The sequence below is a fragment of the Solanum lycopersicum genome, chromosome 4, assembly GCF_036512215.1.
Source record: "Solanum lycopersicum chromosome 4, SLM_r2.1".
NCBI lineage: Eukaryota > Viridiplantae > Streptophyta > Magnoliopsida > Solanales > Solanaceae > Solanum > Solanum lycopersicum.
Window position 1 is genome coordinate 38,577,568 of NC_090803.1, and position 72,089 is coordinate 38,649,656.

General features: G+C 36.2%; 1 protein-coding gene and 1 long non-coding RNA gene across 2 annotated transcripts; both read left to right on the forward strand.

Moving 5' to 3' along the window:
- Positions 1–27,105: 27,105 nt before the first annotated feature.
- On the forward strand, positions 27,106–32,160 carry LOC101262807 (protein MODIFIED TRANSPORT TO THE VACUOLE 1). The gene is made up of 5 exons (XM_004237508.5): positions 27,106–27,554; positions 27,639–28,316; positions 28,481–28,636; positions 29,531–30,496; positions 31,727–32,160. The coding sequence occupies exons 1-5, from the start codon at positions 27,348–27,350 to the stop codon at positions 31,766–31,768; spliced, it is 2,049 nt and encodes a 682-aa protein (XP_004237556.2). The 5' UTR covers positions 27,106–27,347; the 3' UTR covers positions 31,769–32,160.
- Positions 32,161–32,519: 359 nt separating this feature from the next.
- Positions 32,520–47,193, forward strand: LOC112941273 (uncharacterized). The gene is made up of 6 exons (XR_003246360.2): positions 32,520–32,594; positions 43,569–43,647; positions 44,838–44,897; positions 45,745–46,271; positions 46,362–46,633; positions 46,730–47,193. It is a non-coding gene; the product is annotated as an uncharacterized lncRNA (long non-coding RNA).
- Positions 47,194–72,089: the final 24,896 nt, after the last annotated feature.

Consider the following 72,089-nt stretch of genomic DNA (forward strand, 5'->3'; position numbering starts at 1 on the left):
GGCATTGTGGTTATCCACATATGGAAACCCTCTTTATGCCTATTGATGCATTGTAGTTATCCATCTCGTGGAAATTATGGTGGACCTACCTTCTCACATTGAGAAGGTACACCCCTCAACTTCAAGTTCACTCAGTCCTAAGCTAAGTTCCCTTTATGAAAATCCATTACTAACATTACTTTATAAAAGTAGGCTTTAGGAGATTGACTCCCCATGTGCTTAGTTCATAGGTCATAGATAAGAGAGTCCTTTCATCGACCTATATCATGTGAGAAAATCTTTTACATGGACATAGCACATTCAAGTACCATCTAGTTTAGGATACTCTTCTAACACCTTTCAAGAGTCCCTCTATAGACTAGATCATCATACATGCATAATTGACATATTTCATAAGGGTGTGTGTATACATATATGTGAGCAAACCTTCCGCACAAACACCTTTAGACCACACATGTTCATACTTCATTTCATTCATGCATAAGTGTATAGGTGTAACTATATGAGCAAGCCTTTCATATAAAAACATGTAGACACTATGCATATTCATACATCATCATATCATTCACATAACAGCATAGCATATAAGACATATTTATAACATGCGCATACATTTATATTCATTTACATAAATCACAAATCTAGCAACTATCCTATCAAGGCACACATGTAAAATGCATAGATAAGGTCCCATACCCTTGTCCATACTAAAACACCTATCAAGTCATCCTAGTTAATGGATACATAACATACTTCATGGGCATATAATTTACATGCATAGTAGTAAACATTAGTGCATATGAGAATACTCTTTCTTTAGACACCGTGAACCTATACTACTTGTTAGCACGAATGAGGTGTAAGTGCGTGTACAAACTACATGATCGCATATTGGCGATCAACAACATATTGAGGCAGCCACACTCTTATGACCATAAATCACTTCCATGCATAGACCACACATCACAATTTAGCATCGGAGACAAGATAACTTCAATTTACATCAAAGACTCCTAACGTTAGCTAATCACACATTCATAGAGGGGTACATAGGTAAGGTTAATTTCCCAATATCACATCATCAAAGTCAGCACCTATACCTAACCCTAACATAGTCATTCCCATGCTTATAACATTAGCAACACAACCTAGATCACAGACTAGAATAGAAACTACGCGTAAGTTTCACATAGGGTGGTCATTATAACCACACATTCATTTAACGTCAATTTTCCTTCAAGGAAATGATAAATAAACACATATATAGATTGCCAAGAAGTAAACACCACCACCATAAGTGGACCATACCATTCAATGATATACAAGGCCAATTATACTAGTAATCCTATAGAAAAGTAGAGGAATAGAGCAATATTACCCAATCTCCCTTGGTTTGATCATCAATGATCAACACTCATAATTAACCAATAACACCAATACCGGGCAGTATCTAAAGATCTAATAACATAAACGAAACCATGCTTCAACTACCCTAGAACTAAGACAACATTATGTACATTGCATTATCAATCTATAGAGGATAGGTGAACATAGGTCAATCTTCAAACCTTGATCCAAATGGATCAATTTCTCATAATTCACCATCACATAACATCATCATCAGTAGGTAAGTACAATAATCTTACAGGAAATCATAACTCAATCATCATAGAATCAAGGCCATATCATGTACACTACTTCATCAAACTATAGAAAATATAGGAGTATCGGTAAACCTTACCAAACTTCCAAGCCTTGATCATCATTGATCACTCGTCAATAACTCACCATCAATTTGTATACAAAACAGTAGAAACAACTAAATTAACATAATAAAATCTCAATGTAATTAACACATAATAATGATCACAATGCCCATTACATAGGCTAATTTGAGAATTGGAAGGAACATGGGTTTATCATTAAATTGGATTGAAATTCACATTAGATTCAGTATATTGACATAAATTCATCATAAGCAAGCTTTTGAAAACATTTTGAGAAAGAACCCATGGCTAGATTCGAAGATGGGTGGTTGGATAATGAACTTTCATTGAAAACATTGGAAGGAACTCCTTAGAAGAAAGGTTTAATAAGATAAAGGATTACCATACCTCATTGTATAAAATAACCACCAAAACTTGGTGAACTATAACCATGGTTGTTATTGAGCTTCATCTCCAATGCAGGTTTCTAGAGAGGTTTCTTTTAGAGACTGAAGTCTAATTTTGAAATATGAATTGGGTTTGGGTTTTTGATCTTTTTATATAACATAGTATACCCAAAAGTATCTAAATTAACCGCCTAGGTTTGTTTTAAGACGTGGGATTAATTTCCCATTAACCCCTTAATGAAACTATGTGCCTAGCAATTGGAATGCATGTTGTATCGACAGAGCAACCTACGCCCCATAGGCCCATTGACGGGCCATTCTGCTGGTTGTCGTTTGGGTCTGAGGCTTGGCATTGGTTTTTTTTTCTCCTAGGATAAGTATGGAAGGACTCCCACCCATCGACGGGATATCACCACACCTACTGGCCGTCGTTTCCTAGGCGTAGGTACACACTACTAAGGCAGTGTGTAGGAACCTTTTAGTCCTCCTTGAGGGCCTTTCGCAGGTCCCTTGGGTAGTCGTACCCAGATATTTCTAACTTAAATACGCACATTAACATGTCAAGGACCTTCCATACCATTTTGAGCATGAAACAACTCTCACAGCACATCAACACATGTTAAATATGTCCAAGGGCTAACATTTAAATGTCATCGATTGTTCTTGGACGTTTAACTTTCCAAATGACTTCAAACCATGCATGAATATTATAAAACACTTATTTGACATATTTTAATCATTTTTAGACACACGTAAGTTTGTAGACACCTTAAATCATTTTGGAGGTCTTACAATGGGGGTGTCTTCCATTGAAAAGACAGAGTTGGCTGCCTATCAATTGAAAGATGTTGCCAAAATTTTGAAAAATACACTACAATATTTTAGGTCTACGCCAACACTAAATCTGGACAGTGCTAAAAAAGTGTTGCCTATAATACTTTTGAGAACGCTTTTAAAGTGTAGCCAAAGATTTTTGACTTTTTGCTACAGTAATATTAGCAACACTTCTAAATTGTACTCTTTATTGGGATAACCTACACATTATAAGTGTTTTTATAGTTGGCAACAACTATTTAAATAAATGACCATAGTTTTTAAGTGTGTTATTTTTTTAATTGTAAATCTAACACATTAAAAATGTGGCCTTAGTGTGTTCACCAAAAAATTATATTCCCTCCAACATTTTAACAGTAAAATTTGATCTCCATCCCATTTTTATTTAGCCAAAAACATAAAAAATTAAAGAAATATTAAAAATTATTAAACATTAAAGAAATAAAAAAGGCAACATTTTACTAAAACTTCAGTTGAAGCTTCCATTTTCAGCTGAAGAACACCATTTGAAAGAACTAAAGAAGAGGATTGGAGAACGGAAGAAATTGATTTTTACTATGATTTTTGTCACATTTTTGTCAAACTTCAGTTGAAGAACACCATTTCAGCTTAAAAATCAAAGAGCACTGCGATTTCTCTGATGATGAACTGAAGAAGACGATTTTCCTCTAGAGGTTCATTAATCAAGATTAGAGAGCTCAAGAAGAAGATTTCTTCAAAAGTTCGTGGGTAAACTAATGTTCCATCAAATTTTCTTTTGAAAATTTAAAGAAAATACTTCACAGATCAACTTGCCTCATGTCTTAAAGCTTTAGGGTTGTTAGAATAGAGTTTATAAGGTAAGAGACTTTATCTACAAAAGTCTAAATTATAGCTTTAAGATTTTGATATTCTTGTGCGTCACTCAAAAATTTAAGTTAGAGTTTTTATGTTCTTGTGTTGTTGATACAAATTTTGTTAATTTTGGGAGTTTAGTTTGTAGTTGTATTACGTATAAATGGGCAGATTATTTTTCACAGACTAATTTTTCTCTTGAATGTTGAATGTAGAAATTGAAGCTAAATCGCCTTTATCTAAAGAACTGAGTTGTACCTAAGTTGTCTTTGTTCGAAGAACAAAAGTATTGAAGCTGGAAATACCTACAATATTTTCTCCCTAATATAGATTTCGTCAAGTGTAAGTAGCTACTCTACTGGAATTTCAAAAGGTTTTGATGTCTGTTTTAATACTACTATTTTTTAAGTCTTCCTAAGTGTATAGTTGAGCTCGCCTTAAGATTGGTTTGTTACTTTGTTAACCACATTGATTTTTTCTTGTAGCTATTTGCTGGTAAAATTTTTCTTCTTTCGACTACATGTCTTGAAGTGTCTAGAATTAATTTTTTTCTCTTGTGCATTTTCAAGTATACATCAGAAACTTTAGTTCAATATAGCTTAGTTGTTTTGGGATCACCTAGTAGTATGAATTTGCTAAACTTGCTTTCTAGTTTGAGTAGCACTATATAGAAAATGAATCATATGCCTTAGATATATGAGATATAGGATATATTTTTCAAGTCTAGAAGGGGTGCAGTAACTTTTGAGAGCGTTTTGCAAGAGTTGGACATTACAGTTATGAAAAATAGAAAATTTCTTCCTATAAAGGGATCTATTAGCACAATAATAGTAATATACTTTAACTTTTGTTAACGTACATAACTTCTTGTTTTTTACAATAACAAGTAATTGTGTATGACAGGTTTGATTGGTGACCTCAAAAATACATTTTATTACCTTCTACAACTAGTAAAACTAAAGTTATCGTGTAACATTCTTTGATTGTTAATGTAAATATAACTTAATCCTTATTAAAGCAATTGTTTCTATGTCTTTAATTGTTTTATTTATTTTTCTACTTTCAACTTGAGGATTCTGATTTCTTTCTTTTTTGCTAACTGTTACTAGCAATAATAAAATAGAAGTAGAAGAATAGTTTCTATACTATGAACAACCTGTTGAGTTTTGGATATTGTTGAAAGTGAGGCTTTCTTCATCTAAGTTTTAGAAGAATTAGAAGAAGTCTGCAAACAAAATGGACAGAAAGTTTTGTATGATGCTAAAGTATGTCCTATTTGATAAGCTTGTTGTTTTCAGAGAATGAACACTTGGAGAACTAAGGTTCAGAGGACGGGAGTTGGAGCAGCTAGGGGTAATCAAAATCCACCGCAGGCTTCAGTTAAAGGAGTGGCCATCCCAGTTGACCCAGTTGGTTTTATTGATGCTGAGGTGAGGGCATCTCTAGACCAGATGGCACAGGCCATCACGATGCAAGCTCAGGCTATAACTGCCCAAGTCAACCGGTAGAATGTTTAGTGGGAAAACCCACCGGTTCGCAGCATGGCTGACAGACTGCGAGATTTCACGAGGATGAATCCTCCTATATTCATAAGGGCTAAGACATCAGAGGATTCTCAAGAGTTTGTACATGAGGTGCAAAACATCCTGGTGGGTATGGGGGCCACTGATATTGAGAAGGCTGAGTTGGCTTCCTACCATCTCAAGGATGTTGCACAGACTTGGTGCAAAATGTGGCAAGATAGTCGTGTCTTAGGTGGAGTGCCAGTCACATGAGAGCTGTTCATGACAACATTTCTGGAAAGATTCTTTCCTAGAGAGATGAAGGAGGCCAAGGTTGAGGAGTTCATCAACCTTAAACAAGGCTATGTGTCGGTCAAGGTGTATTCCCAGAAGTTTGTTAAGCTATCAAGGTACGCTACTTCCCTTTATATTTAATAGCAAGAATGAGGAGAGTACTTAGCTTTGTGTAAATTATCCAGGTATGCTACTTCCCTGGTTTCAAACAGTAAGGATAAGATGAGCACGTTCCTCACGAGAATTAATGGATACCTGGAGGAGGAGTGTCGGTCTGCGATGCTTCATGATAATATGGACCTTTCAAGGTTAATGGTGAATGTCCAGCAGGTTGAGGACAACCGCAAGTATTCGTGATGTTAGAAGTCCTAGGCCTCAAGATCAGGCAAGTCCCAGCCATCGAGGCCACAAAAACAATTTTGGCGTCAGTGAGCAGCCCAGGTTCAAGATGGGGCAACAGAGTTCTGGGAATTCTAACACTCAGAGGAGTACAACACCTAGAGGAGGCAGGCCATAACCCAAGAGGGGCAATGGAGGTGAGATGCAACGTCCTAAGAAGAACTGTGCTAAGTGTGGCCGATCTCACAGTGGAGAGTGCAGACAGGGCACTAATGTCTGCTTCGGTTGTTGTAAGAGTGGACACATGGTTAGTGATTGTCCAATGAACAGAGGTCAAGTTGGAGGTAATGCGCAGCCTAGGCCTAACCCACAGAGTGCAGCAACAGCCAAGCCTCCCAAGAGGAACAAATTTTATGCTCTAAAGGGCAGGGAGGAGCAGGAGAAGTCTATTGATGTGGTTACAGGTATGCTGCAAGTATTCTCAACTTCTGTTTATGCTCTACTTGATCTAGGGTCTACGTTTTCCTTTGTGACTCCTGTGCTTTCTCTTACTTTTGGAACACTACCTGAAGATCTTCATGATCCTATAGTGGTTAGTACGCCTTTAGGAGAAAGTGTAAAAACTAATAGAGTATAGAAGAATTGCCCAATAATTATATCTGGTAGGACTATGTGTGCGGACTTGGTTGAACTACCCATGCATGATTTTGATGTTATTCTTGGCATGGACTGCCTTCACAGTTGTTATGCTTACTTGGACTGTCATAGTAGAGTGGTGAGAATTCGCTTCCCTAATGAAGAAGAGTTATTCATGGAGGGGTACAATTTGAGTCGTCCTAATCCCTAGATTTCAAATCTTAAGGCCAATAAAGTGATGTCCAAGGGGTTACTATGTCATCTTGTTAGTGTTAACGATTTATATCATGACATTCCTTCCATCCCCTTCGAGTGATTGACTTTGGTATCAATTTAGAACCCGATACTAAACCAATCTCAATTCCTTCTTATAGAATGGCTCCAGCAAAACTCAAAGAGTTGAAGCTGCAGTTAAAAGATCTCACTGATAATGGTTTCATTGAGCCGAGCATATCCCCGTGGGGCGCTCTAATGTTGTTTGTAAAGATGAAAGGTGGGACCCTTAGAATGTGTATCGATTATCGGCAGCTCAACAAAGTCACTATAAAGAATAAGCATCCACTTCCCAAAATAGATGATTGTTTTGATCAGCTTTAAGGGTCTAGTTTCTTCTCTAAGATTGATCTTCGTTCAGGGTATCATCAGCTTAGGGTTAGGGATGGAGATGTCCCAAAGACAGTGTTTCGTACCCGTTATGGTCATTATGAGTTCTTGGTTATGTCATTTGGTCTCACAAATGCACCTGTTGTATATATGGATCTCATGAACAGAGTTTTCCATGAATACCTTGACTTTTTTGTCATAGTATTCATTGATGACATTTTCATCTACTCTAAGACCAAATAATAGAATGAACATCATTTAAGACTAACCTTGCAGGTACTTAGACAGCATCAGTTGTATGCCAAATTTAGCAAGTGTGAATTCTGGCTGATATTAGTGACCTTCCTGGGTCATGTTGTGTTCGATCAGGGTGTACAGGTGGACCCCGGAAAGATTGAGGTTGTTAAGAACTGTCCAAAGCCTCTAACTCCCACTGATATCTGTAGCTTTCTAGGACCGGCTGGTTACTACCGTAGGTTTGTGGAGGGTTTTCTTCCATTGCTGCACCACTGACAGCTTTGACGAAGAAGAAAGCCAAGTTTGAATGGACGGAGACTTGTGATAAGAGTTTCCAGGAGCTCAAGGACAGACTCACTTCAGCCCCGGTGCTTACTCTGCCTAAGTGTGGTGAGAATTAAACTGTCTATTGTGATTCATCTACGGTTGGTTTGGGTTATGTTCTTATGCAGGCTGGTAAGGTTGTAGCCTGTGCTTCCAAACAGCTCAAGATTCATGAGAAGAATTATCCCACTCATGATCTAGAGTTGGCAGCTATGGTGTTTGCATTGAAGCTGTGGAGGCATTATCTGTATGGAGTGCATGTGGATTCACAGATCATAAGAGTCTCAAGTACTTATTCACATAGAGGAAGTTCAATCTACGTTGGCGGAGATGGTTGGAGCTATTTAAGGAATATCACATGAATGTGCACTACCATCCAGGTAAGGCTAATGTTGTGATTGATGCTTTGAGCATGATGATCATGGGAAGTACAGCCCATATTGAAGAAGAGAATAAGGAGTTGGCAAAAGAGGTACATAGATTGGCCAGACTGGGTGTGCAATTGGTTGACTCTACTAGTGGGAGTGTTTCAGTTCAGTCAAGAAGGGTCAGCATCTTGATCATGTGTTGATGGAGCTGAAGGACTTGGTGTTGTTAAAAATGAATGAGTCTTTCGCTTTTGGATTTGATGGCATACTTAGATACTAGGATAGGCTGTGTGTACCAGATGTGGATGATTTACGGACCAGGATTGTGGCAGAAGACCATGGTTCCACACATTCCATACATCCAGGTTCCACCAAAATGTATCATGATCTTAAGCATATCTATTGGTGGGATGGAATGAAGAAGGACATTGCAGAAAATATGTGTCTAAGTGTCCTAATTATCAGCAAGTTAAGGAAGAGCATCTTAAGCCTGGTAGTCTGACTCAGATTATTGAGTTTCCAACTTGGAAGTGGGAGGACATGAATATGGACTTTGTGGTTGGTATTCCGAGGACTAGAAGGCAGCATGACTCCATATGGGTTATGATGGACAGATTGACTAAGTCTGCTCACTTTATCATTATGAAGTCTACCTATAGTGCCGAGGATTATGCGAGACTTTATATTGATGAGATTGTGAGGTGGCATGATATTCCTTTGTCTATTATTTCAGATAGAGGAGCTCAGTTTACTTCACATTTCTGTAGATCTTTCAAGAAAAGCTTTGGCACGCAGGTGAAGCTTAGTACTGTCTTTTATCCTCACACTGATGGGCAGGAAGAGCGCACCATTTAAACATTGGAGGACATGTTAAGAGCATGTATGATTAAATTCAGAGGTATTTGGGATGACCATCTATCTTTGATAGAGTTCTTGTATAATAATAGCTATCACTCCAGCATTGGGATGGCACCGTTTGAGGCACTGTATGGTAGGAGGTGTAGATCTCCATTTGGGTGGTTCGATGTTGGAGAGTCATATATTTTGGGTCCAGGATGATTCATGAGGCCTTAGAGAAGGTTAGAGTTATAAGGTACATGTTGACTAATGCTAACAGCCGATAGAAGTAATATGCAGACAACAGAAAGCGACCCTTAGAATTTATTGTCAGTGACCAAGTTTACTTGAATATATCGCCTATGAAAGGGGTGATGAGATTTGGTTGAAAAGGGAAGCTGAGTCTGAGGTATGTAGGGTCATATGAGATCCTACAGCGTGTGGGTGAGGTGTGCTATCAGTTAGCATTGCCTGCGGAGCTAGCTTCTGTTCATTCAGTCTTTCATGTCTCTATGTTGAAGAAGTGCCTAGGTGATCCAGCATCAATCCTACCTTTTTAAGGTTTGGGGGTTGGTGAAGACTTGTCTTATGAGGAGGTACCTGTTGAGATATTAGATAAACAAGTCAAGCGGCTCAGGAACAAGGAGATTGCCATAGTGAAGGTATTGTGGAGAAATCATCTTGTTGAGGGTGTTACGTGGGAGGTTGAGGCCGACATGAGATCCCGCTGTTGTCATCTTTTCAGCTCTAAAGGTTAGACATCCTACTCTTAAGCTTGTGTTTCCTTATCTCTTCGTATTTTGTTGTTATTGGTTGATTGTGTATAGCGATTATGTTGTGATCTAATTGGCATTACGATGTGTAGTGGTAGTGTCATTCGGGGACAAATGTTTCTAAGGGGGGGATAATGTACCAACCTAAAATTGAATAGATAAATACTTAAGGTGATTTAATTATTATTTAAAAATCTGAAATTTTAAGGGCATAATGGTCCTTTCACGTATTAATTAAAATAAATCACATTTTGTATTAGTTTAATTAAATCATATTTTTAAAAAGTCTTGAATTTAGTCTCCTAATCCTAATAACTCTCTCCCTCACGTTTCTCAACTCTCTTCCACGTCTCTGAACTCTCATGCTCTCATGCTCTGACTAACAAGAAAGCTCAAGAACAGTGTAAGAAAATGTCAATGCAAAGGGAGGTTGTTCGTCGAGTGGTGTGTACGTTGAGGAGAATTGGGCGTGGTTTTGAGTAGTTTTTGCGTAGCAGCTTTACACTTGAACAAAAGCTATGGGTTTCTCTCCTATAATTCTTTCTCCAAGAGTATTTTCCTTCGATCGATTATCAAGGTCTTGAAAACTAAGGTTGTTCCCCTTTGTATGTCATTGTCCTTAGCTCCCAAACGAATTCGTAGGATGGGTATGTGTTCTGCTATATTTAGGCATGAATGATGTATTTATATTACTTGTGAAAATGTTTATGTGAGGGAAATTATGAAAACATTATTCAATGTGTGATCAGAAAGTTGGTGTGTGTATGTGCACGTGGGCAGTAGCTTTTACCACTGTTTTGGTGTTGTATAAATCATGTATTTCTTGTGGATTTTATGTGTGAAATGTGTGTACAATATGATGTTCATTACCATGAAATATAGTGGATTGAAATAATCATCTTTTAGCCAACTAAACTTATGAACAGTATGACCAAAAATGAGTTGAATAATGACAAGAATTTTCCAGATTTGGGTACTCTATAATAAGGTTGAAATCTAGGTTTTAAAAAGGAAAATTAAATAAGTGAGGTCAATGGGAATTGAAGCCAAGACCTCACATGTTGAGATGGCTGAAAAATGAAGAAAAAAAATGGAACTAAGGGGAATCGAACCCCTTCGTTACTGATTTCACCTAAAAAAGGAATGGGACTAAGGGGAATCGAGCCTTTTTAGTTACTTATTCCGCCTCAAGGAAAAAAAATGGGACTTGGGGGAATCGAACTCGCGATCTGTGGGGAGAAGGAGGAGAAAATTTATTAAGAAAATAAACGGGAGGCGTGGGATTCAAACCCACGACCTCTAGGTACGCGCGAAAGAAAAGAAAAATAAGGAAAAAGAAAATGCGGGGCATGGGAATTGATCCCACGACCTCAAGGTTGAAGGAAGGAGCAAAAATTATTAATTAGGAAATGAAGTGAGGCTATGGGGGTTTGATCCCACAAACTCACTTCCACTCGCCCCGTTTAAATAAAATAAAGATAGAGAGGTTGTGGGGGTTCGAACCCACCACCTCACAGCCTCTACAATAAAATTAAAAGAAAAATCAAAGAGGTTGTGGGGGTTCGAACCCACAACCCTTCGACTAAATTAAGAGTTAAATTAAGTAGAAAATCTATCCTTTAATGTTAATGTCGAGATTTTATTTAGAGTTCTAATATTATGAATATTAGAAATAAAATCAATAAAAAATATAATTGATATCCAAGTGATTCAAGATTTGGGTTCCCTTGCCAAAACCTCCGTATTGATACATAAGTCATACATGAGTAAAATATCCAAGAGTCATGACATCTATATAGGTCAAAAATCAAGATCTTGGCATATATACAAGATACATAAGTCTTTTACTACATAATCTTAGGAAAGTAAGAATCACTTAACGAACTATGAATGAAGCCCCATGGCTTGTATGTATAGACACATAAGTCTAACATACGTTCAAAAGTAGGTGAACCTAAGATGTACGTAATGAAATGATGAACCCTGGTAGGGTTAAGTATGAGTGTAAGATACACTAAATGTCCAAGTTCATTGGCATATGATGAGATGAACTATGAAATGATGAAATGAACATTCACGTAATAGGAGGTGAGTAACTATGAAAAGCAAAGGTGCTAATAATTAAGAATGTGGTGACAACATGATATGACAATAATGTATATGATGAGAGCAATCTCAAATGAGCCTAAGTAAATTTTACCAACACATACTCACAAATGAGAGTGTAAGATAATGAAGAGACCACTCTCTATGAACACTCTAATGAAAGTATTGAGTTTAACACACTTAATACTAATGATGAGATTAGAAATCATCTAATGATATATGTTGTCCTCGTACTGGAAGTCAGGTTCCATGACGTATGAGTTGAATGTAATGGAAATTTATACTGAGCACTGATAGGCTAGCTATGAGAGGTGATGCCTTCTTTTAGGAAGGGTGAAGGTTCACGTAACTTTCATGAGACTGTCCGGCTTTCCGGGTATGGTTCTCCATACATCTCCTAGTCTTTGAACTTATACTGGCAATATAGGGATCTGGCGGGGTTGAATTCTCATATACACTAGCATGTTATTGAGTCACTTATGCTAGTGATTCCACCTCTTTTCGGTGTGGGGGAGACACTAGATTTCATTATGCTCACATGATCTATGTCGGTTAAAGTTAAAGTCCCAATGATTGAATGAGTCCAGCCTCAAATGAAGCATATAAAGAAATGAATGATACCTAATGTGTTAGGATAAGATAATCAAGAGGTGAGCTAGACTCATGTAATGACATTAGGTTATTCCTAATTATTGCACAGCAAACCCGATGAAAGTCTTAAACTACATCCTAGATATAGCTGTTGTTCACACTGGCCTATGAATGAAATGAAATAAAGTATGTATGGATTAATGAAGCGGACTCTGTGTTTGCTAATGAAGACTCCCTAGTTCAGGTCCCATGTGTTGAGCCCTCATTTTGGAAAGTCTTAATGTCAAGTCAATTATTCCAAGGTTTCATGGCATATGAATGAATGATATGAAAGAATTTATGTGTCATATGTTATGTGTTATGATATGTGCTATATGAAGATGTTATGTGGTGTATGCAATACGATATTTATAATTATACATGTTACTCTCATGGCATGACCTTCCTAAGTCAATTTGGAAAGTTCACTAACTTTCCTAATCTCAATTTGGCAAGTCTACTGACTTGACTTCCAAAAATCATGTCATTAGGAAAGAGCTATTCTTTCTCATGCATGTCCTTGTTGTATGCTTGCATATACCCATAGTTAGTAAAAGTGTGTACTAACCCAATACATCTATACTATTTTGAGTGCACGCACAGGTGAGCGATAGAATACAGGTTCATTGTTGCAGTTATCCGGACATCAGCATTCATCCGGAGTTTGGTAGGTCCTCATGCTTTCGAGGATGCTATTGTTTTACATTCTAGCGTAGTTTTAGAGTTGAGCTAGTAGAGCATGTTCCACTAGCGTTTCTTTCCTGTTTTGGTCCAGACTTTGTATTGGTGCTATTTTGGCAATTATACAATTAATACTTAATGAATTATTCTTTCAATTGCTTATCTCTTTAATGTTAAATGATTGATGATGAACGATTATGAAATATTAAGAATATTTAGCAAGTATGTTAAAGATCTAGAAGTTTCAAATTTTCCGCTAAAATTAAACTAGGTGAGGTATCATAATTCATGAACAATTCATATATAAGGAAGTAGCTAAAAGGAACATAACATAAATGAAATAATAATTCCATCATCATAGGATCAAGATCGCATTATGCACACTACATAATCAAATCTATAGAAAGTAGAGAAATATAGATCAAACTTACTAAACCTTGATCCTCATTGATCAATTAACCACAATTCATCAATAATTCACGTAGAAGATAGTAACTATAATAAATTTATCATAATCGAATTACACTATAATCAATTTAACATTAAGATCACAATAACCACAATATAGGATAAATTGAGAAATTGGGAAGATCATGGGTTTATCATGAAATTGGATTGAAAATCACATTAGAATTACTATGTAATAAAGTCCACCATAAGTATGTTTTTGAAATCAAATTTGAGAAAGAACTCATGGCTATATTGAAAGATGTAGAGTTTTGATCATGAATTCTCTTTGAAAACCTTTCAAGGAACTCTCTAGATGAATGAATATCTAAAGATGAAGGATCACCAAACCTAATTAAAAGAAAATTCCACGAAATATTGATGAAGAAACCATCACAATCCATCAACCAAGCCGTTCTTGAGCTTCATCTCCAATGGAGGTTTCTAGAGAGGTTTTGTTTTGAGAGAGAAGATAAAATTTGAGGAATGAGATCTAATTAGGGTTAAAGGCTTATATAATAACATAAAATACATAAATACACTTAAAAAACCGTCAATACTAATATAGGAACGTGGGGTGAATTTTCCATTCACCCCTTAGCATGGCAATGTGTATGCACCAGAATTGGCACCATCAACAGCCATGGACGATGGGGTGTCGACAAAGTGACGGCTCGTCTAGTTGCTCCGTCGATGGTGACTGAGGCTGCATTGCGGGAGTTTAAGCTCACACGTCTAAATTTTGAGCTACGCCCCCCCCCCCCTCTTCCCCCTCCCTACCCCCCATCGACGGGACATCGTCTCATGCATGGGGCATCGATCCTTTGCTCGTCGGTAGTGTCTAGGCAGCCTTTAGGTCCTTCTCAAAGACCCCTTTCGTTGTTCTTGGGGAGTGGTGCCCCGACGTTTCAAACGTAAATATTATCATATACAAGTTAAGGACCTTACATATCAATTTGAGCATCAAACAACTTGTAAAACATGTCAAGGAACACTAGAACACACTAGCATGTCTCAAGGCTAACTTTCAAACTTCATCAAACACTCTTAGATGTTTGACCTCAAAATCACTTCAAATCAAGTAGGCATCTTGTAAAACAATTAATTCACATAATTAACATGTTTAGCTAGCATCTGGACGTCAAAGTCTTTCTTTGTCGTTTTGGCTCTAACCTTTTCTAAATGAGTTTATTACATTAATATAGGTATGGAAACATCATTTTAACTATTATTCAATAGGCTAAGCACTAGTCTAAGTCATGGAACTTCTGGAGTGTTAAATTATCCCCCCCTGAAACATTCGTCCCCAAATGACACTAAAATCTTTTGAAGGGTAAGGATAGACTCAATACTAGCAGCTCAACCAACAACAACATAAAATCATAATGAGTCACAGCTCATAGAAGTAATTCACAACACCTTTCAACACATACCACAACATTACACATAGTACTCAATTCATGATGCACAAACCTATAAGAGCTAAACATTTCATAACACGTAGTGAGGAATTTCCCTCTCAACATTATCATGAGCTCAAATACATCAAGGAGTTACCATGCTATAAATTCTTCTCAAGATAACAATAAAATAGCAAAATCTCAAGAAGACACATGCATACATATTTCATATAAGTGCAAGAAGAGAGTATAAAGGCATTTTCCTGAAACTCAAATTGGCACAACTTTTACCAAAACATTCACCTATTTAGAGAACAAGTAAATTTCATATTCATTCATTATTTGCCTTATTAAGAGGAATTTCTAACCTCAAGGAGTAAAAAGATGAGGGAAGTGGGACTTCATGTCGGCTTAGGCCTCCCATGTTGCACCTTTAACAAGATGGTTCCTCCATAGAACTTTTATGAAGGCAAACTCTTTTTTCCTCAATATCTTTATTTTGCGATCTAGGATCGCAACCAGAACATCTTCATATGAGAGGTTCTTTCTACCCCTAAACCTTCAATAGGAAAAATAGACACCAGGTCGCCTATGCATTTCTTGAGCATAGAAATATGAAACAACGGATTAACCGAAGCTAGTTCACTAGGTAGTTTCAGCTCATAGACAACTTTTCCAACCCGTTGTAATACCTCATAATGACCAACATATCGGGGACTTGACTTCCCTTCTTACCAAATCTCATCACCCCTTTCATAAGTGAAATCTTCAAATAGATATGATCACCTATTCCAAACTCAAGATCTGTTCTTCTATTATCAGCATAAGACATTTGCTGGATATAGGTTGTCTTCAATCTATCTCTTATTAATCGAACTTTCCCGATAGCCTCATAGATAATCTCGGGACCAAGGAGTGAAAACTTACCAACCTCATACCATCCAACCGGAAACCTACATCTTCTACCATGAAGAACTTCAAAAGGTTCTATGGAGATGCTCAAAAGATAACTATTGGTGTAGGAGAGCTCAATCAATGGTAGGTCATCCTTACTTCCTTTGAAATTAATAACACAGGCTCTTAACATATCTTCAAGGGTATGAATGATACGTTTCACTTGCCCAACCGTTTGAGGATGAAAAGTGGTGCTAAGTTTAACTTGAGTACCTAACTCTTTTGAAAAGCTTTCCAAAAATGCGAAGTGAATTCTGCACCTCTATCCGAAATGATGGATAAAGGAATTTCATGAAGACTCACAATCTCATTAATTTAGATTCTTGTATAATATTAGGCAATATAAGTAGACTTTACAGGAATAAAGTGGGCAAATTTGGTCAACCTATCCATAAAATTACCCATATGGAATCATTTTTCCTACGGGTTCAAGGAAACCCAACAACAAAGTCCATATTGATGGCCTCCAACTTCCAAGTAGGAACATCCATGATTGTGGTTAAACCACCCGGTTTAGAGGGCTTTAACTTGTTAGCAGTTTGGACACTTAGCAACAAACTCTGCTATGTCCTGTTTTAAATCATCCCACCTATAGACCTCTCTAAGGTCATGATACATTTTGGTGGAAACCGGATATATAGAATAACGAGAAACATGGGCTTCTTCTAGAATTGGATTTCTCAAATCCTCAATATCAGATACACATAATCTCCCTTGGTACATAAGAACCAAATCCCCCTGGGAGAATGACTCATTGAGCTTACCAAGTACCAATTCCTTGACTCATTGACCTTACCAAGTACCGATTCCTTCAACTCCATCAATAATGGATCAAAATGCTGCTTAGATTTCACCTCCACCACTAATGATGAGTCGGAGTTATGATGGACCATGAAACCACCATCTGGAGAATCTTCTAACCGCACACCTAATCAAGCCAACCTATGAGCATCTTTCACAAGTTCTTTCTTCTCTTCTTCCACATGAGACACACTACCAATAGTCGTACGAATCAAAGCATCCGCAACCACATTGGCTGCTGGTAAAGGACACTCATGTTGTATTCCTTCAATAATTCTAACCATCTTCTCTGTCGGAGATTTAACTCCTTTTGTGTAAACACATATTGGAGACTTTTATGGTTAGAAAACACATCAACATGCACACCATACAAGTAATATCTCCATTTTTTTGGCAAAAACTACAACAGCTAACTCAAGATCATGAGTTAGATAATTCTTCTCTTGAATTTGAGTTGCCTAGAAGCATAAGTAATCATCTTTCCATGTTGCATGAGGACACATCCCAAGCCCACTCAGGAAGTATCACAATACACTAAAAAATCCTTCATTACCCTCCATTAAGGTCAACACTGCAGCGGAGGAAATCTTATCTTTCAACTCTTGAAAACCTTTCTCACAAGCTTGCAACCACTCAAACTTCACCTTCTTTTGGGTCAAAGCTGTCAAATGAGAAGAAATCAACAAAAATCCATCAACAAACCTTCTATAGTACCCGGCTAGACCCAAGAAACTTCTTATGCTGGTGGGAGTCAAAGGTCTAGGCCAATTTCTGACCGCATCCATCTTCTTTGGATCAACCTCTACACCCTCACCAGAGCTCAACCAAAATTCACACTTAATAAATTTGGCATAAAGTTGGTGTTCCTTAAGGACTTGCAAGACCAAAATTCACACTTACAAAATTGGCATAAAGTGATTCTCATGCTTATTTTCATTCTTGAAGTATATCAAAATATCATCAATGAACACAATCACAAATGAGTTGAGGTAATCTCGGAAAATCTATTCATTAGGTGTATAAACGCCGCCGAGGCATTTGTTAGCCCAAAAGACATAAATAGAAATTCATAGTGACCATATCTAGTTCAGAAATCTATTTTGGAAACATCTTCATTTTCACCCTAAGTTAGTGATATCCCGACCTTAAGTCAATCTTGGAAAAGTAGCTCGCACCTTGGAGTTTATCAAAGAGATCATCAATCCGAGAGAGAGGATACTAGTTCTTTATGGTGATCGTATTGAGTTGGCGATAATCAATGACATTTTAAGGGACCCATCCTTCTTTTTTAGAAACAAGGTAGGAGCACCCCATGGAGAAACACTAGGGTGAATAAAACCCTTGTCTAGTAAATCTTTGAGTTGGAGCTTCAATTCATTCAATTCAGCCGAAGCCATCCTATATGGAGGAATTGAGATGGGGTTCGTATCCGATAACAAATCAATGTCAAAGTCAATTTTCCCATTCGGGAGGAATCCCTGGAAGGTCATTAGGAAAAATCTATGGATATTCGATTAATACGGGGACCGACTCAATAGAAGGAGTTTCACATTCCAGGTCCTAACCCTCACAACATGGTACAAACAGCCTTTGGCTATCATCCGACAACCCATCAAGAAATGATTTGACCCCTTGGCATAGAATTTCCCCCCTTCCACTCAACCCTTCCACTCAAGAATGGGTTCATTTGGAAATTGGAACTTCACTACCCTTTGTTCTACAATCTATTAAAGCAAAACATGCATGAAGCCAATCCATACCCAAGATGATATCAAAGTCAAACATGTCAAATTCTACAAAATCAACAAGAGTGACTTTATTGGGTAGCATTACAGGTCATTTCCTCTAGACTCTTTTTGCAACCACAAAGTCACCCATTGGGGTACAAATCAAAAAGGGTTCAATCAAAACATCGAGAAGAACATCAAACTTCCTAGCTACCAAAAGGTGTAACAAAAGAAAGGGTAGCACTGGGATCAATCAAAGCATACACATTAATAGAGAAGACTTGTAACATAACCATCACAACATCAAAAGAGTTCTCTTGTTCACACTTAACCTTGAGTGCATAAAAATGGTTCATTTTTGGAGCTACTGAGATGGCCATTCCCCTTACCTTGGCTTCTCACATTAGGATAGTCTTTCACTATATGACCACTTTTGCCTCAACCATAGCAACTAGTAGACCCAATAAGGCATTCACCCACATGTTTCTTACCACACTTACCATAAGTTGGTCTTTCTCTTGGTGGATCAACATTTCTCCCCTTTTGAGGTTTAGGATTATAACCTTTATCATTGTGATTCTGGGAGAAATTTGAAGGGACTTGGTTTGAGAACCTCTTCTTAAACTTAGCCTTATCTTGAACGTCAAGCCTACTCTTAGAAGAACTACTTTCAAAAGACCTTGCCTTCCTAGATTCTCTATTCCTCTTCCTTAGACGACTCTCCTTTACCTGTTGTGCATGAACCATAAATCTAGAAAGATCCATATTGTCATGAAGCATGGTTGCACGACATTCTTCTTCAAGCTCTTCAGACATGCCCGTTACATAGCGCTCATTTCATTCCTAGCATTAAAAACAAAAGAAGAAGCATATTTGGACAACTTAATGAATTTTATGGAGTATAACTTAACACTCATACCTCCTTGACAAAGGTTAATGAACTCCTGCACCTTAGCTTCCCTTAGCTCCCCTGGAAAGAATCTATCAAGAAAGGCCTTTTTGAAGATCTCCCAAGTCACGGGACCACCTTCTAAATCCCTACTATCCTTCCACTGATTGTACCATGTCTGAGCCATGTCCTTGAGTTGATAGGCAGCAAGCTCAGCCTTTTAAGTAGTACTTACCGCCATAGGAAACAAGATATTATAGACCTCATAAAGGGCATCTTGGGGGTCTTCATACACTTTTGATCCAAAGACCACGGGAGGATTCATCCTCGTAAAATCTCTCAAACGGCTAGCTATAGTACTAGCGTGTTGGTTCTCTTGAGGTACTTCTCTATTACCTTGTGTCTTAATAGCTTGAACTTGAGTGGTGATGGCTTGGACCAATTGGAACAGGGATGCCCTCACCTCACCATCCGTCATGGATGGAGGATCGATCGGAACTTGATCATTCACAACAGCTTGCACTTGAGGAGGGACTTGATTGCCTTGGGGAGTTGCTCCGCATTCGCAATCTATTCTCCTACTCTTCTTGCCATTGTTCTTCTTATATTCATCGCCTATAACCACAAGAATGGGATTATATGCTAAAAGACACAGAATTTTAAGACTCTAGAGGCACGACATAGGATTACCAAGAAAATAGAACTTCCCTAGTCATCAGATAGCCTCTCATCCATAATTGTGGCGCGCTTCACAACTATGAACAAGACATTATATAACGTTGTTTAGTGAGACATTGAACCTAATGATATTCAACCTCATGCTATGAAACTAAGTTTGTCACATTCATAGAGTACACCACAGATGTGACCAGCGACATCGTCCTCTCAGACGACTCAGACAATTCGTTAGCATTCGTCATAACATGTCATTAGTTAAAATTGTGGAAAAATTTAAAGCTTTTGTATACTATGTATAGCTTAATTACACTTTATACTTAAAAATCACGAAAACATACATAGTGATAGTCTAAAAGTTGTCTCACATAAGAACCATCTAAAGAGTGTTAATCTGGACTTAGCAAAAAAAAAATACGCCATATAAGCCTTAATACAAAAGAATCCAAAGAACATAAAATGAAATCAAGTGTATTCTTAAAAACTACTAAAGTCTTCATAGACTAGAATAACGAAAAGATAGAATCCCCGAACATGAGGGCTTACTAACCCTTGGAAAAAGAGTTCCAACGTTCTTCAATCGACCTTTTTAATCTTCAATGATCGGACCCTACATTTGTAGTAATATAAAGTAAGGGTTAGTATGCCACATGTGCTTAGTATGGATATATGCACATAAACATTTAAGGACAAGCATGAAAAAGGAACATTTCATAGAAAACATGTTAAGTCATTTGAAAACCTTTAGTGCACATACAATAGAGCATATACAAGATAAGGATCACAATCAACATAAAGCATGACCATAATCAAAGACATAATATCATAAAGTTATATTAACATTTCATGTTCAATAGTGCAAATCAACTTAAAAGGCAAAACACTTACGAATGATCTCATCACAAGCCTACAAGTGCAATGATCATGTGAAGCTCTATAACCCCACATAACCAAGTAAACAAGATAGGTGAACATAAGTAAGCTTTGCTTTATACGAATTGTAACGTAAATAGTCCTCACCTTATAAGCAGTATAGACCAATATTATGTTTATCAACATAACCAACATAATATAAGAGTAACATTATGTATCATAAGCATTATACCTTCCATGTCATCATATCACATAAAGACAATATCCTAGGACTTCCGTTAGAGTCAACTTGTGCAATGTCTAGGTAGAGTCTCATACCCCTATCTATACTAAGTAGACTCCTCAAGTCACCCTAATAAATGTCCATTTTATTATCTTTAATTTTACTTGATGGAAAAATTGCCTTTACCGACATTAGACCATGTGAGCTAAACATGGAATTCGGTGTCATGAAACTCCACATGAAAGAAAGTGGTCTACCGGCCAAAGTAGAACCAACCATGACATAACTTTCTAGGTGGATCCACTAACTAGTATCCTATGGTGGAAACATAGTTCAAGAACTATAAGATATATAAGAGACCCATAGTTCCACATTACATGGAAAACTCTATCTCATGAGAGTCATTATGAACCTACCTTCCAATAGGGAAGGGACACCTCTATCTAGTTCACTCGGTGCTAAGTTATAATCCCTTTTTGAATAACCTTTAAATAATCAATTATACATAATTCTTATCATAAGTCATAGGATATTAACTCCTTGTATAAACATGATCATAAACTCTTTTGTTTTGATGAGAATTTGCTTTCATGACAACCTTTCATTTGTAAAATTAACATATCATAATTATCTTGTGTAGATTAACATAGCATTATCATCTTGTGTGACGCATACAAGAGAACATCATAAACTTGCATTATCATATGCTTATCATGATCACACAGTTAACATATTCATACCCCAATATATGTACAACAATATCATACATACTTCAATAGCATTGTAAATTCATTTATAGGCTAACATATGCATCATAGAGTAATCACGACTTTAGAAGACTTACATCTTGCTTACAAGAACCTTTATCAAGAACTTATGTTCAATATACAATAATCAACCAACAATATAGTGAAATACTCAATAACATTATCAATACCAACTCTTAAAGTCATAAACAAGACCAATTCGTATTAAAGGATAAGGGAGATGGTCATTAAGGAGTTCATTCAAACCATAGTTCTAAACATTTACATGTTATCAAGAACTAAATATAACCCAATAAAAATCATATTTAGAGAAGAAACATGCTTCACACGAAAATAAAACATTAACATCCCATTTCCCAACAATACATACTTAATCGACCATAGAAAAATTGTTATACTTCATCAAAAATCATAAATCGAGAGTTAGGAACAACCCCATTTTGAAGAGTAAAAGCCCTAGGAGTTGAATTCTTGAAAACCATTTTTGAAAGGATCTCTTCAGAAAAGGAATCCCAAGAGTGAAAAACGCATACCTTATTGACGAATATTCCATGAAAATTGAATGAAAACCTGGAAGTCTTCGTCTTCTTCCTTAACCTTTTCTTGTTCTTCAATAGAGTTTGAAAAAGAGAGCGTTCTTGAGAGATATGGGAGAAATTCTTTTGATCTAATTTGAAGTGTTAAAAGTGAACTAAACCTGAGTTAAGATCAATACATAGTATTCCCATAAGATACCTTAAAGACCCTTCACTTAAATGGGTTTATTTGTGAAGTCAAATTACCAAAAGTACTACTTAAATGAATCTGGAAAGTGGTTGCGCGTCGTAGGGCCAATTCCCATTCTTTTTCTGAATTTTTGGGTTGAGACAGTGAGCCTCGTGACAGCTTCGCATCGCGCTTCCTCCCAATTCTTGAGGCAGTGAACCTCGTGTGTGTTGCGGGTTGCGCAGCAGCCCCTTGGTTCTTGACTCTCGTAGGCTGCTTTGGCAGCCTGCTTGCCCATGTTTGGGTCCTCCCCAAGGACCCTTCCATAGGGTGCCATTACCAGAAGTTTGGAACTTTTGTACTACATATTATTTGTTTGAAGTATTTTTACAAGTTTTGGACTTCATTTGACACTTCGAAACCTTTAACAAACAAAGGGACGTCAACTAGTTCAAATTAGCTAGTTTCCAGAAGTAAAGGTCTTCTTTATCATTTTGGCTCTAACCTTTTATAAATGAGTTTATTAAATAAATATAGGTCTGGAAACATCATTTTCACTATTATTCAATAGGATAAGATCTAGTCTAAGTCATGGAACTTCCAGAATGTTGCAGGTTCATTTTAAAAATTGAAAATCACATTAAAAACAGTAGCTAATAAACAATTAATCATAAACATGCTTTTGAAATCAATTTGAGAAAGAACTCATGGCTAGATTTAAAGATATGGAGTTTTGATCATGAATTCTCTTTGAAACCCTTTCAAGGAACTCTCTAGATGAAGAATCACCAAACCTCATTAGATGATAAGTCCACGAAATATTGATGAATAAACCATCACAATCCATCAACGAAGCCGTTCTTGAGCTTCATCTTCAATGGAGGTTTCTAGAGAGATTTTGTTTTGAGAGGGAAGATAAAATTTGAAGAATGAGATATAATTAGCGTCAAAGGCTTACCTACTAACTTAAAATACCTAAATACACTTAAACAAATTGTACATACTAATTTAGGAATGTGGGGTGAATTTCCCATTCACACATTAGCATGGCAGCGTGAATGCAGCAAAATTGCAGGCAGCATCGATGGCCATTGACGACAGCGCATCGATGGAGTGATGTCTCATCCTGTTACTCCATCTATGGTGATTGAGATTGAACTTTGGGGGATTAATCTCACAGAGCTAAGTTTTGAGCTAGTACCCCCATCGATGGGGCATCCATCATTGGCTCCTCGATTGACACTACCAAGGTAGTGTCCAGGCAGCCTTTGGGTCCTCCTCAAGGACCCTTTGGTGGTCCTTGGGGAGTCGTTCCTTGATGTTTCGAATGTAAATACGATCATATACAAGTTAAGGACCTTTAATATCAATTTGATCATCAAAAAACTTGTAAAACATGTCAAGGTACACTAGAATACACTAACACATCTCAAGGCTAACTTTTGAACTTCATCGAACGTTCTTGGATGTTTGACCTCCAAATCACTTCAAATAAAGTATGCATACTTTAAAGCACTTAATTAACATATTTTAAACCTTTTTAGACACATGTGAGGCTCTAAACACCTTAGTTCAATTTGAGAGACCTTACACCGTGTGTTTAACTCCTACACCGAAAAGAGAGGGTTAACACTTGTCTAAGGTGTAACCTTTCGTACATAGTTATCTTGGTGGATCCATTAAGCTAGAGTCCTATGTGGCACATAGTTAAGGGTAAAGGAGATTTTTACAAAAAATCCTAACTTGCTATATATGGGGGTTTCCATCTCATAAGACAACACATATCTTAGGGAGTCCGGACTTACTAAACGCGAGGAAACCCATGTGGGGAGCCGGACTTACTAAACATATGACCCCCATCTCATTTATGTTCCCTTTCGGTGCTAAGCATCTATTCCCTTTAGTAATCATCTTTAGTCATCTCATGATTTTACATTAGCCATTACTAGACCCTCATGTAAACATCTCATAATAATAACTCATAGGTGATCATAAGTGAGAACAACTCTTTCACTTTAGAAACACTAGATAATGAGTAAACCTTTCACTTTAACAATTCATTTTAATCATGAGAACTACCTTTCGATCATATAACCATCATACCATAACATACATTCATACTTCATAGCTAATTCAAGTGTATAGGGTTAAGGATGAGGGGAACATGTAATCAACACCACAACAACACATTAGATACAACATCATTACTATCTAAGTGATTCATCATTCATAATTGAGTTCAAGAAAAACCAACATCCGTACCTTCTTGCCCTTCATGGGACTTCACACTTCAATTATCTAAGAATGCATAACCAATACATAGAACAAGGTAATTTATGAAGCAATAACATAACAAACATCAATATATACAATTGACATATTCATCATCTTCAACAATTCACCATATCAATTCAAGGTTTTTATGAAATTGGGGGAAAACATGGTCCAACGAAATCTCAAGTGAATAACAAAATTAACCATCATTATATACTTAAACAACATTAGATTATCATAATTCATCGAAATTGATTCATAATTATGTTTTTCAAGAAGACCCATGTGTAGAATAAAACCTTAGATCAGGGAAAGTTTTAAAACATCTTTGAAGGGACCTCTTGGGGAAAGAAATCCCAAGAATGAAAGAAACCATAACTTAATCAAGACTTTAGCACAAATTTAAGTTGAAAACTTGGGGAATTAGCCTTCTTCTTCAAGCTTCCATGCTCTTCAATGCAGGTTGAGTAGAGAGATATTTAGAGAGAAGTGAGAGTACTTTGGATTTCAATTTGGGGATTTGATTTTTGTGGGTAAAAGTGATGTATAATTGGCTTAAAATTAATATATTCCCCTCCCTAAAATATCCAAAAGACCCCTCACGTAAATAGAACTATTTGTGAAGTCAAACTCGACTTTAAAATAATGCGACTAAATTTGGGACATGGTTGCGCATCGGAGGCACTTCCAAATCTAGTTTCTGGAATTTAATTTGCGGCAGAGAGGTTTTTGACAAGCCCATGTCGCAAGGTAACCTTTTTTCCTTTTTAGTGATGGGCGCTCGACGCGGAAGCTCCTCCAAAAAGAGGTTGTTTGCTCACTGCCTTGGTAGCATCCTTACCAATACTTCGGCCCTCCTCAGGGGACCCTAGCATGGTCCTTGGGAGGTCGTAACTGGAAGTTTTGATCCCTAAAACATATTTTACCTATTTAAAGTACTTTTACAAGTTTTACTCTTCATACGACACTCACAAACCTTCACAAGACCTAAGGACGTCTACTAATTAAATTCACTAGTTTTCGAACGCCATGGTCGTTCCTTGACGTTGAGGCTCTAGTACTTCCAAATGAAGTTAATTACATTAGTTTAGGTCTAGAGTTATCAATATGCACTATGTGAGGCTTTAGTTTAGGTCATGGAATTTCCGGGGTGTTGCAATTACCTTAGTTAACTAAGTGTAAACCTTGAAGAATCACCAATAACTACGAATTTAGGTCTTCAAAAACTAGCTCCAAATGCAGCTAATAGAAGGGAAAAATGATTGCCATGTGTAGACATTACATTTATAGGCACGGGGCAACCTTTAGTAGTGTAAATCATCAAAAACTAACCTTAATAATGAAAGAACTCCATAGGAACCCTCTCTTAAGCTTTCTTTCTGGTCTGAATGTGAAAGGAAATGCTTTCATGGCTTAAATCCTTGAGTAAGCCGACATACCACATTTTTTACCCGATTCGGACTCCACACAGATTCTGCCGCAGCAGTCCGCAATAAAACTCTCATAACTTCTTACTCCAATGTCGATTGGATATGGTTTTTGTGCGTTGCAAGCTAGACTCGTAAGAATGGGTTATAGGCCTTCTAACTCTTTATATATTTAGATAAAACATCCAAGACATTTGACTCAAGTTTAAGAGAAATCTTTAAAAAGGAACTTACTAACTTTTCTTTTGCCACTTACCTAACTTCAAAATTTGAGATACAACCCTTTTAACACTTAGTATAGGAAATACCACATCATTCTTAATTCAGTACCCCCTTTCATTGTCTTTCCATAAAGGTACAAGTTAATTTAGATGTTTTAAGAAGTCGGGATGTTACATTCAATTTAGATAATTGCACCCCATAACTATTATTCGATTTTTTATAGAGGCTATAATTTGTATATTCTGCTCGTTTGTATCTTTAAATTACGAATATACAAATAGGTTAAGTATATACAAAATTTTGTATTTATACAGATAGGAATTATTCAGATTTCTATTTGTCTATTGCTTACGAATATACAAATATGGTAAGCATATATAAATTCTGTATTTATACATTTGGGAGTTTTTTCGCTTGTCAATATACAAATATGTATATCAATTTTCATAAATCATATACAAAATTCTTTATTTATAAAATCAACAAACGAATTATACAAATCAAGCGAATGACAAGAATTAAAAACTATGTAGCCACAAATTATAATATTTTAGAGTGTAGCTATAGTACCTAATTATATAGATTATAAACTAAATGTTTGTGAGTTTGTATAATTTTCCCTAAAATAAATGTGAAACGTATTCTTTATTAAATTAAAAAATTAAATAGAAAGAGAAAAGAAAATTAAATTTTATATTTTATTTATAATATTATATTATATGATAATATAGAAAAATGAAGGCGAAAATGGAGGTGTAGAGAATAATAATATAATAATAAAATTGTGGAGGTCGGTTGGGTTGGGTGAAAAACCCTAAAAGTAGATTTGGAGATCAGATCTGAAATTGTTGAATGGATTCAAGCAGGAGGGCGGTAGAGTCGTATTGGAGGTCACGGATGATCGATGGAGCGACCTCTGATGAAGATAAAGTGACGCCTGTTTACAAATTGGAGGAGATTTGTGAGTTGCTTAGATCCTCACATTCCTCTATTGTTAAAGAAGTATCTGAATTCATCCTCAAACGTCTCCAACACAAATCCCCAATTGTCAAGCAAAAGGTAACACATATCTTCTATTCCCTCTTTATTTCTTTGTTACATACAACCTTGTTTATTTATTTATTTATTTATGTATGTATGCAGGCTCTCAGAGTGATCAAATATGCTGTCGGAAAATCTTGTCCAGAATTCACAAGGGAGATGCAAAGAAATTCAGTCGCTATACGCCAGTTAATTCACTACAAAGGTCAACCCGACCCTTTGAAGGCTGATGCACTCAATAAAGCAGTCCGTGAAACAGCGCAGGAAGCATTATCTGCTCTATTTTCTTCACAAGACACTAAACCTCCCACAGAAAATCTAAATCTTGGTGGCAGAATACAAGGCTTTGGTAATACCAGTTATGAAATTCATGATGATAAGAGGTCTTTCCTCAGTGACGTTGTTGGTGCTACAATTAAACAAGGACTTAATACTCTTACACAATCTCCTCCTCTCAAAAAGAATGATACTGGAACTTATACAAGTCCAAATCTTCAGAGCTCATTGACAACTCAACCTGACACTTCTCACAATCATACTTCTCGCTTTTCAACAAATCCTGCTTCTGCAACTTGGACTCACACTGAAACAACAACCAAGCCACATTCTGCTGAAAAGACCCGAGAAGACAGGTTATTAGAAACTATTGCAACCTCCGGTGGAGTTCGTCTGCAGCCAACTCGGGATGCACTTCAGGTCTTCCTTCTCGAGGCTTCAAAATTAGATGCCTTGGCTTTGACTCATGCCCTTGAGTCAAAGCTGCAATCACCTTCGTGGCAGGTTTGTCTGTTGCTTAGAATTTCAAAAGTTGCTCAGATACTCACGCATTTATCTTCTTTATTTGACACTGCAAACTTTTTTTTTATTTGAACTGATAGACTCTGCTAATTAATGTTGATCTCAAACTAGTTCACATATTTTTACTTGGTCTTCTTTTATGCCAGGTTCGTGTGAAAGCAATCTGTGTCCTCGAGGCCATCTTGAGGAAAAAAGATGATGCTCACTTTGGTACTATGGCATCTTATTTCACTGAAAATAGAGATGTTGTGGTAAAATGCTATGAATCTCCCCAAGCATCATTAAGAGAAAAAGCAAACAAAGTAAGATTTCCAAGATGAACACTCTGCATTTATTTGCCGTCCTCTTATAGAAATGAAGAAACACATACACAAATATTAGTGCAAAGATTAATGTTTTTTTAAAGAGAAGACATGGAGAGAAAGACACCGAGGGAGAGAAAAAAAGAAACTCCAATTTGCATTTATCACATGGTGCTCTAATATTATGTTCACACTTATATTCTTCTAGGTTTTATAGGTCCCTGCTTCTATGCCTTCTAGTTTCATTTTCAAAATCTGCATGTATACTTGATAATTGTATATCTTTCACATAGTGGGTAACTATAAGTTTAAAGGTTGATTGCCATTGATCAGATTTGTAGCTTAGGTTATATATTATAAGGTGGGTATACACTCAAATCTCATCGTTCTGCTCAGAAAAAACTAGAGAAAATGGAGCTCGTCGCACCGGGCATGCCTAGTGCGGGTTACCTCTCCTATGTAGTTTGCGAGGTATTGCATAAGAGCGGGGTTTTACCTTGTGCACACCCAACGTGTAGCGGCTGCGGGTTTCCCTTGTCATAAAAAAAGTAGAGAAATGATACAGAAAACTGTTAATCCAGTGGAACAATTAAAGGTGATGATACCTAATTTATTTGACCAAAAAATATAAAATTCTAGGTAAAAGAGATGACTAGGAGAACAAATTATCTCATGATCCTCCATGTCATGCACCATTGTGATTCTGACATCAGATCCATAAAGGTGTGAATGGCGGGCATTTAAACAAGTCTCTTGCAGAGTTTGGGTTATACATCTCAGCTTCAGAAGGAAAAGGAAAAAAACATTTAATGTGCATATTTTGGCATCTTGCAACAAATGTATGATTGCATTATGTATCTTCCCTAGTTGAAGTCATGTGATGAATATGGGCAGGTCTTAAGTCTTCTGAATGATGGACAAACAGCTGATGCTGTGGCTCATGTAGATAGGTCAGCAAATGCTTGTAACCCTGTTGTCCAGATGCCTGACTTGATAGACACAGACAATTCTGATTATCTGTTTGGAACAGATAATTTAACAAATATGCAGAGTAGTGAAGGAATAAAGATTGCATCCACCTCTGCCACCCCTCTGATGGATGATCTATTTGGAGACAAATCGGGCAGCAGCTTTAGTTCCAGCCAAAAGAAAAATGATGATGACCCCTTTGCTGATGTTTCTTTTCACATCAGTAATGAGAAAGCGCCTGAAGCTGATCTCTTTTCTGGAATGACGGTTGACAAATCAGATGCTACTGAAATCCATTCGGTGAATAATAGAAATGGACCTGAACTGTTTGATATCTTTGGTTCCAGTGTTGAAGTTCCTCGGGAGCCCAATAATTCTAGAAAGGATGTTCCTGATTTAATGAATAGTCTCTCTTTGAATGGGAATGAGTCATCCATGGAGCAGAATGGCAGCTCAGGGGCAACCCCCTATCAGAATATATTTCAAGAGCCCACTATTGACCCTTGTCATCACGCTTCTAATGATGTCATGAATAGCATACTTTCCTCCCAGGCTGGTGGAGTTAATGCAAATCCCATGTTTCCTTTGGGTTCTATGCAGTATAACTTGCCTCCTGGCTTCGTGTTGAATCCATCATTTGCTCCTCAGGCTCTAAACTATAATGCTATGGGAAACATTTTTGCTCAGCAGCAACTCCTTGCAACGCTTTCCAGTTATCAGCAATTAGGGAGCATGCACTCATCCACTAGTGCTAGTCATGCTGCTGATTCTGCTGAAGTTTATGGTTCAGCTCTCCCCGATATCTTCAATGCTAGCATTTCTAAGCAAACTCCTACTTCCTTGATGAACACTTCGAAGAAAGAAGATACAAAGGCATTCGATTTTATCTCGGTAAGTTTGGGTCTTGTGCACCTCCATTTTCTGTTATTGTTTTGAATCTGCATTAAATTGCGACTGCCTTTAGGTGCCCCTGACATTAAAGGTTGCCATTAACAATTCTTTATCTATGCTCTTCCAAACCTCCAAAAATAAAAAAAGAGGTGGTCCTACGCCTTTGTTCTTGTGGTGATATGGAAGTTGTCTGCATTTTATAATGGGGAAAGGGTCAGAAATGTCCATAAACTATGTGAAAGGAACAAAATTGTCCTTTATTTATAGTTTGGCTAAAAAATGGTCTTACCTTTAATACTTCTATTCAAATATGCCCTTGCAGTCCAGAAATGTCCCATAGTTACAAAATGGGTCAAAAATGCCCTTTTCCGAATAAATACATCATTTTTTTCTTTTTAAACATCTTCTTTCTAATTAAAATATTATTAATGAACACTATTCTTGTTTTCATTGATAAAAATGTAGGAGATATTATTTTTCTTTTTATTCTCATTTTGTCAATTAAAATAAAATAACTTTAGGTACCTTTGACAAATAATAATATGTGTCATATATAGAGCATCATATTATATCTCCATCATTCATTTATTTTTATATAACACTAAAAAATAATGATGATAAAATAAGAAACATTTTTATTTTTTTCTGAACTGAAGTAAGATAAAGAATTGCTAATTTTTTTTATAAAACATTATTAGAAAAAGATTATGTTAGAGAAAAGACAGAGAGCCAGTACTGGAGCTCTGCCGAATTTTTAAAAGGACACTTTAACTTTGTAACTGTCCTATTACCTCACTAAACAATTTTGAATAGATATAATCACATCATTTTTTTTGTCCATTTGACATAGAAAGTGGTGTGCTCATGAGCAGTCTAAAATAACTAATATAATTTTATTTTTACAAGTATTTTATTATAAAGTATATTTTCTTGTTCATTATAATCTTCATTCATTGAACAATAAGGACATTTTTGGACAAAATATTGACGGCATTAACATTTTTGGACCAAGGCATTTTTGAGCCTTTTCCCTTTTATAATCTGCTTATCCTTTTCTTTTAATATGTTATAGATGCATGCCTCATTCTAGAGCTTCTGTATTTCATTTATTTTTGTGTATGTTGTAAGTTTGTGAACGGCAGGGCACTTGAAAAGACTAGATGACTTCATTTTAGGACCTGTTTTGTGACTCTTGTATGTAACTTTGTTCCCATGGTGTTTTTTTTGCAGGATCATTTGGCTGCAGCTCGTGATCCAAAGAGGGTGATTTGAATGGTAATCATTCAAAGCAAATAAGAATACATTGCTTATAATATGTAGTAGCTATACACAATTTGAAGCACGAATTTAATCTGTAAAGTTCCTTTAAGAGCAGTGCTGTCAGTGTGAAAAGACCAACTATTTTTTTTCTTCTTTTCTGCCCAATAATGAGTATTAGCTTTACCTGATGAACAAATGTTTGGATGTCATTGCCTTCGGAAATGGAGTGCTGCAAGGGTTTTAGAGGTGTTGTATTCTGATATTACGATAATTATTGGATGACGTTCTTTGGTGTCTCTCATGTTATTCTTTTATTCCCATCTCTGTTGTAAAACTAAAACTCTATAATATGAGAAATATGGCAAATTATGACAAGAAATAAATGAAAGGTAAATTGTGATTTATTTTTTGTATTTACAATGTTTTCTTTTGGCAATTTTTTAACTTTTTATCTTATACGTTTGGATACATTTAGTCCCTCTGTCCTATTTACGAGGTACTCTTTTTTTTTACCTTATCCAAAAACGAATATGATCTTTTTATAATTAGAAACAATAAAATTTGAAAATTTTCATTTTGTCCTTTTTAACTATACAAATATATAAAATGTTTTAGACTATAAGTATGACTAGTTTTTTCTTTTTAAATATCATGTCAAGTCAAATGATGTCACAAAAAATAGAATAGAGAATCCATATTTTAGTTTAAGTCCATATTGCATGTATCACTTCTGATGACACAGCTTCTTTTTTTCTCTTTTAAGTTAAACCTCAGATAAAGAAATTCTGAAATTTCAACATCGTAAAGGGTTCAGAGGCTGCATCTCACTTTCAACACAGTAAGCACTCCAATTTTGACTCTGCTATTACTTAATTTGAGGCTTCATGAAATTGATTAGTTTTCAATTCAGAATTCTGTCATGTTAGTATAAAACAGTATTACTATTCAAGTTTGATTGTGACCAAATTCTGGTCGTTAAAAGGCTGCACCAGATTTCAGCTTTGTCTAATTTCTACAAAGTCTTCGACGGGTGCTCGGAATTCGTTCGGAACCTGATAAAAATAAAACAGATATGCTACCCTATCAAAGTCGACATTCCGGACTCAATGACGCAGTCAAAATTTCCATCAAAGGTCATCTCGATTGTGGGTCCCACTTCCATTGGCCATTTTAATTCAAAAATCACAAAAGGGTTCAAAAAATATCAAAAAGCTCAGAACACGAAAGAAGGGTCAAATTAGACCAAACTCGACATTCCGGAGCTAGCCGCGCTGAAGGAATTCTCATTCGAGCATGTTTACTCAGAATGTTGACTAAAGTCAAACTTAGCCTTTAACTTAAAGTTAAAACGCCTAATCACACCAACTCACAATGAAAACTTTGGGAGTCATGTCGATAGTGCTACTAGCCTAAATTGACCCTTTCGGAACTGATGGAATCGTCAGAATTGGATTCTGATATCATCTTCTTGAGCCTTTGATCGAAAATGATCGTTCAAGGTTCATAAGCTCCAAAAATACTAAAACTCACACAATTATCAAACGAACGACCATGTGACCGATCTGTCAGTCCCAACAAGTCATAAATAACTTGGGATAGTTGTAGAAACTCTCTAAACGATGTACAGAAGATAAAACACTAAAAAAGACAAGAAGGGTCATTACAATTTAACTTGTCACGACTAGGGCTGGCAAGGGGACAGGGAAGGGGACTGGGGGATGGGACGAATGGAGACGGGATGGGACGGGGGACGGGGAGAGGGAATTTGGATCGGGACCGGGATTGGGGGGACAAGGATTAGGGGGACAAAAATAGGTAACATCCCGTCCCACTATATATACGGGATAGAATGGGATTTGGGGGGACGAGACGGGACGGGACGTGGGATTTTTTTTGTTTTTACATACTTATATATTTGTATTGAAATTATACATCCTTAGCTAATAAATTGTAAATTTAATTTTTAATTTTCAAATATCAAAATAAATTTTCAAATTTAAAGTTTTAATTTTCAAATTTCAAGATTCATGTTTCAACTTTTCAGTTATAAATTTCAAATTTGAGGGGTTTAAATTTTTAATTTAAATATTTTAAAGTAATGTAAATTGTAAACTTTAATTAAGTATTTTAAAGTTAGTTTAGTACTTTAGTAGATATTTAATTATATATATTAAAATTAAAATGCAAAACAATAATTGTATAAAAAAAACTTGAACAAAAGTTAAAACCTTCAAATTTATTCAATAGAACTTAAAAGTTACAATTAACAAATATTAGTGGAGTAACTAATCTACGCAGCTACCTTCTAGGAAGGGTTCGGTTTCAATAAGTTCTCATACGTAATAATAATATTTGTTACATATATTAGATAAGTAACTAATATTACATAGCCACCTTCTAGGAAGAGTTCTCTTTCAATTAGTTCTCGAATATAATCTAAAAATATTTGTTTTCTCCTTTAAAATTTAATTTTAATTGTCACATCATATCGATGGTGATATCCTCCGGTGTTGGCAAACTTGCTAGAAATACTTGTGCCTCTAATTCATCATCACTGCATTCAGTTTGTGTTTTGATCCAACTTGCTTGTTTTTTACTTGACTTTGGCAAATTGTTATTCCTCCTTTCGGCATTGCATCAGTCTCTAAATAAAATTGTTGTTTCAAAACTGTCTTCCGCCAATGAATGTCTATGATAACCAATTTGAAACCTTGCCGCACTGAAAGCAGCCACCGATGCAACTGATGAAGCTTGAATAGCTAGAACATCACGAACCATTTAGATCAAAGTTGGAAATGCATCGGTTCACCTACTCCACCATCCTAATAAATCTTCATTGCCATCTTTGATTTCCAATATTTCTAAAGATTGATTAAAATATTCTTCAAAATCATCACGGTTAATAAAATTAAGACCAAGAATACCTCACATATAAGTTGAAATTGGAAGTGAAAAATTAATCTCAACATTAGAAGTTTGACCAACTTCTCCTTGAAAATTTTCCGTAGTTCTATATTTTTCATACAACAGTTTTGCTTCTACTTTTATGCTAGACTTACACGTTTGACAATTTGAAATTTCTTTCGATAAAATTTCTAAAATTTCATAAAAAGTGTCAACAGGGCCTTGCACACCTTGTAATATATAAGCAGGATGAAGTAAAGTAGCCGTTAAAAAAAACTTGAGGAATAGGAAAGAAATATTTTTTAAAATTTTCAATCATATCTTTAATTGCAACTCTAAATTTATCTATTTTTTAATATTTACAAAATTGAATTGTAAGAGCACAAATATTTATTAATACGGATGAAATAGTAGTATAATAAATTCCAGAAAACATGGTAGTAGCATCATAAAAAAGTCTTAAAAATTGTAATAGTTCATTAGTTTCTTCCCAATCTTCATCACAAATTCTATCTAATAGGTCAGCATTATGAGCATTAAAAACCATTTGTATGGGTCTTCTATATATGTAAGCAACCGGAATCATTTCATAAAGAGAATTCCACCTTGTTTTAATATGTTTTGGAATTTTTCTAGGTGACAATTCACAAAGTAAACAACGCTCATTAAATTACCTAATTCAAGCAACACTGTTTGTACGAAAAATTCAGGTAACATCATATTCAATTTTAACGCTACCACAATCAAATAATGAAATACCATCTTGTACAACTAAATTTAATTTATGTGCAACCGATCTAACATGAAAAACATTATTGTCAGTTGGACAGAATCTAACTTTTAACATTTTAGCAGCGTTTGTATTATTAGATGCATTATCTAATGCGACAGCCATTATTTTTTCTATAATAATTTAATAATCTAAAATATTTGAAGCTAAATATGCACCAGGTTTTTTTCTCTATACATACTTATAAATTATAATATTTTTTTTTGTAAATTTCAATTATGATCAATCCAATGTGCAGTAACAGTTAAATAATCATTTTCATTAACAGTACGACCCATGTCTGAAGTTATAGACACTCTACTATCTAATATGCTAAATATACATCAAAGAAATTGACAATGTTTACCTTGAAACTCAAAAACAACAGATTTAACAGTATTTCTTGAAAAGCCTCTATAATCTGGATTATAAGTTTGTTGAATATATTCAATAGCACCGGGATTTGAAGAAAAACTATGAGGCAAACCACAAACAAAAACAATTTTAGCTAAATTTTCCCGATCTAATTCCTTATTATATTTACGTTGTGTTATTGGACCAACGTGGTTAAAAGGATCTAATGTTCCTTGAACCATGTTAGAAGCCCCTATCGATGCATTACTGGTAATATCAAATTCATTAATTGAAATTCCTTTTTTTCTACTGGCTAATGGTTTAGTGTCTTCATATTGAATCGGTACACAAGATAACAAATGTCTATTTAATTCCCCCGTTCCACCTTGACCCCACCTTGTTTATGTTTAAAAGGTTGCTTACACTTATTACAAACAGCAACATTATTTTCTTTATCGAAAGTCATAAATTGCCACACAATAGAAGTTTAGGGCGTTGATACTTCACCTTCGCCCTTGTGGGAGGTATAAGGGGTGGATGTCCAAAATTTTGCTCCGATAAATTGATAGTCTCATTTGGAACTTCTGTCATCGGACAAGTAGGTGTTTCTTCTAACTCCTCTTCTCCCAAATCAGCTTCTACTTCTTCACCTGAATTTTCATCAACATTAGGATTAACATTACCATAACGTCATTCTAAACTTTCGTGATCGAGTTGAACATTTGAAGCAATATCATAAGGAGTATCATCAACATAAGTAGAATTATGTATGTTAAATCTAACTCTACTCGTTGATTTAGATAAGGTACCACCACTTTTACTACTCTTTTTTTCTTTACTATTGTTTTTACAAAAATTAAATAATTTAAAAAGTCTACTTTCTTCTTTATCTTGTGCTTTCTCTTTTCCTTTACCGCTATTTTTTTTGCTAAAACTCATACTTAATTATATATAAAGTATAATATAAAAATAATAATAACACAAAAATAAAGATAAAAAATAAGATATAAATATTATGAAACGAATGTACCAAACGTCTGCGTTAATAGCAGACATTAAACCGATTGCTGAAGCTTGTGGTTTGTTTTAACTTTTAATCTGAAACTTCAACCAACACATGATAACAAATATGAGATAATATAATTTTATATATTTAAATAATATGAAAAAGATGAATTGAAAATTAAAAATATATCGATTATAATAATATGAGAATTAAAATTGAATAGAAATTAAGATTGACACTTGAGAGTTGAGAGGATATAGAAAAATAGATAAGAGAAATAAGAATAGATGATTTTGTAAGAAATAGTAGAGGATAGGTGTATTTATAATATTAAAAATAGGTTAAAGTATAATTATTATAACTTAGGGGTTTTAAAAAAAGTTTTAAAAGTAGGGGGGGTGGTAAGGGGTGTTTGGGAACACAAAAGTGGCAAAAATCAGTTGGGGGGGGGGCACTAGCCGTTTCCCCAATGGAATAAAATGGTAACTTTTTCAAAATTAATAAAATAAAATAAAATAGAGGGGATACTGTGAACCGATCGGTTCAACCGGGCCGGGTCGACCGGGACGCAGGGGTGAACCGGCCTCTGACTGGTCCCCTCATCCCCCACCCCTTAAACCTCCTAAACATAAAGGGATGTGCCGGGCAGGACACAGGTTGGGTCGGGACGCGGGCCGGGGCGGGATAGCTCGTTCCCCCTGCCACTCCTAGTCACAACCCAATTTATCGAGCTATGAAGGCACCTACTATAACCCAGCAGGCCTTAAATGCTAAGCCTTTACTTGCTGACAGCACAAGCAACAGAAATAAAGTCAGCAATATCTTATCTCATGCCACTCCACCAGTAATGCTGTCTCAAATCACGATACATCTTTTCTGTACCCGGATGGATAGAATATCTACACTCATGAGCCTCAGAAAGTATCAACTGTGTCAAATTTCCAACTCTTGGGATATAGATGCGACCGACGGCTCTCAACACTCTATCAGGATCTAAGGTAGCCTGATCATCGTCACCCGCTAACACTCAATCTCTAAGGGACCCCAAGGCCTTATATTCAAACTGACAACCACGGATCCTATCATGCAAAGAAGATTGAACTCCCATATAACCCAAGATTCGTCTAGAATCTGAGATGTCTAATCGAACTATGCTATTGGCTAAAAACTGAATGTCCAAAGCCAAGTGTCTCTCACCTGCAGATAAGAAGGCTAGACTACCCATACTTACCGCCTTCAGGCTCAAGGCATCTGCTACCATGTTCGCGTTGACCGGATGATGGAGAATGGAGAGATCATAATCGTTCAGGTGCTCAATCCAACGACACTTCCTCGAATCAAGGTCCCTTTGGCTCATGATGTACTGAAGACTCCTGTGGTCGGTATAGATCTCACATCGAACTCCATACAAGTAGTGTCTCCAAATCTTAAGCGCAAAAACTACTGCCGCCAACTCCAAGTCATGGGTGGGATAGTTGCGCTCATGGAACTTAAGCTGTCTCGACACATACAAAATAACCCGACCCTACTGCATCAATACACAAACCACACCAACAGCAGACGCGTCACGATAAATCGTGAAACCTCGCCCTTAATCGGAAGAGTCAATATAGGAGCGCTAGTAAGCAACTCCTTGAGCTTCAGAAAGCCCATCTCACACTCCTCCGACAAGACAAAGGGAATATCATGGAGAGTCAACCGAGTCAAAGCAGCTGTAATAGTAGAAAATCCCTCAATAAAATGCCTGTAGTAACTTGCTAACCCGACAAAGCTACGAACCTCATTAACAGAAGTTGGTCAGTCCCAACCACGAATAGCTTCAATCTTCGTCGGATCAACCCTAATACCCTTCTTGGACACCATGTGTACCAAGCATGCTACATACGCAAGCCAAAACTCGTACTTTGAGAACTTGGCATAAAGCCGCTGATCTCTCAAAGTCTGGAGCACTATCCTCAAATGGTGCTCATGCTCACTCCGGCTCCGCGAGTATACCAATATGTCATCAATGAAGATGATAACAAATGAATCAAGGTATGGCCTAAACACACGTGTTATCAAGTCCATAAATGCGGCTGGGTATTAGTCAACCCAAAAGACATCACAAGGAACTCATAATGGTTGTAACGAGTCCTAAATGCGGTCTTAGGGATGTCTGCTGCTCTAATCCTCAGCTGATGGTACCCGGACCTCAAATCAATCTTAGAAAATACGACGGCACCCTAAAGCTGATCAAACAAATCATCTATACGAGGCACAGCTTAAAGGTTCTTCACCGTCACCTTGTTTAGCTGCTTGTAGTCAATGCACATCCTTAATGTCTCATCCTTCTTTTTCACAAAAAGAACAGGAGCACCAAAAGGCGATCCACTCGGACGAATTAACCCCTTTCCTAAGAGGTCCTCTAACAGAACACTGAGCTCTCTAAGCTCTGCCGGAGCCATCCGATAAGGCGAAATAGAAGTAGAACGGTTTCCGGGCTCCAAATATATGGCAAAATCAATGTCACGCTTTGGGGGTAGGCTAGGTAGTTCTGTAGGGAACACATCTGCATACTATCTAACCACATGAACTGAGTCAACTGAAGGGCCCTCCCGACTCACATCTTAGATGTGGGCCAAATAAGCTAAACACCCAGAAGCAACCAACCGCCTAGCTCGAATAAAAGAGATGATCCCCATCGGTGTGTGACTATAAGCACCCTGCCACGACACCGGGGGAACATCAGGCATAGATAAGGTAACAGTCTCGGCATAGCAATCCAAGAGCACATTATACGGGGGATAACCAGTCAATGCCCAAAATCACATCAAAATCAATCATATCTAGCATAATAAGATCATCTCTAGTATCATAACCCAGGATAGTCAGTAAGCAAGATCGCAAACATGATCTACTACTAAGAACTCACCTAGCGGGCCGAAACATGAACTGGCTCTGCCAAAGACTTGGACCTCATACTCAATCGGGGAGCAAAATAAATAAATACATACGAGAATGTGGACCCTGTATCAAATAATATTGTAGCAGGCTGATGGCATAAGAAGAGAATACCTAAGATGACATTGTCAGATGCCTCAGCCGCTGCCCTTGCCGGGGCTGCATAGAAATGGCCCTGAGCACCTCTTCCTGGTGAACTCGGTCTACCACCTGACCTACCTCCCCGAGCTCCACCCTGGTATCCTGTCGACTCTCTCGACGGTCCTGAACCTGACCACTTTCTCTAACCGGAGAAGACACGACTGAAACTGGTCTAAATGTAGGTGGAGCTGGTAGAATCGCCTCCGACCTCTCCGGGGGCATTCTCTAGACCTATGGTCAAGAGCACCATAATCATAATACCCCAAAGCTTAACGCCCTGTAGTAACCTGGCCGCGGCATGAAGGAAAAGAATCTGATCCCCTCAAATCTGGCATGTACTAGGACCACTCTGCTGATATTTGCCTCCCTCAGAAGCAGGTCATGCCGCCTGGTATGACCCTTCTGGAACCTCTTACGGGGCCTATCATATGAGTCCCTCCCCCTAATATGAGACCTGCTATAGCTGCCCTGGTAGCGTGCCCTCTTATCGCTGTCCCCTTGGGATTCACAATGAATATGCTCCTAGGATCAGGCATGATCGACCACATCAAGAAAAGAACGGCCAGCTGAAACCATATGCTATGTGTCAACCCTCAAACGGTATCGCAAATCACATACAAAACAACGAACTATCTCTCCTCTGTGGGCAGGATCATAGTAACATGTTGAGACAGCTCATGGAACCTCACCTCATACTTTGAAACGGTCATAAAGCCCAACTCCAATCTAGAGATCTGATCACTAAGCCTATCTCTGACGCTCTGTGGCATGAATCGGGCCAAGAAAGACTCTGAGAACTCACGCCAACATATAGGAGGAGATCGAACTGGTCTAGACTCTTGATACGTGCGCCACCACTCCTGGATGTCCCACAGAACTGATGAGAGGTAAAGTCAGCTTCTCGCGACTCTAAGAGGCCTAATGAATGTAACTGCTCCTGGCAAGTGAGATGGAACTCGTGAGCGTTCTCCCCAATCGCCCCTGAGAATATAGGTGGTGCCAACCTCTGAAATACCTTGAACATCTTCTTATCCCGCAGTGGCATCTCTCTAACCTCTAAGTCTGGTGGGGCGGCCACATGAACTGGTGGCGGCTGAACTTGCAGCGCTGGGGCTGGTGCTGGTACTACTGCGGCTGATGCCTGTCTCCTATCCCCAATAGCTGCTAGTATCTGAGTCAAGAGGGAATGAAGATCATTTGCTGCAACTGGTGCGGGTGGTGGCTGGGCTGGCCCCGACCCCACTAGCTATGGTGGTACATATGCTGCATGAAGATCCTCCTCCCTATCCCGGGCCTGTGTTGCGGCCTTACCTCGACCTCGAGGTTGATGTCTACCCCAAGCTGGTGCTCCGGGTGCATATCCCCCGAACGCACCACCTCGCGTGCAAGACATACCCTAATAGAGTGAAACAACTGAGGTTTTAATAAACAAACAAGACACACCCGACACAAATTTGAAACAAAATACATATCTTCCTAAACACATCCTGTAGCCTCACGAATATGACTGATGGCCAGTCAGAGAGCACTATTTAGGCATAGGACATGCTACGGGCTTATGTTTTGGAGTTTCGTGGTCATTGGGACCAGTCTTGCCTTTGGCGGAGTTTGCGTATAACAACAACTACCATTCTAGCATTCAAATGGCCCCGTTTGAGGCCTTCTATGGTAGGCGTTGTCGCTCTCCAGTGGGCTGGTTAGAGTGTACAAATCCTAGGCCGTGAGGTACAGATTTAATTCAGGAGGCTTTGTAGCAGGTGAGAGTGATTCAGGATAGAATCAGGACAGCTCAGAGTAGGCACCAGAGTTATGCGAATCGAAGGCGTCGACCTTTGAGATTCTCTGTTGGTGATCGGGTATTCCTCTCTGTGTCGACCATAAAGGGTGTGATGAGATTTGGGAGGCGGGGTAAGCTTAGCCCCATGTACATTGGGCCTTTTGAGATACTTCAGACAGTTGGGAAGGTTGATTATGAGTTGGCCCTACCTCCAGCATTTTCAGTCATCCACCCAATTTTCCATGTCTCGATGCTACACTGATATATTCCTGATGAGTTCCATGTTCTCCAGTATGATGCAGTTGATTTGGATGATCGTTTGACAATTGTAGAAGAGTTAGTTGCCATCCTAGCCAGAGATGTGAGGGAATTGCGCTCAAGAGTCATTCCTATTTTTAAGGTCCGTTGGAGGCATCGTTTAGTCAAGGAGGCTACCTGGGAGACCGAGCAGGAGATGCAAGAGCAGTTTCTCGGCTTGTTTGAGCCTTCAGGTACTTCTTGAAGCTTACTTTTCGCGGACGAAAGTCCTTTTTAGTAGTGGATATTGTAATGACCCTTCTTGTCATTTTTAGTGTTTTATCTTCTATGCATCGTTTAGAGCGTTCCTACAGCAATCCCAAGTTATTTATGACTTGCTGGGACTGACAGATCGATCACATGGTTTTTCGTTTGATTATTGTGTGAGCTTTAGTATTTTTGGAGCTTATGAACCTTGAAAGATTATTTTCGATCAAAAGTTCAAGAAGATGACATCGGAATCCAATTCTGACGATTCCATTAGTTCCGGAAGGGTCATTTTAGGCTAGTAGCATTATTGACATGACTCCCATAGTTTTTAGTGTGAGTTGGTGTGATTAGGCATTTTAACTTGAAGTTAAAGGCTAAGTTTAACTTTAGATAACATTCTGAGTCAACGCGCTCGGATGAGATTCCGTCAGCGCGGTCAACTCCAAAATGTCAAGTTTGGTCTAGTTTGACCCTTCTTTCTTGTTCTGAGGTTTTTGATATTTTTCCGAGCCCTTTTGTGATTTTTGACTTAAAATGGCCCATGGAAGTGGGACCCACATTTTATCGAGATGACCTGTGATGGAAATTTTGACTACGCCATTGAGTCCAGAATGTCGACTTTGGTAGGGTAGCATATCTATTTTATTTTTATCAGGTTCCGAACGAATTCCGAGCACTCGTCGAAGACTTTGTAGAAATTAGACAAAGCTGAAATCTGGTGCAGCCCTTTAACGACTAGAATTTAGAATTTTAACAACCAGATTTCTCGTTTTATTAGCGACCAACTTCGTCCTTATAAAAGCCCAATTTTCAGCCTTTATGTTTTACTTTAAAATTTTGATATATTGAGATATAGAACTCCAAATTGGGCAATTCAAAAGGCTAAGTTGTGAGATTTTTCAAGGGCAACGTATTGGTGAGCTTGGAATTTGATTTGGGACCTGATTTGAGGTAGATTTTGTGTTTTAACTTCTGTCATAGCTCATTTTCGATCTCTACTTTTGGAAAACTTTTAGAAGGTGATTTCTTGGCCATTTTAGGTCCTAATCTAGTGATTCAAGAGCCTATATTGTGGGGTTTTTCATGAGAATTGTCGTGGTATGATTGGTTTTGCCAGTTGGACCTTCATTTTTGATAAATTCTTGTAAATAGCTGCTGCCCTTGTTGCTGATTTTGGCGTAGAATTTGGGTTTTTGGTTGCATGTTCATGTTGGGACTGTCTTGAGTCCCGAATTGTGTTCCATTTTGAAACACAAGTTCCAAGAGTTTTTTAGGACCTTTATTTGGTGTTAATTTTGTATTTCTCAACGTGGATTCCACTTTTTCCGTTTTTACCGCGAAATTGACCTGTCTTCGTTTCATGCGATTTTAGTGTTTAAATGACCGTAATAACGTTGTGAGTCTATTTTTATAGTGTATCAATGTTTTGAGGCCTTTCAGAAAGGAAAAGCTCCGTGGTAGTGATTTTCAGAGCGCGCGTGATCTGCCTTCAGGTAGGCTACAGTTTTCCTTCTTAGATTGAACTCGAACATGTGAATGCATGTTGATTAGTTGGGATTTGGATTGGGTAGTTATTTTATCATGCATAGGTGTTAAAAATCATATTTTTGGCCTTTTTCTGAGAATTATCAGGTAACTGTGAGCATGATTATTGTTATTAATTGACCTTTTTTGCTATATGGATTACTTGTATGTTTGGATACTGGTTATCAAAAGTATGTTGGGCCTTAGTGTAGGTTTTACTAGGTTTTTCCTTAGAAATGCATGATTCAAAAGCGATAGGACTTAGTTTAGCCCCGACGTCTCTCGGCCGGCTTAAATCCTTGTAGACTGGTGTTGCAGACTTGAGTTTGATAGTTTGGTATTTAGATAGAAGATGATCTCGCTCCAACGACAGTTATCCGTATTTTTTTCGATGTTACGGCTTCTCGAGTTACGTTAGTGACAATGAATTCCGCTAGGCGATTCAAAGTTGAGTTTCGATTCGGCGTCAAGGACTTATATTGATTAGCTAAGTCTGGATGGTGTTCCACGGATATTTATGATTATGGATAGATAAAGACTTTTTCAATAGTTATATCGACATCTTTGTCGGGTATCCGAATTTAAGGTCCGACCTCGACCATCCACATACTTATGTAGAGCATCCATTAGAGGTCCTGCCTCAAGTATGTAGAGCATCCGGTTAGAGGTCCGGCCTCAAGTATGTAGAGCATCCGGTTAGAGGTCCGACCTCAGTTACTTATATTTTGCAATTGGCTACTTATGTAATTTTAGTGAGCGTCCAGTTCAAGGCCCCACTTCCGTACCGTCATATTCTATTATTTCGTTCGGTGTTCTTTGGTCTTGAGTTCTATTTTCCTTAAGTTATAGTTATTTTGTGTACTCGTCGGGCTTATGGGGGTCTGTTCGGGTTTTTATTTAAACTTGCGCACAAGTGTACCTTCTGGGCTTATGGGGGGGGGTCCAGTTAGGTGTAGTTAGCTTATTTATATTAATTTAGTTAGATCTTTATACACTCGTGTGCATTCCTGTGTTACTTAGCCTTCCGTTCTTGACCTCTAGTTATGTGATTCCGTCTTTTCATATTGCTTCACTTTTCTAGTTGGGTCGGCCTGTGATGCCTACTGAGTACCTGTTATTTGGTACTCATGCTACACTCAGCATCTATTTCGTGATGCAGGTCCGAGCACCACTAGCTAGCGTTGATCGAGTTTGGAGCATTTCTGGTCTGGAGACAGGGGTGAGCACACGACGTTTTGTACGATTTCAGTCTCCATCTGTTTATATAAAGACTTGTCTTTTACTTTTCGAGACAGTCTAGTTTCGCTAGTACTCTGTTGGGACTTGTACTCGTTTTGTTGGTAGCTCTGTATTAGTGACTTCCAGGTTCTGGGAGGGATCCTTAATTGTATTTAAGTTTTGGTTTGCTTATGTTGTTATAGTAATTTTGCTAAGTCTTGTTTAGTTTCTACCCTCACACCCATTTCATGTTGTTCTATGTTACGGTTTGGTTTACCTACTAGTGGGTTATAGTAGGTGCCTTCATGGCTCGAGAAATTGGGTCGTGACAAGTTGGTTGATTGTTTCAAAACACATGCTTCAAATTTTATGAGTGCTTTAATTGATGAAGATATAATACATAAACAGACACTTACATTCAATTTTTTGAGCATGCAAATTTAGACACATCAACACTATAACAAAAACGACTTTTAGCGGCAATAAATATTGACATTAATAAAGAGTGATAAAGTCGTTACCGGCATTAGTTAAGTCTCATTAGAATCAATGTCGCTAAAGACTTTTGGCACATATATAAAAAGTTTCAACTGCTAGTAAAAATACATATATAGAAGCAATTAAGAATTAATTGTCGCTAATGATTACTTTGGATGTAGTGCAACTTGTCACCATTGTGTGAGTGTTAGTTGAACACTCCAACTTACAACATGATTATCCATACACCTCCATAAAGATTAGTTACCAGTTGAGTTAAGATCAAGTGGAGGTTTCTAGTTGTGTACTACTTATATTACTTGCCGGCTGATACCAAGTTTGAATGTCTATTCTTGATTGTTTGGTTGCAGCATTATTGTCATGCGATCGAGAGAAACTTTATTGTAATCTTTTGGGATTTCATCAGTTGAGTGTCTTTTTTTCCCAAGAATCATATTTATTGGCTTCGACCAAGGAAAGGAAAGGAGATACTTAGTTCGGGAGCAGGAGATTAGTCAAATATGTTCGAGAGGTTCTGTATCGTTGGGATTATTTTGTTCTACTTTACTAATTAGGAGCATTTTGACAGTTGAAAGGTACTTTCGTCGTCAATGGAAAATAGTAAAGGAAAGGCTAATTTTCTTGGGTGCAGGTAATGACTTCAATTTTGATTTGCTTAATGAACCAAGTCAACTAGTATATTAGATTTTGTGCTTAATAATTATCTCAACATTGAGCTTGTTCCTAAGATTGAATTATACATATTATCTCGTCTGTTGGATTATATTACTAAATTATTTTCCATCAGTTGAAGAAGAAAAACACTAGTTTCAAAGACTCGGAAAAAAGCTCATTAGAAAAGCTTGGTTCATTATAAGTTCCTTCCAACCCTCTCCAAGTAAAAGTTTTCTCCCTATTTCTTCACTTCTCAATCCTGCAAATGTTCATTTGTTTCTGATCCAAAGTACGGTACTACTTTTCGTTGCAGGTGTACCATAGAAGACGTAACAAGTGTGAAAAAGTTGAGCCATTCATTGAAAGGCATAACAAGCCTGTCCAGACAAATGTTTTACTACGAATGTCGTTCCACTTGCATCTTTTCTGTTTCTAATCCAAACTATGCTACAAACTATACATTATAGGTGTACAATCGACGATTTAAAAATAATTAGATACATAACAACTGCAAAACAGCTTTACCATACTTTCAGGAATTGCAGAACATGAAGCGGCAAACACCAAAAGTTTCTACTACCGAAGGTAATGGTTATACAACTTACTTGGATTTTCAATATTGCATTTGACAAGAAATTATATTTTTCCTTTGATGTAACCTTTTAAATTTCTAAAGGATAGTCCAGGGAAGGCTGCCAGCCTTTGCGTTCACAAGAAACCAAGGCTTCAAGCATCTAGCAGTAAAAATGGACTCATAGTGAAACATAAAAGAATCCTGAAATCAATCACAAGAAGAAAGATGCACAAGTTTCAAACGATGAAACACCTAGTGACAAAGAAAATGATCTTGAGAACAAATGTAATCCTTGATGAGGAGGCAATACAAGAATGGAAATCTCTGATAGGAAAACCGGAACATGAAGGCTGCAAATCTGAAAAATGTGATGAAAGATGGGGAGTAGAGAGGACATTGTTCCACGGACGGGTGTTATTATTCATTTCTCGCATGCATCTTATCCAAGGTATTATATTATGCTTGTATTCATTAAACTCAGTATCGAAATGTGATCTAGATATTTTATTGTATGCAACTCGGAAAGTTATAAACGTATGCAGCATAAATAAATGAAAAATAATAGCATATACATAATTCCACCATTTCAAGGATACAGAAATATCATAGAATTTCGACAAACTAGCACGTGTGCACAAATAATTCATCCAGAGTCGAGAACATCATCAAAGAAAAACAATATCCCCAAAGAGGAAAACACTATAACTAACTAAGGACTGATCATCTTTTTGAAGTATCAAAATGCCATTTTATGGATCACTTGATATGAACACAATTTTACACGTCAAGCAGAGGTTTGATTGTGTTTCCTTGAAAATAAAAAAATGACAAGAACCAGAATAATGTAATTTGTATATGTTAAATTATGGTAACTAGCTAGTAACTACAATTGGAGTATTTCTTTATCAGAATGAGTAAGACAACAATGAGAACATATTTCATTTTCTTTCATTATATATCATGTGAAGAGAATATGTCTAGTCGGTGTCTTCAGGCAGATTATATATTGACAGGTAATAAATAGTTCTCACAGTGGAAAGGTTCAACTGTAGATTCTGTGGCTGGGGTTTTCCTGGCTCAAAATGTCACTGACAACGTATCAAGGTATTGAAGACTCTATGCAAAAAACTTTTCACAAGGGATTATTAATGCGTTCATTAAAAATCTGAATAGTGATCTCAAATTGTGCTTTTGCAGCTCTGTTTTCATGTCCCTTGCCGCTCAATATCCTTATAATGAAGTCAGTTTCAAATCAACATTCCACAATGGAATGGAAAAAAAAAGCTTGAGAAATCTAACAAAAGAAGCTCTAATATTAAGAACTAGGGGATAATCTGAAGAACAAATCTGAAAGGGGGGAAGAAGAAAAAGGAGACAAGAAATCAGCAACCTGAACCAATGTTAAGATGGAAAAGTCAAAATGCAGACATGGAAAGTGACGCCATTACAAGGGAAAATATGAGGAAGCTCTCTTCCTTTGTAAATCCCGAAGAAATTAATGATAGCACGTTAGATGCCATAAATTGGCATGCAGTCCACGATGCAACAACGGATCAAGTATCAAAAGCTATCAATCAAAGGGGAATGGACAAAAAGCTTGCAGAAAGAATTAAGGTTAACAATGTTTGGCTAAGAATTCCTTGGTAATTAATCAGCATTGTAATAAACTAACCGTGTGGTCAGTACTTGCAGAATTTTATCAAGTGCCTTCTCCTGGAACAAGAGAATGTGGATCTAGAATGGCTACGAGAACTTGAACCAGAATAGGCTAAGTAATATCTGCTCTTTCTTTTTGTATGAATTCAAAATAGTCGGATAGTTGGTGACATAAGTTAACTGAGATTTGAAAGTGTAGTTGATTGAGAAATCTGTTTCTACCAGGGAGTTATTGCTGAGCATTTATGGTGTGGGAGTGAAAAGTGTTGAATGCATAACATTGCTAACTCTCCAGCACCAAGCCTTCCCAATACGTTCATATTGCCACTTAAGGATAGTTCTTCGTTCTCTTTGAAATCACTGCAATGACCTTCTCTCGGAACATTCAGAAACTAAATCATGTTGATAGGAATATGTAGAAACAGTACAATTCCTAAGTAAACCTATTGAACATTAATGCAGTGCAAGACTTCCCCTGACGGGGCCTGGAGAAAACAGCTGTGCAAACGTCAATACGGCTTTAGTACCTGTAGATAGTGCATACTCATGTACTGAAAGCTCTCAAGAAAATCTTGTTTCTTCTTTCGGGGAAGCCTCCAAATCACAACATTCGACGGGAGATCACCAGAATAAGCTTATCACCTATCCAGCTCTTGGGTGTATTGGAGAAATAGACATTGAAGATTATTCTGCCAGTGGCATACCTACCATCACATTTGATTGTCAGGCATTCATGGAAAATTTGTTAAGTTACATAGACGAGTATGATCTCTCAACAAAAGACACTGATTTGTCTAATGCTTTGGTCGTTGCCACTCTAGAAGCACCTTTGCCTAAATTGAAGCATAACGGTCGGTTAAGGATGGAGCATCAAGTGTAAGTTTTGCAATAATTTTTATTTAACTTCACTGCTAAATTGGCATTACATGGAAAAGCTATGTGTGCACATTAAGAATCTTATTATTGAGATGACAAATGGATATAAGAAATATTTCTGCGAGAGAGAGTATTATATCTGACGAAGTTTCGTGTAATAAAGGGGATGCACATTCCAAAATATAATGAAGAAAATGGTGAAGTGTTGTAATAACTGCTCATTAACATTTGTTTTTCCTACGCGCTGCAGCTATGAACTTCCAGATTCACATCCTTTGTTAGAAGGGGTAAGTTGGGTTACCAACATGAAATAAATTATTTATTCGTCATGTCTTTTGATTTGGTTTAGTTGACTAAAGCTTATGAATGCAGCTACAGAAACGAGAACTGGAAGACACTTGCCCATATGCACTTGCTATAAGGACACCAGGTCATTGCTTCCCGAAAGTTATATACTTGAATGGACTAAATTTATCTAAAAAGAAACACAAACACGTTGTCTATGTAGGATATTCATAGTGAACTCACACTTTTGTACCGTACAGGAAATGTAGCTTCCGAATAAGAGAAGTATGAATCCTGCAATTGCGATGAAATTCAAAGCAAGGTTGATGCGTCGAATATAGGCATAGGAAGCAATATTAAGACTGTTAGTGGGATTCTTCTGGTGAGAAAACAAAAATTAGGACTTCATGATTACTCCTGAATTGGGATTTCTCATGGTTGTAAGAAATCTCACATTCTAATTTATTTTAATAGTTATTTTTTATATAAAAACTAACTCGTAAGAGCATCTTCAGATCCCGTGTCGAATAACAAATAAGGGGAAATTTCCACTCAACGGAACATACTTCCAAGTAAATGAGGTGAATTTTATACTCAGTGATGCAACCATAGTGGTCTTCAATTAATTAGTTTAATAAATACTAACAAAGTGATTTACGAAGGTTTTTGCAGATGAAGAATCTACTCAAAAGCCGATTGAAGTTCCAAGGGCATCGATATGGAATTTTCCAAGAAAGACCCTATACGGTGGCACCTCCATCAGAGGAATATTTAGGGGTAATTAAAGAGTTTTTAGTTAAATATAATAGCCGCAAATGCCATAATTAATTGAATTATTATATTACAAAGTAAAATGCGCCACCTTAGGTTAAGGGTGGTCAAGTGCATACCCTACTAAAATAAATTATGTGTTGTTATATATAGAGGTGACATGTTATAATATTTATAATAAAGACATAGAATTATCATCAAAGTTATTTTGAATTTTTAGAAAGATATTTTAACATTGCAGGTGTCCTATTACCCCTTTAAACAACTTAAAAATAGAATGTATACCTCATTTTTCACTCAATACCACTTGTACAAAAATATTTGTATGTTACGTACTAATAGTCACTTGCCACGTATTAAAAATAATTTTAAATTATTTTTATCTAATTTCTTTGTATTTCGTTGTTTTCCTTTTTTCTCTTTCTTCTTCACCTCAACTACGTTCTTTCTTTTTCTCTTTCTTCTTCACCTCAACTTTGTTGTTTTCCATTCTCTTTGTGCTGCAAGAATCTTCAAATCCATTGTGGCTGAATAAATTTCGCAGCAACACTATCAATTTTTAATCAAATTACTATCAATTAATTTATTTATGACGATAAATATCGTCAAATAATTAAAATCTAAATACTCAAATATTAGCAAGTTAAAATCTGACATTTAAATTGCCACCTTCTCCAACTCTTACTTCCAAATTGAATTTTTCTTAGTTTAACTACTCCCAGATCCCAATCTTGATTTGTAAGAAAAAAAAATCACTAAAATAATTTTCTTTTTTAAAAAATAAAATCAATAACATTAGTTTTTTTTTAAAAAAAATTCCAGAAAGGAAAAAGAGAAAAAGAAATGAAAGAATACATGGATGCTCAAGAAATATGGATAAGCTTATGATGGTAGGGAAGAAGAGAATTTTTTTTGAAAAATTAAAAACAATTCTTAATAAAGTTAAAAATAATAATTAATACATGGGTTTTTATATTTATTTTCAATACAGCAAATTGGAAGTGCCAAATGACAAATTTACATTTGTATGAAGCTGTATTAGTCAAAATGATATATTTATTGTAGATTTAGATAGTTTCATGGAGTAATAAGACACTCGCAAAGTTAAATTTGTCTGTTTGAAAATTCGAAACAACTTCAATGTTGATTTTATATCTTTTCTTTAATATTTAATTTGTGTTTTGTGTGAATTCAGGGATGTCAACAAAAGAAGTACAAAATTGCTTTTGGAGAGGTATGAACTGATTTCATTCAACATTCTTTCCACAACTAATGCTTCTTACTGAAAACAGAAAATGTACTAACCACATGAATTTTCGTAAGGGATGTCATAATTTTAGAAAATAAGATATAGTTTTTACACATAATTAAAACACATTGATGCATTACAAATAAAACCGAATTCACTTTTGTTAAGTATTGCAGGATATGTATGTCCGAGAGGGTTTAACCACGAAACATGAATGGCTGGATTTCTTCCCCTTGACCTTCATCGTCCAATAAGCAAACCAGGAAAAGGAAAAAGGTCTTGAAGAGAATGTACATTTTATGCTTGGATTAAACACTCTTATCTGTGTCATTTTTTGTCTTTGTTTTTGTAAATTACACCACCTGGATGTCCAATTACTGCTTCAATATTTACTAAAAATATTATGTTTTCTGTAATCTGTAACATTCCATGTTAGTTTAGTAAAAGACTAAAGCCAACTATCACTCTGTCCAATGTTTTCAAAGTCCAAGTTGAGCCAAGCACTCAACAATGCCTACCTCACCATTCAGTGGCGTAGCCACATATAAATAGACCAGGGTGGCTTTAAATATGGATATCATGTGGTTGAATTATATATAGCATTTTATCTAATATCTTCTAAATACTATTTATTTCGTTTTAGTTGATATAATAAAGTCTTTATTTAAATAGACGATTGTGTTAATATGTGTGTCGATTATTTATGTAATAGATAACTTTTATGTATGGAGTTATTTAATTCATACACAAAAGATTAAAATTATCGATTCTTATAAGTTATAAATTAAATGTTCACAATCAAAAATGAAGTTTGAAAAATATCTTGATGATTGTAGCATAAGATTAGAATATTATTTTAGCTTAACTATGAAAATGGTTAAATTCTAACATCTTAGTGCTAGTACATTCTGTGTCTATTGAACAGACTAATAGAGATGCGTCTTCATCTTTTGAATATTTATAAACAATTTCTCTAGTTCATTATGTGTACTTATACTCTTAATCATGATATATTATTATTATCTATGTAGTTTGATTTATTATTTTAATCTATTAAAAGGGGAGAGACTCTATTATTAGTCAATATATTCCTAATAGACTTAGAAATGACAAATCCCATTAGTGAAATAATAATTAGTTGGTAGAATCATTTCTAAGACTTAAGATAGAAACACCCCTTTATGGATACTAAAAAGTTTTCACGTGAAAATCCCGCATGTGGATTTTTTATTCGTCATGTGGAATAAGTTAAATATAATATTAAACGAGTAAATTAGTCGATAAATCAAATCATTCAGAAAATTTATCTTAATGAATTGTTGTCATTAATTCTAACATGTGAAGTAAAATAAGATGTAATGGCAAATTTCGAAATCAAATCGAGGAGTTCAACTACAAATATTTAGTGAAAGAATTTGTAATTTATTACAATATGATTAATTTATTCTCTAGCGAATTAATATCGTAATAAGAAGCATAAATCAATAAGTTTATGGACCCTTCTATGCATGACTAATTAACCAATTATTATAAGAAAAAAAGAGCTGTTCAGGAATAACAAATAACTTTTACTATTCTTTTGCAAAGAGTGAATTGTTGAATTTAAAAATTATTTAAGAAACAAGAATATACTTTTTTGCTGGTCGTAAAAGAGATTTAATTGTCTAATATTTTCTTAATATTGCATTTATCAAAAAGAATAAAAACATCTGATTTTATTTGCTAAAGTTTTTGATCACAATCCAAGAGCTGAGGTCATGATGACACACGCTCGGAAAACTTAAAAAAAAGTACTCAAGCTGAAAACAATACGCATATGAGCCTATCGAAGGGAAATCATACTACAAACAATAGAAAATCAAGAATGAATATTTCCAAAACCTGATAGCATAAGTATAAAAAGCATCTAATGGAACTTTATAGTATGAAACACATCATGAGCCTTGAAAAATTTGAAGTCAAAGACTCATAAATGTGAAAGTTGACATTTCAAAACACCAAGTGTTATAATTTATTAATTTAGGCATTTTACACATTTGTATCATTTTATGTTAGTAATGCAATAAAACTGGTTGAAGTGGACATGCAAGTCAACAGAACTGTAGGCCAAACCAACAAGTTTTATGCTGAAAAGTTAGAAATTTAGCTTTGTATTAGGGTATATAATTAATCACATGGTTGCGTTATCGTATTTTATCTAATTTCTTAAAAATACTGTTTATTTTATTTTAGTTGATAAAATAAAGTCATTATTTAAATAAATCAGTGTGCTAATATGTGTGTCAATTATTTACATAGTTGAAGATTTTTATGTTTGGAGTTATTTAGTTCATACAAAAAAGATTAAAATTGTCGGTTCTTATAAGTTATAAATTAAATGTTCACAATCAAAGATGAAGTTTTACAAACATTTTGATGATTGTAGCTCAAGATTAAAATATAATTTTATCTTCATTATCAGAATGATTAAATTCTAACTTCTTATATCAGAACATTCTTGTGGATTGAGCGGATCAACAGATATGTTTGTTTATGTTTTTAATATTTATACAACTTCTCTAGTCCATTATGTGTAATTATAATCTTAATCATGATATAATTATTATGATATATGTAGCTTGATTTATTGTTTTAAAATATATTAAAAGGTGAGACACTATTATGCATCAATATATTTTAAATAGATTGTGTAATGACATATCACATTAGTGAAATAATAATTAGTCGATAGAATCATGTCTCATACTTGAGAAGAAGATATCCGTTATGGATACTTCTAAGGTTTTATGTGATAACCCTGTATTTGGATTTTATATCCTCCATGTGGAATAAGTTATGTATAATTAATAAGGAATTAAATTAATGTAACGACCCTACAAATGTAGTGGGTAAAACTAGAGCGTCACATAAGTTTAATGAGTTAATAATGAATTTAAATGATTTATTTTATCATAGAAGTTAGTTGGTGAGGTTTTGATGTCAAACGTCAAGGAACGGCAAAGACGTTCGGAAAATAGGCTTGTTTGTGTGCTAGTGTGTTCTTGTTTGTTGTGCATGATTTTAGATATTTTTTGGAGTCTAAAAAACTTGGGGATGACCCTAGTACCTAGATGGACATACTAAGGGTCAAAAAGTTCAAGTACGACTGCCCGGTAACCATCCTAAGGGTCCCCAAGGAGGACCCAAACATTGGACAAGGAAGTTAGCCAAGGCAACGTACAGGGCCAATAATTGGAAGTCACCTCGCATCACGCGCCTGACACTGAAGTTGCCTCTGCATCGTGCGAGTGAAACGAGTCTCACTGCCTCAAAATGTTGAGAGTCAAGAATCAGAAGCTCCCTCCGCGACGCGCAACGAAGTCCCAGATTTGGCCGCTTCATTTTTTAAGTCAAATTAGAATTTGGAAAAGGGTCCAAATGGTGTAGGGGTACTTTGGAAATTTTGGATATCATTTTTGGAATGTTTTAGGTCACTTTAAATGCCAATTCACCCATCAATTCAGATCCTATATCTCAAATACAAAATATCTCCAAAGCATTTCTCCAAAACCACCATTTTCAAGAAGCTGTAAGCTCCAACGAAGAAAACGAAATATTTCAAGTTTCTTCACCAAATTTTGTGTTTTTCTTCATAGTAAGATATGGTAGTCATCCTTGAACCTTCTTTCATTAAAGGAGTCACTTCAAAGAGATTTCAAAAAGGATTTCAAACTTCAAGCACCTTTATTCCTTGACTCTAATTATGGGTCTTTGCATGAAAATGTTTTAATAATTAAGATGAGTTGGTTTTAGTGTTAAATTATGATTTTAATGTCAAAACCACAATGGAGTAATATTTATGCTTTTTATCAACTTTTAACTTCTGAAATGGGTTTAATGAGCATGATTAGATAATGTTAGAGATATGCTTTGTTTATGGTTATATTGTGTTTTAGCTATTTCCGTAAGGGCTATTTTATGATGAATTATTGGATAAATTGTGAATCGGTGGTGAAAGATTGGATGAATGGTAAGTGAGTTATCTTGTCTAGTTCTTATTATAAAATGTTCTTGAGTGGTATGACCCAACTTTGGTGGCGGTGTTTATTTGAAGTAAATGAATATAAATTTGCATATGTATTTTGAATGAGGCCATGAATGCATATTATGTTAAGTAAGATGATAATGATGTTGTTCTTATTGATGTGCTTTATGAAGAATGTTATGTGAAGTATGCTGGAGGTTATGTCTAAGTGAACTATATGCTTATCTGAATCATTAAAGTGTGTAATATCATGAATGAAGATGTAAGAATGTTTAGAAGTCAATGTTATGAAAATGGTGATTATGTGAAAGGTATGATCACATCTACACACACCCCCTGACACTTTAAATGAATAAAGTTAAAGAATGTGAATGAAAAGGGGAGTCTTGAGGTGGATACTCTGCATGAGTTGAGATGAAGTGTTAAGTAGCAACCTCACTACCTCCCAAGCGCTTTGTAAGATAGGTTGAGGGATGGATACCCTTCGTGAGTTGAGATGTGGTGTCCAATAAGTTGTTCCTTAATTTATAGTAATGAATGTTTAAGACTCCGTGTGAAAGTGATGCTTAGAACAAAGAGGATTTGAAGAAGCGGTGGGTACACATTGTGAGTTAATATGTTGTACCCAATGTACCTCGTAAGATGAGTACCCCTCGTTAGTGGAGAATGATTTACTTAGAAGCAATCTCCTTATCCCTTAACTATGCGCCTGCATAGGTGTAGCTTTTGGACAATCCATGTAAAGGCTAAGAGAATGACCCTACCCTAGGCAAGTGGGGATCCATCATTCGATAGGGATTAATATCGGTATTCCATGTCTAGCTCTCATGATCTATGTTGGTTAAATCTATCCCTAACAAAAGAATGTAAGGAACTAAGTCTTCTTAAGAGTGTACTACTTAGGGTAGTGGTGGTATGGGACACTATTCATCCATTGTACAAGTAGTCACTTGAAAGGGGAGTCTTGGTGTTTCTTTATATTTAATGTATGAATGTGTTATTATGTAATGAAATGAAGTTATGTGGCTTAATTTTTAATTTTAAGAAAACATGTTAAGATTATGTCTTGTATAACGATGTTATGAATGATGAATGTAGTGTACCTAACCTCATGAAATCGTCAAGGACAAAGTGGGAGTAGTAGTATGGGATGCTATTCTCACATTCAACTTTGTGTAAATTACAAGTCCACTTGGGGTAGGGTACTTATTTGCAGTTTTAGATGCAAGGAATGTTTCTCTAATGTTTAGTTATAGGTGTGTGGATTTGTTATCTGTGTGAAGTAAGCCTATAATGGGTAGTCTTGAGAATCACTTGGGTGCGTATTGAAGGAATTGTATGGGTGTTTCTTCACGTCTACCTTTGTGAGTCTTATGATAACCTTGGTTAGGGAAACTTATCGGGAAATGAGTTCACTATGAAGTTATAAGAGTTCATTATAGTTCTCTTGAATTTCAGTGCCTCTTTGTGTTAATATCTTGAAAATCCTTTCCTATGTGCTAAATGATGTGTTATGTGTTATTTATTTTTTATATTCATGAAAGTTTTACTTAATTGACATTAAAACTTATTTCTACTAAAACGTCCCTTTTTGCATATTTTTTCATATGCCATACTTAGTACAATGTTTGTACTAACATCATATTTTTTATACTCTGTAAGTATAGGTTGGAAGCAAGTGGAAGTCTAGAAGGCAAACATGGGACTCGACTCTCTCAAGAGTAAGTATTTCCTCATATATTCGAAGGCATAGTATTTATTTCTTTAGTTTATTCTATTAAGACTAGTAAAGAATTGTTATGTATTTCTCCTTCAATGTAAAGGGCCGTGTCCATAAGATATTTAAGTTGTGTCTTTAAGTTGGATTGTAGGGATGAAACTCATTCCTTAGTAGTTTATAAAAGATATTTCTTATTATTGTTGTGAAAATTTTTTATTTCGCACTACTTTTCATGCTTAATATAACGAATGATAGCTAAGAGGCTTATGCAAGACCTCGTGAGGTCAAGTACGCCTTGTTTCGACCTAAGGGTGGCCCTAACTTCTAGGGTGTACTTGTGCATCGTTACAAACTTGATATCAGAGCATAAGATTTTGGGAAATAGTTTACGGTCCAAAGTATCACAAGCCACGTCTAGTAGAGTCTTGTTCATCGGTGAGTCGCGACATACCCATGATTGAGAGGCTATAAGGAGATGGAAGTTTCACTTTCTTCATTATTCTAATGTCGGGCCTTATAGTTGAGTTCTATAAGATGTCTTTCTCAACCTCTTCTCTTGTGATTGTAGGACATGAATACAAGGAGAACACCCGCTAGAATAGAGAAGAGAGGAGTAGCTAATGAGAGGATCCGTCCCCGTGGTGAGAAAGTCCCTATTGTTGGCCAAGAGGAAGTTAATGAGGAGGTTCCCCCTCCGGACCTTAAGGACCTCAAGTGCCCCAAATTCCCCCTATGCCCTAAGCTCCTCAAGTTCTTTTGTTGAATGGTACATGACTAACGTGGAGTTAAAGGGTGCCCTTATGGATTTGACCCGACTTATGAGGACTCAATCTCAAGTCGTCACTAATCATTTGTTGCCCATGCTAACAAAGGAGGTGGACCTGAACCCAACTTAAGTATTCCCACTTCTAGAATTTGGGATTTCATGAGGATGAACCTTCCTACTTCCATGGAACTAAGGTGGATGAATATCCACATAGCTTCATAGATGAAATATGCAAGGTGGTTGATGCCTATGGGTGTGACCCTAGAGAGAGAGTGGAGTTAGCCGCTTATCAACTCAAAGATGTGTTTCAAGTGTGGTTTGACCAATAAAGGGATGAGAGACGCTTAATTGATGGTCCGGTAGATTGTAGAGTGCTCAAAGAGGCTTTTCTTGATAGGTTCTTTACCTTACAGTGGAGGGACAAGAATATTGTGGAATTCATGAATCTTCGTCAAGGGGGTATATCACATCCGCGGTTACCCCCTAGATGCAATCGGCGTCGTCGTCCTTTTCAAGGACTAATTCTAGCCTCTTTGTCTCGTGTCATTACATTCATAGGTTGAAAATGCGGAAAAATTTAAAAGTTTTGTTATCACTACTTGGAGGTTTACATTGATCTCTACATATACATAATATATATTCATATCGAGTATACATAGAACCTTTGAATAGGAAGGTGACATAGACTTCTACTTTTATTGCACATACATATACATAAAATATAGAAATAGTCTCAACAATTTACTCATCTCATACCATCTAAATGAATATCACAATATGAGCATAGCCCTTACATCAATTCAACAAGACCATGTATAGGTCATACGAAAGTAAAATACTCACTTAAAAATAAAAGGAATAATAGAGTCAATAAGCTCATAATAAAGTCTGTAAGCTAGAGGATGACATTGTTCTCAAAAGTTGAGGACAGACCCTACTTTGATGAAAGGAAGAATCCAAGCATTCAACAATATCGCCTTCCAAACTCTTCAATGATCGGAACCTAAAATGTTGGGAAAAAGGGAAGAAAATGGGGTTAGTACTCCACATGTACTAAGTATTGGATCTTATGCACATACACAAGTAGAACATGCAAAAAGGGACTTTTTATCAAAACATGGAATCTTACCTCTTTAGAGACTTAATACAAAGTCAAGTAAGTCATATCAATCAAACAAACATGCTTACTATCTAAACAAGTAATACTTATCCCAACATACTTGAAATCATGATTTACTACAACCCTAATATCAAGGAGTAATATCACATGAATGAATAGGAGTCAAACATATCATAATAAGCAAGACAATTACTTACAAGTCCTTATCAAATCAACAAGTGCAATGACCAAGAAAAGTCCCATAACCTTACTCAATCAAGTATCCTCAACAAGAAAACATGACCAATATCCAAGTTTACATATCATGGCATCTTTTACGTTTCATCATATATTAACATTATAAACCAATGCATATTTATAAATGAACTAATCAACATATAGTATCAACAACATGCAATGGTCATCATATATACATCATACATTATCATAACATACACATTTATAAGAACCTCCTCTTAAGACTTCCATCAAGTCTAACTAGTTCAATGTTTGCGTAGAGTCCCATACCTCTATCTAGACTAAGATAGACCTAGTCTATCCAAGTTAGAGTTCAAGTCCTTTAATTAATTTTACCTTATGGTAACATCTTCCCCTAATCGACATAGACCACATGAACTAGTGTGGAATCTGGTGTCATAAAACACTACACCGAAAGAAGGCGGACTACTTGCCAAGGTAGTACCAAAACATGAAACATAGCAACTACGTGGATCAACTAGCTAGTATTCCTATGGGGATAACATAGTTCAAGAACTAGGAGATCTAGTGGGGACCCTCTTTATGCACCATGCATTATACTCTCCAATCACAAGAGTAATGTAATGTTCCTACCTTCCCTATGTGGGAAGGGACACTCCTCTATCTAGTTCACTCGGTGCTAAGCTAGAGTTCCTTTTTGAAATGTCTTTAATCCTTTAATGATCAATCATAACTTAATTTAGGTCATAGGGTCTACACTTTATATAACCATCATCATCAATATCTCAATAAGAATTGTTTGAGTATAAGTCCTTTCATCACAATTCATATAAGTGAGGTTAACACATTAGCATTTCATAGTATATCAAGGCGCATTGATAGTTTTCACCATCCTTATATGACACACACCTTAATCAACCTCACAACATAGTCAAGACATTTCAAATTAACATTATTCCACCCTATAATCCTAGTATAAGGCAATCTCCAATGTAATATCATGACTTAACAACAACTAATCACAATTGAAAGTAAAGATAGAGATTCTAAGACTTACCAAGTATTCCTCATAGTATATCTCAAGGTCTTACCATCAACCCATAACTCAAACCAACTTAGTGAGTAACGTCATCACACAATGATAACTTATAGAATAACAAGTCCAATTGCATCTCTATAACACAATTCAACTTTATATCACAACTTGAGACAAGATACATAGGGTAATTTAACAATATAATTCATAACCTAAATCACCTCTCAAGAACTAGTATGATAGTCCTATAATTCATCTTAATTTAATTATAATAACCTCATAAGATAGTAATCAAATCAACAACCAACTCAATTGAATGATCACAATACAAATAGGTCAAGATTACTTCCTAGGGTCAAGGTTGAAGGATCATATTATTCAATTTAGACCAAACCATCAACATAACCTAAAGAAATTATTAACAACTTAATCCATAACTTCAATTTCATAAATGGATGAAACCCATAAGAAAACTCAACTTTTGAAATCTATTTTTGAAGGAACCCTTTGAGGAAAGAGTCTCTAAGGTGAATAGAACCCATACCTTAATATTTGTAAATAATTTGATGGTGAATTTGTCCCTTTCCAGCCTCCAAAATCTAGTTCTTGCTAGTCTTCAATGGTGAGTTCATGTAGAGAGAGAAATAAGAGAGAAGAAAGTTTATTTGAGAGTTGTATTTAGATTAATGAGGGTTGGGAGTATTTATGTTGGGTCTTAAACAACTTAATTGGACTCCCTTAATCCTTAATTAAACCATCTAACCCCCTAACTAATTAATGAGACCAACTTAAATTAGGCAAGAAACTCGACCCTTACTGACGAAACCTCGATCGACGGGCTGTCTATGAGTCGACGGATATCCCCCATCCTGAACTCCATCGTCTTGGTCAGAGACTATGCAGGCAAAGGGCTTCCTCCAATTATCTAGGTGTGGGAAGACGGTGGCATCGTCGCCGGATCGTTCCATACATGGACCCAAGCTTGCACATCTTCACTCCGTCAACAAGTTCAGAGGCTGTGTGAAAGAAGGGACCTTCTCCACCATCCTAAGTGTGGGACGACGGCAGCATTGACACCTCGTCAATCCACACATGGGTCTTCATCTGTCCCGTCGATGCACACTTCCAAGCAGTATTGCATCAAACTAAAATGGTCCTCCTCACTGGCCCTTGTTTGGTCCTTGGGGAGTCGTACACAGACGTTTCAACAATGGAAGAACTCAAACACCTATTAGCTACATTTCCTCCAATTTTCGTACATTTCCAACTCCTAAAAGTTAGTCAAATAGGCTAAGTCTCACTAACATCCCTTTGGACAAACTTCTCGGATGTCATGGACATTTTGGTTGTTAAACCTCCTAAATGACCTATATTCACTTAAAATGGACCTAGAAATAGTATTTAGAGTTTATGACACCTATGTTAGGCTTTACGACACGTCATAGATTTTCAAGGTGTTACATTATCCCCTCCTTAGGATCATTCGTCACCTAATGACACTAAAATTCTTTTGAAGGAAGAAATACATTCAAGGTGAGGGGTTTCCTCCAATTGTCTAAGTGTGGGACGATGGTGGCATCAATGCCCCATTGATACACACACGGACCATAGCCTGCACCTCTGTACTCCATCGACGAGTTCAAAAGCTATGCGGGAGAAGGGACCATCTCCACAAACTTAAGTGTGGAGCGATGGTGGCATCGAAGTACCATTGATCCACACACGGTCCGTCTTTTGTTCTATCGGTGCACATTTCTAGGAAGTGTTGCATGAAATTACAGGGTCCTCCTCAAGGGCCCTAGGTTGCTCCTTGGGGAGTCGTACCAGGATGTTTCAATCATGTAAAAACTCAAACTCCTATTATATACCTTTCCTCCAATTTTTGTACATTTTTTTCCGACTCCTAAAAGTTAGTCAAATAGGCTAAGGCACACTAACATCCCTTTGAACCAACATCTCGGACGTCATGGACGTTCTTAGATGTTTTGTTTCTTAAACCTCCTAATGACCTATATTCATTTAAAATGGACCTATAAACATTCATTAGACTTTATGACACCTATGTTAGGCTTTACGACACATCTTGGATTTTCAAGGAGTTAGAGGGAATGAGATTGAAAGAGTACTCTCTCAAATTCACCCAACTCTCTAAGTATGCCCCAATGTAGTAGCCAACCTTAGGGATAGTATCAACAAATTTATGATAGGAGTGTCCATCTTGGTTGAAAAGGAGTGTCGTACAAAAATTCTCCTTAATGATATGAATATCTCTAGGCTCATGGTGTATGCTTAACAAATTGAGGAGTCCAATATTAGGGAAATAAGGCAAGAGAGAAAGAGGCCTAGGTCGGATGAACAAGGCCAACCCAAACATAATAATAGGTTATATCATCAAGAGTCTTCCGTAGGGAACAAGGATAGGGCTCCTAACCAAAATTCCCAAAGAGGTGGCCCACACTTTTGACAGGTCTAGGTGTGCTACTTGTGGAAATAAATACTTGAGTAAGTGTCTTGCCGGAACAAATGGTTGCTTTAGGTGTGGTAATAAGGTCACAAGATAAGGGACTGCCCTAACATCAATTCAAAAGGGAAAGCGGTCTACCAATCCTCTAGTGGTGGTCTGAATCCTAGTGCTCTAAGGAAGAATCGTTTCTTTGTACCTGGAATTAAGAAAGAAACTAATGCGGAATGAGAACCCTGATAAGTCTTAAATACTTTAATGTTGTTTGGTTTTAATTTAAATGAGTTTGTATCATTGTGTCACTCATATTGTCATGTCTTCATGTTAAGATTGCTTGAAAGGTGAATTATTGAGTTTTAAGCATGCTACACTGTTAAGGATTATGTATTTACTGTAAAGGATTTCAAAATATGACTTAATTTCACTTTCATGATTTATAGATTCAAATTGTGTAGAAATTATGTGTATGAGCATGTTTAATGTTGGAGAAGGTAGTTCCTCCATAAAAATGAAGAAATGAGGATGTGTTTTGAATTCTAAAAATTATTGCAAATGTTGCCTATGTTGCTAAAGTGCTTATCAATGTGTAGTTGTGTTCCATAATAAGTTGGTGCAATGAGTATGAATCTTTTGACCTTTATATGTTGAGTTATATGTTTCTAGTTGAGTCCTTGATGTCCTTAAAAGTGTTTAGTGTCATTTGAGGACGAATGTTGTTCTAATTAGGGGAGAATGTAACAACCCTAAAAATGAAATAGGTCAAAATAGAGATTCACATGTGTTTCATGATTTAAATGAATTAAAATGATGTTTTTTTAGAATAACAAGTCAGTTGGTGAAGTTTGTAAGTCAAACGTCAAGGGACGACCAAGACGTTCGAAAACTATCCTTGTGTGTGTGCTAGTGTGTCCTTTTTTGTTGTGGATGATTTTAGGTGTTGTTTGGAGTCTAAAACCAGTGGGGATGACCATAGTACCTAGAGGGACATACTAAGGGTCAAAACGTTCAAGTACGATGTGACAACCCTAAAATGACTATGCTAAGTAATGTCTAATGTATCTAGAATGCCTAAGATTAGATCGGGTTCACACAGATTGATTCGCGTAGAACCAGACCTCTGAACCTATGCAATAGCCAATCCAACCAATTTGGTGAGTTATTTGAGCTAGGCAAGGTGAGAACCAACCATGTAAGGCACCCGAATTGAAGAGATTCACCCGGATGAGTTTTACCGGACTTAAAAGGGGTAATCTTAGGTTTGGAGGGTCTAGGGGTAAAATGGTCTTTTCCAATCTTGAGATATTATTGTATTTATCCTTATTATAGGAGGGGCAATTCGGGTAGGGTTGGCCTAAATTGACCCATTTTCGCAAGTTAGGCTTCACTCGGGTTCGAGCCTTGGTGGAAGCGGCATTTAGGTCGATTAAATTGATGTTTATAATATGATTTTGTAGGGTCTTGGTGGTCATTTCGTTTACCCTTTGAAAAAAATCAGATTTTTAAATAATTAAGCGAAGTCCTAATTTGACTAAGTCTCCAACAAAACTCCTAATCCTAAGTTAACTCATTCTCATGTCTCTCTAAACTCTCACCTTATTTACACGCTCAACTTTCTATAAAACAAAAGAACAGAACAAAAATATAACAAAGTTCATCCACATTCAAGAACTTGATCGCTCAAACTCAAAAGCAAAATAAGTTTACAAATGAAAAGTAAAAATTAAGTTATCGACGGATTGTGCTTGTAATTTTAGTGGTGAGACATTGGCTAAGTGGGGATTTCGGTAGCACATAAGAACATATTTGAACGACTTCAGGTATGGGTTTTTCCCCTTTTGATCCCTTCGCAAGAGACTCCCTAAGGTTTAGACTATTCACAATCAAAAACTAAGGTTGTCCTCGTTGTATGCCCCAATCATTTGATCCTTCAAAAGATTCAACTATGCGTTGGTATGACTTCTGGTAGATGATTTTAGGACTGGTTGTGATAACGTGTAAGAATGTGTATTTGTAAGTATGTAGAAATGGAAGAAGTGTTCCCGAAAATGTGTGATATGTTAACTTGTGGGTGCACGTGCGTACTGAGATTTTGGTCTCGACTTGAAGCATGAAATTTGACATGTTAAATTGTTGTATTTTATGTGTATGAATTTATTAAAAATGTGATGTGCATATGAGTTCAAAGTTGCTGAATTGAATGTTAATTCTTGACTGAAAGTAACCTTGAAAATGCACCTAAAGTTCTCCCTAAAAACTACTCGAAATGTTTTGATGTTTAACATGAAAGAGGGTGAGAAAATGGACTGCAAAAAGATGATCAAATTTCCGAAAGTAACCATGAAAGCTCATCTAAATATCTACATGAAAATTGTCCTAAATCTAATATTGAAAAGTTAAGAAAATGGATTGCACAAAAGGGTGAAAAAATTTCCAGCATTTTCGAAATATATTTCGGCAGTTTAATTTTTTTAAATGCATGAGGTTAGTGGGAATTGAACCCAAGACCTCATCATATACAAGTAATAAAAAAATTAAATAAGAAAATGAGGTAAGGTGATTCGAAATGGGGTAAGTCTCAAGTCAAAAGTTAGGAGAAAAAAGAAAGAAAAATGAAGTGAGGCGTGTGGGGTTCGAACCCACAACCTCTTGGATGGGTGAAGGAGAGAGGAGAAAATGAAATAAAGAAATAATAAAATGAGGTATGTGAGAATCGAACCCACAACCTCTCGGATGAATGAAGAGAATTAAGGAGAAAAATAAATGGGGCTGTGGGGAATCGATCCCACACCCTCTTAGTCTAAATGAAGGAATCAAGTAAATAAATAAAAAGAAAAGAATGTTTGTGAGGGGATTCGGTATTGGGTCAAAGTAAATAAATAAAAAGAAAAGAATGTCGGTGAGGGGATTCGGTATCGGGTCCCTCAGGCTTAAATGTTTGAGACAAAATTCAAGGAAAGAAGGAAAGAAAAGTGTAGTTTTGGGGAATGGATCTCGGGTTCCCTAGACAAGAAGTTTATGACAACAAAAATCATAAAGAAAATCAACTAAGTTTTATACAAGGGATTTGCAATAGGGTTCCCTTGCCCAATTCCATATTCACGTAAGTCTTACGTGATAAAATAATTAATGCATGTTGCTTATAGGAATCAAATTTGAGACCTTGGCATGCTTACAAGATGAATAAGTCTTGTACCACATAATCTTTGGTAAGTACGAGTCACGTAGACGAATTATGAATGAAGTCTCATGGCTTGTACGTATGCATCCATAAGTCCAGCGTACGTTCAAAAGTAACTGAACCTAAGATGTATGTAATGAAATGATGTGAACCGAGGAGGGTTAAGTAAGAAGGTGAAACACACTAAAAGGAACATTCACGTAATAAGGTGAGTAATTATGTTACACTATGATGCTAATGAAAATAGTGACAACATGATAAAAGGCTAGTTCAAGTGAGACAAGCTGCATATACGCCTAAAAATCAATGTCAATAAATGAAATTTCTAAGAAAGTATATTTATAGTAAACGATGAATAAGCAAAGAAAGAGTGTCTACATAAGGATAGGCTAGTACAAGTGAGACAAGCTGTATCTACGCGTAGAATCAATGTCCCTTAATGTAAACTTCAAGAAAGCATATTTTTGTTATACGATGAACAAATAATGAAAGGTGAGTAAAGATGAAATGAAAAGATGTTAAGAAATAACAAGGTGTCACCATAATATGAGGCTAGTGTAAGTGAGACAATCTTTACCTACGCCAATATAAGGTCACCAAAATTACTCACCTAAGAGAGTGCTGAATATTAAGAGACAAGTCTCAATAACACTCTACATGTAAGTGTAAGGACAGTTTACACTTAATACTAAATGATGAGATGAGAAATCATCGAAATACTAGAAGCCAACTTCTATGATGTATGAGATGAAGGTAATGAAACTTTATACTGAGCACCGATAGGCTAGCTATGAGTTGTGATTCCTTCTTTCGGGAAGGAAGAGGTTAGTGTAATTCTCATGAGATGAGACTGTCCGTCAAGACGAGTATGTGTCTCCGTAAATCTACTAGTCTTTGAACTATGCTGCCAACATAGGAACTAGCCAGTGGTTTCCACCTAAGCAAGCTAGGCATGTTCTTGGTTTCACCTTGGACAGTGACTTCACCTCTTTTGATCTGGGGAAGACAGCGTATTTCATGATGCTCACATGATCTATTTCGGTTAATGTTAAAGTTCCCAAAGAAAGAATGAGGCTAGCCTCATGTAATGCACAAAATGAATTGAACAATACAAATGGTGTTTGGTCAGGATAATCAAGCGGTGAACTAGACTTATGTAATGACAATAGGTCATGCTTAGTCAATGCACAGTGAATCCAATGAGAGTCTTAAACTACATCCTAGGTTTAGCTGGTGTTTACACTAGCCTATTAATGAAATGAAATGAAGTACATATGAATGAATGAAGCAGACTCTGTGTTTGCTAAAGAAGGATCCCTAGTTAAGGTCCCATGTGTTGAGCCCTCATTTTGGTAAGTCATAATGTTAAGTCCATGATTCCAAGGTCTTATGGCATATGAACGAATAAAATAAAATATGATGTGCTATATGCAATATGTTATGTCCTATATAAAATATATTATGTGTTGTGTGCAATATGATACGTATGATGATATATTTAACTCTCATGGCATGATTTTCCTAATCCTATTTTTGCAAGTCCACTGACTTGACTTTCCATAACTCATATAGTGAGGAGAGAGCTTTTCTAAATAATGCATGTCCATGGTGTGTGATTGCGTTTATCCGTACTTAGTACAAGTGTTTACTAATTACATATATTTTCTACTTTAGGTGCAGGTGCAGCTGGACGTTAAAGTGTACGAGTCGACACAAAAGTTATCTGGACGTGGATCTTTCATCCGGATTTTGTAGGCCCTCATGATTCCGAGGATGCTTACTTGTTTATTCTAGCGTATACGTAGGCATTAACTAGAGGAGTATGTTCCCCTAGCACTTCTTTCATATTTACTTTCAAATGTTGTATTGGTGCCATTTTGGAAACTTTATATTATGACTATATCTTTCATTTGATTATCTTGATTTAGATGGTTGTTGTGAACGCTTATGACTTTACATTGATATTAATATACAAGATCAATGTTTTCTAATATAAAAGTTAAGTAAGCAAAAGTTTCAAATATTTTGATAAAATTAACCTAGATGAAATAACGATGACATAATATGCTTGTCTGCGACCTCTGAGAGGTCAACAACGCTGGTCTTATCTGGGATCTAGATTTTGGTCGTGACATACGACTCCCTCGGACCACCCTAAGGGTCCCTAAGGAGGAACCAAATGTTGGACAAGGAAGCTGTCCAAAGCAGCGTGCAGAGCAAAAAATTGGATGCCAACTCGCGTGAGCGCCTTGCACTGAAGAGGCCTATGCATTGCTCGAGTGGCATGAGGATCACTGCCTTAAAATGTTAAGGGTCAAGAACAGAATCTCCCTCCGTGATGCGCAACCAAGTCCCAGATTTGGCTGCGTCGTTTTAAAGTCAAATTTGAATTTGGAAAAGTGTCCAAATGGTGTAGGGGTCTTTTGGGAAGTTTATGGATCATTTGTGGACTGTTTTAGGTCACTTTAAACCCCAATTCACCCATCAATTCAAATCCTATAGATCAAATAAAAAATACCTCCAAAGCCTTTATCCAAAACCATCATTTTCAAGAAGCTGCAAGCTCCAAGGAAGAAAACCTAATATTTCAAGTTTCTTCACCAAATTTTATGGTTTTCTTCATATTAAGATATGCTAGTCATTGTTGAACCTTCTTTCATTCAAGAAGTCACTTCAAAGAGATTTCAAAGAAGATTTCAAACTTCAATTACCTTTATTCCTTGAGTCTAAGTATGGGTCTTTACATGAAACTGTTTCAATAATCAAGATGAGTTGTTTTTAGTGTTAAATGATGATTTTAATGTCAAAACCCCAACGAAATCACGTTTATGCTTTTTATCAACTTTTAAATTATGAAATGGGTTTAATGAGCATGATTAGAGAATGTTAGAGATATGCTTTATTTATGGTTATATTATGTTTTAGCTACTGCCCTAAGGTCTATTTTATGATGAATTATCCGATAAATGGTGAATAGGTGGTGAAAGATTGGATGAATGGTAAGTGACTTATCTTGTTTAGTTCTTATATGAAATGTTCTTGAGTGGTATGACCCAACTTTGGTGGCGGTGTTTATTTGAAGTATATGAATATAAATTTGCATATACATTGGGAAAGAGGCCATGAAGGCATATATGTGAATAGGATGATAACAATGTTTTTCTTGTAGATGTGCTTTTGAAGATTGTTATTTGAAGGATGCTAGAGGTTATGTCTAAGTGAATTATATGTTTATGTGAAGCATGTTAAAGTGTGTAATATGATGAATGAATATGTAAGAACGTTTAGATGTCAGTCTTATGAAAATGGTGATTATGTGAAAGGTGTGCTCACATGTACACACACACCCTCACACTTTGAATGAATGAAGTTAAAGAATGTGAATGAAAAAGGGGAGTCTTTGGTTGGACACTCTTCATTAGTTGAGATGAAGTGTTCAGTAGCAACCTCAGCACCTCCCAAGAGCTTTCAGAGATAGGTTGAGGGATGGATACCCTTCGTGAGTTGAGATGTGGTATACAATAAGTTATTCCTTAATCCATAGTAATCATTGTTTAAGAATCAATGGGGGAATGATGCTTAGCACCAAGGATTTGAAGAAGGGTTGGGTACACATTGTGATTAGAGATGTTGTACCCAATGTACCTCGTGAGATAATTACTCCTCGTTAGTAGATAATGAGTTACATAGAAGCAATCTCCTTATCTATGAAATATGGGCCCGCATAGGTGTATCTATTGGACAATCCATGTAAAAAGTCTAAGAAAATGACCCTACCCTAGGAAAGTGGGGATCCCTCATACGATAGGGGTTAATATCGGGATTCATTTCTATCTCTCATGGTCTATGTCAGTTAATGCTATCCCCCACAAAAGAATGTAAGGAAATAAGTCTCCTTAAGAGTGTACTACTTAGGGTAGTGATGGTATGAGACACTATTTATCAATTGCACAAGTAGAAACTTGAAAGGGGAGTCTTGGTGTGTCTTTATTTTTACTGTATAAATGTGTTATTATGTAATGAAATGAAGTTATGTGGATTAATGTCTAATGTTCAGAAAACATGTTAAGATTATGTGTTGTATAAGGATGTTATGAATGATGAATGTAGTGTACCTGACCTCGTGGTATCCTCAAGGAGCTATTCTCACATTGAACTTTGTGTAACATACAAGTCCACTTGGGGAAGGGTACTTGTGTGAAGTTCTAGATTCAAGGAATGTTTCTCTAATGTTTAGTTATAGGAGTGTGGACTTGTTATCGATGTGAAGTAAGCCTATAATGGATAGTCTTGAGGACCTCTTGGTGCGTAGTGAAGCAATTGTATGGGCAGTTATCTTATGTATACCTTTGTGAGTCTTAGGATAACCTTGGTTAGGGAAACTTGTAGGGAAATTAGTTCACTGTGAAGTTATATGAGTTCACTGTAATTCTCTTGAGTTCATTGTAAAGTGCCTCTTTGTGTTAATTTTTAGCAAATCCTTTCCTATGCGCTAAATGATGAGTTATGTGTTATTTCATTTATATACTCATGAAAGTTTTACTTAATTGACATGAAAGCTTAGTTCTACTATAACGTCCCTTTTTGCATATTTTTGCATGTGCCATATTTAATACAAGGTTTGTACTGACCACATACTTTTCTATACTCTACATGTATAGGTTGGAAGCAAGTGGAAGTCTAAAATGCAAGCATTGGAATCGACTCTCTCAAGACTAAGTATGCCCTCATATATTCGAGGTCATAATCTTTATTTCTTTAGTTTATCCCTAAGATATTTAAGTTGTTTTAAGCTGGCTAGTGACGATGAGACTTGTTTCTTTGTAGTTCATAAAAGATGTTTCTTATTATCGTTGGGAAAAGTTTTAATTCCGCACTACTTTTCATGCTCTACGTAATGAATGATAGCAAAGAGGCTTGTGCAAGATCTCAATGAGGTCATGTACTCCTTGTTCCGACCTAAGGGCTGCCCTAACTTCTAGGGTTTACTTGTTTGTCGTTACAATTACTCAATAAAGGAAATTACTTTGAAAATTAGTTTAATTGATTGGTAATTGTAATTCTAACAGGAGAGTTAAATAAGATGTAATATTAATTTTAGAAATTATATCGAGGAGTGCGATTATAAATATTTAGTGGAATAATTTCTACTTTATGAAAATATGATTAATCTGTTCTTTAGATAATAAATATTGTAATAATAAGCATCAATTAATAAGTTTATGGTCCCTATAATGCATCACTAATTCACCAATTATAAAAAGAAGAAAAAAAGTGTTCCAAAATAAGAAGTAATTTTTATTATTCTTTTCCAAAGAATCAATTATTTAATTTAATTTTTTTAAGACATAGAACAAAAGAGTAATATAAAAATGAAGACATGAAGAATATCTGACAAGAGGATCAATGTGAGATAATTTTATTTCTTTCAAGTGTTCACCAAATCTTCAAGTCTATACAATATGGATCCATATGCCTCTATTTATAGTGTAAATGAAATAGTGTAAATGACCAAATAGCCATTTGTCTTCAAAACCACTTGTTATTTCCCTCCAAAAAATAAAACCACTCTTAGTTTTTTCTTTTTTATTTACTCTCTCTCTTACTTAACATTTTTTGTTACTTTACTCTTTTTCTTATTCTTTACTTCACTCATCCATTTATTTTATTTTGTTGATTCATTTGTTGCTCAAGATTTTACATTGTTATATTTATATAACTTTTACAAGATGATTATGAATAGTCAAGTAAACAAAGTACTGGAATGATGTTTTGGGGTTAGACGAGGATGATAGTTTGTTGTCCCAAAATATAAAGAATTCTGATGGTTCATACGATGGGCCTGAATCATATTTGCATAATAATGATGAAGATATGATTAACATGCTTTCTTAAATAATTAATCAATCGGAGCAAGAGGTATCAATAAGTGCTAGTGATGGAGAGAAATATGAAGTTGAAGAAGAAAGTGATGAACGACAAGATTCAACTAAGGATGATAATTTTCCAGACCAACAATATATAGTAGACCCTATTGTAGGTATGTTCTTTTCTAGTGTTGAATCTCTTTGCATTGTATAAAGAACATAGTCATTTAAATTGTTTTGGAGTTGTTAAAAGTATTCAA

Excerpts from the sequence above, each read along its gene's own strand:
- LOC101262807 (XM_004237508.5), top strand. The coding sequence starts at position 27,348 with ATGGATTCAAGCAGGAGGGCGGTAGAGTCGTATTGGAGGTCACGGATG. Across the intron at positions 27,555-27,638 it reads CCCCAATTGTCAAGCAAAAG|GCTCTCAGAGTGATCAAATA; the intron begins GTAACACATATC and ends GTATGTATGCAG. Across the intron at positions 30,497-31,726 it reads AGGCATTCGATTTTATCTCG|GATCATTTGGCTGCAGCTCG; the intron begins GTAAGTTTGGGT and ends TTTTTTTTGCAG.